Source organism: Phoenix dactylifera, chromosome 12, assembly GCF_051530095.1.
Source record: "Phoenix dactylifera cultivar Ajwa chromosome 12, Ajwa_hap1_PhDact_Kaust_v1.1, whole genome shotgun sequence".
Lineage (NCBI taxonomy): Eukaryota > Viridiplantae > Streptophyta > Magnoliopsida > Arecales > Arecaceae > Phoenix > Phoenix dactylifera.
In genome coordinates this window covers 23,130,427-23,201,638 of record NC_143201.1, presented here as the reverse complement: position 1 = coordinate 23,201,638, position 71,212 = coordinate 23,130,427, and the positions used below count along the sequence as shown (strand labels likewise).

Genomic DNA, 71,212 nt, shown 5'->3' with positions numbered 1-71,212 from the left:
AGCACACCCCTGGAGTTCCAGCCTCAAGCTTCTTTCTCTGAAAAGGCAAATCGAGAATCAAAATGCTTTAGTACAGTAAAGTAGGGGGAAAAAAACTTGGAAGTAAGTTGGCATTAGCTGTGACTGCTTACATTTACATGCTGTACAATGAGACCATCAAGATCCTTAAGCGTCTGGCTCACATGTACAATGGAAACTTTCACAACAGGAAGGCAACTCAAGAATTAGATTTTATTGCTTGATCTTCCTTCCAACCCTTGCTGAGCAAATCATAGTTAATTGATGCAAGCTGCGACAGATTCTAGGCAGAATATACAAGAAAATTTGAGCAACAGAGTAATGGATCCAGCCATTCATAAATGAGAAGTCACAGTACATCTAACAATAATTTTTTTTTTGAAACTTGTATGTCCTATGCAGGAGTTCTTTTATCCCACCTAACCCAGGCTTTTCTACAGAACTATAACATACATTAAGCATGCAAGCAGGAAATCTGAAGTACTCAATTTTAAGGCAGCAAACAGATACCCTTATTCCGTCATGTTGTATAAGTCACAGACTTAAATTGAAAGTCGAAATCCAGAGATGAAACACTAGATTTGCTGGTGTCAACCTTTCTAACACCATAGCATTCAAGTCAATGAGGAAGAAGAAGATCCGTTCCAGCAGGTACCCCATCCGCCCATAAAAATTATTGGTCAGTTGCTTATATTGAAGAACTTGGGTTCTGTTCAGAAACCAACCATCTACATCAATGGGTCCTTTTTTCATTTTGTAATCAGAACATGTGGCTCAGTAATATTTTCAACAGCAAGCAGTCCCATCTGTTCTACTTGCACAGAAGTAATAATTGTTTAGGATTGTAGTGACATAGCTCCAGTTCCAGATATTTAAGCATCCATTGCAGGAACTCAAGGCAACAGATCTTGATACCTCTCATATTGCCCATAACCCAGAACCAGCCTAAATGATTGAAGCTTCTGCCATTTTTCATGGGCTATGACAATGGAAAAGACATCATTTTGACCTATTTAATACAACGGGCATGAAGGCAAAGAGGATTATCAAAAAAATGTATTAGCAGGCCATTAAAAAATTCTGACTTTGTTTCCATTTTCCAGAGAGGCTGCCTCTTCTGGTTTCTTTTCTTTGTGTCTATTATCCTAGGAGTCAACCAGTCATGCCCGCACATTAGTATTGGTGCTAGAATTTCAGAGAAATCAACAACAAAAAAAAAAGAATTCTAAAAAGAAACAGGGATTAATGTAGTTTAGTTGTATGCTTACCTTGAACGAAAAGTTACTGAATGAATAATAGATGGATGAGCCAGATTCAAACTCAGCAAGACCTCCACACTCATTGCCCTGTTTGTCATGGTTGCCATGAAATAAATTTAACATTCGTTTCAACAAAATTAGGTACAAAAAGAATATTGAGCTTGAAGATGCATATTTATATGCATGGTGAGAAAATTGATTTTTAAATTAATATCACCATTGCATCAATTGTACACAAGTTCACATTTGAAACCCTCAAGGCATGCCTGAATAAACTCATCAATCACAGCAAGAAAAAAGTAGAACTATAAGCATGATCAGTTCACAGTTCATACTTGTTCATCATGATGATTGCTTACACAACTACTGCTTCCACCAAAGCTTCCATTGTCACTGGAATCCTCAAACTCACTGGTTTCATATATGTTTTCATCTGACAGATTTGAGGAGTAACGGCTATTGAAGTAGCTAGTATCAAGTGCACTACCTGATGAGGGAACAAAGGAAGCCTGCAAAAGGGGCAGCATTGGCGAACTTATTCAACCTGACACATGGGGAACAGGATTATCTAAGAGGCAACAAGTCATGTTAACCGAATCACCTTCTGCCTGGCAAGCGTGTCCCAGTTAATATTTTTAAAAAATATGTGTTGCTTCACCTGAAAGGTTTTTTTTGAAACATTAAATAGATGACTCCCAAAATTTTAAAACATCACAGGATAAAAAAGTATTGTTCCAATCATAATAGTTTCATTGCAGGAACTCACCTCTGATGCTCCTTTGGCCCCAAGCCTTTGGTGAGGATCTTCCGTCAATAATCTGGAAGTTGGCAATACTTCAAAATTATCACAATGTAATTTTTTTGCTAAAAGATGTACTTTGGTAAGATCAGAAAATGGACCAGCTGAATATAACAGACTTTTTGCAGTGAGGCATGCAATGTTTCATATAACAAGTTGTCAGTGATAATATGAAAATCAGTATGCCTGTTAAACTAATGGCTGCAAATTTTATCTGCCTTCATTTAGAAAAATGCATACTATATGCCCTGAATCAATTGTTTCATTACTGGTGGAACAACTTGGCCAAATATGTTCTGACCTCAAATTAAGATTTTTTTTTCCTCTTTCCATATCTTAAGTGGTATAGATTTTTATTAAAAAATTGCACGAAAGGAATAATAATATGGAAAAGCACAACCAATTATCAAATATTAAAAAAGGAAATATAAGGGAAGAAAAAAGATAAAATTAATGAAATTTGTGACGAAGAACTTGAAAGAGTCCGGGGCAAAGCTTGATGGTTATTGTTATAGTCATGATAATTACATAAGCACATGGAATAAAGAGAAATTTCACGGACAGCACACTGACATGCAGAAGGCCATCCCACATTTTCCACATGGGAGAGATAAATCCAACTACTGGTCTCCTCAAGATAGAGATACAAACTGCCAAAGAAGGTTCTTTTTGTCAAACATGCTGTCACAAGAATGAATTGGAGTAAAGAGTCCTCAAAGTACATAAGAAACTAGAAACCGTATAGCCTTCAAAATTCCATGCCGTGTTTGCATCTGACACGTATTGGATATTAAGTATCATGTTTCTCAAAGACAAAACAGAATTGCTCTGGATACTTCTTGGATATGTCCAATATGCTTCCAGAATACCTCTAGGGATGAGCAGGAAACTTTCTTCTTTTGATAACTAATGAATTTATTGTGTGGAGTATGGACCATTTTATTGCGTAACCCATCATTAATCCATTTCAATAACCCAGTAATGTATAATTTTACTTGTTTATCGCTATAGCCCAACCATATTGTATCCTAATTCTAAATATTTGTCCTATCAACATATCTACATTTTGTTGTATTCGTATATCACATTCATCTCCATGCTTCATAACTCTTGAGACACGATCAATGCTACAGTAGGCAATCAAATAATATACCTGTCTACTTCTAACTTGAGTAAGAAAGATGTGAAGACTCAAAAACATCAAATGTACAATCCTGGCTTAAACCATAGATGTTGGTCAGTTTTTATCCCCAATTGGCTCTACTTTTTTCTTGTCCAGTCATTCAATTCAACCAGCCCTTTTACAATTTAGAAGGAAAAGTTTATCCACTAGATATCGATTAGAATTCCATAAAGTATCCGTTACTTCATATGGCGGTGGAGAATTCATTCCAGTTTTGACAAATTAACACAAGTTATGGATTTTTGCCAAATTTACAAGTTGATGAAAGACGAGTGAAAAAGACTATGGGGATTCAATGGTGTTTTAGGAATAAGACTGAAAACAAAGATTATCATCTGAAATTTTAGTTTACTTAAACGAGGAAGTCGTATTTTGGGGAAGGAAAAACTTTTGGATATGTAGGAATATGGTGGAGAATAGAAATGGAGTTCAATAGGGCCCTGCAGGAATCCAGATGGAAAGCAAGCTAAGTATCAGGTTTTGTTGTAAATTAACAGATCTGAATCTGGGTTATTTTTGAACTTTGAATGTTGAAAAGAAGAGTGTGAAATTATATCATATAAGTGACACCTATAGCACTCCAATATATGAGATTGACTATGTAGTAATAGCTAAACCACTATTAATATCCAAACCAAGGATGATCTGTCCGGTTCGGCCTGAACCGAGCTGACTCGATGGGAAACCGGGGCATTCAGCCATTGGAGTTGGTTCCGACTCCGAACTAGCCGAAATCGGTTCCAAACCGACCGGAACAGGCCGAAAAAGGTCCGAACTGGACCGTACCGGCCAGTTCCATTCGAACTCGGTGCGAACCGCCCAAGTTGACCCGGTTCTGAAACGGGCCCTCTCCCCTCTCCTTTGTACTGTTGCAGCGGATGGCTTTCCGCCCTCTCCTTCCCCTCACAGCAAAAATCACACCGATTCCGCACTTCAGAAGGAAGATCCAAGAGTAAATTTTGTATGCTTCTTCTCCCCCATCTCATTCTCTCATTTTTTTAGGAAAGTTGAAAAATAGTTTGAAAATTACAAAATAAAAGAATATCATGCTAAAATTTTCAATTTGGGCTTGATTTATTATATGTTGTAAATCTATGGATGATCTATATGATGACATATAATATTTTAATTTTTAAATTATATATAATTTTTAAAAATTTAAATTATATTTTTGGATTAATATATATTATATATATAATAATTTAAAAAAAAACTGTAAAATCAGAAGCGTATTTAAGGGCATACAAGATACTCTTCAGTAAAATTTGGTGTCCATCTATTTAAGTTTTGATGCAATAATGTGCATGTGGCCTAGGCCTGAATTTAGAAAAAATTGAGAAATAAGTAGCCTTTGATACCATGCCCACGGACCTAGAAAAATATATGTAGCATCTATTATTGGTTCTACATGAATCTGAGCTGAAATTAATTTTTTAAAATATTAATATTTATAAATTATTTTTAAATTTAAAAAATAATTAAAAATATATAAATATTACCAAAAATTAAGAAAAATTAGTAGTACATATTAATTCAGAAGTAATTTCTAAAGTAGAAAAAATATTTTTCTGAATTTACAATATTTAAACATGTTTTTAAATTTAAAAATTATAAAAAAATATAAATAAAAAATATGAAAAATTAGTATTATGTATTAGATAAATCAGATATATTTTCTGACATAAAATAAATTATCTTCATTGTAAAATTTTTACTATTTTTAAATAGTTGATAAACTGACGTAGTTGATAAATCTGCAGGAATAAAGCCATCAAGAAAAAAAAAGTCAGAGCGTAACATTGGTTGGAATCATGGACAAGTGTTCTTAGGTCAGCACCATTGGAAGTGCAACTGGTGCAACACAAAGTTCAAGAAAAAGGGAATAACCAGATTGAAGCAACACTTAGCTGCTGGTAACCCCAACATATTTGTGCCGAAAATGCCCATAGAAGGTTCGGCAGCTGATAATGTACTTCGCTGATTTCAAATCAGCGAAAAAGAGAATTTTCAAGAAGACGGAGGTAGACCGTTGAGTGGCAGAGCCACCTTTCTATCACTCTAGAGAGTTAGAGGAGGCATCCGCTCTAGATGACGATGAGGCATAGATCCAGGCTGCCATGCAGGCGAGCCTGGATAATTAGTGGCAGCAAGATGACGTGGCCAGGCATAGAGCTCAATTTAGGCCCTTATACTATGAGTCGGGCTTAAGTTCTGCGGGCAGTATGGTAGATCCAGAGTTCAAGAGGACCTCCTCAGTCAAGATGGCCATCAGCAGAGGCGATGGCCGTATTGCATCTATGCTAAAGGCTTTTGGTAGCAGAAAAGAGTCATTTAAAGATATTCCACCAGGAGCAACAATCCATGATTCAGATCCACATATCTTTCCTAGCAGAAATTCGAAGCAGCAAAGGGTTGACACATTGTTGAAGAAGGATAAGAAAAAAAATATGTGGCGAGCTATTGGATCCTAGTTCCACTTCAGCTATATCCCAGTGAATGTGGCAGACAATACGTACTATATATTTGTTATTTCCGCCATACAAGCCGTCGGTCCCGGTGTAGATCCTCCAGGCTCAAAGGACGTCTATGATGAGCTTCTTGCCAATAATAAGAAGGTAGATAAATAGATTGCCTCATACACGAGCAAATGACCCACATATGGACTAACAGTGATGTGTGATGGATGGACGGGTCCTACTAGGCGGAGCATGATCAACTTTTTGATATACTGTGATACAAAAACTTTCTTCTACAAGTCAATTGATGCTTCTGATCAGGTGTACGATGCCACGTACATCCTCAAATTGATGGAGAAGGTGATTGATTAGGTATGAGAGGAGAATATTGTGCAGGTTATCCCTGATAAGGGGCCACAATATAAGGCTGCCAAGGGGATCTTGATGGAGCGGCAGCCAGATTTTCTGGACTCCATGTGCTTGTATCGACCTCATATTGACGGATATTGCGAAGATTCGTAGGGTGCAGCAAACAGTGGGAACAACCCAAACCATCACCAGATATATTTATAACCATTTATTGACCTTTCACTGATGAGAAATGTAGAGGGAGATCTTGAGACCATGAGTCACAGTTTGCTACCAACTACGTTGCACTTGATAGCCTTCTTGAGAAGAAAGCAGCCCTACGTCAGATGTTTGTCAATCCCGAGTGGCAGAAAAGTAGATATGCAAGGGCCAACACTGAAAGAAGCATTGTCGAGAACTTGATGACGAGGTAGACATTCTGATAGCAGGCCACTACGATAATGAAGGCTATCAGACCATCGTATGAAGTGCTTCGAGCCATGGACAGCGAAAGGTACCTCTAGATGGGCTTCTTGTATTACATGATGGAGATGACAAAGATTCAGATCATGAAGGTAGATCCGATGTATGCCCATGAATATATCGATATCATTGAGCGGCGATGGGACTACCAGATAGATAGAAACTTGAATCTAGCAGATAAGCAAGAACATTGAAAATTAAACTGCTCCTGTACTTATACAATTTTACTAAAACAATAACGAACTCTATTTGCAGCATACTCCTTGAACCCTCGGTTTCAGTACACCATAGCTAAAATCGATATGGACGACGAACTTTTGGCCACTCTGCATAATTTAATTTATAAAATGAAGTCTGATCTAGAAGTCACGACCCTATGTCTAAAAGAAGTAAGTTAACTTAAGTGACATGCGAAAGTTAACTGTTATCTTCAATTATTAACATATTACAACATTCTTTTTCACGGACCAAAATATTTAGAGAGAGCACCGACAACTTTGGAGTCTTGGCAGCTGTCGTAAGTATGAATTCAAATATGTTACATATCAAGAGGGCATTTACCTAGCGTTAGATGGTTACTAATATGCTACTATGTTACATGTAATTTTCTTCGATGTTTTTGCAGCTGAATAGTGAATTTATTTTGGTTTGTCAGCGAAAAATCTTAAGCAGCTAGCTATCCAGATCCTCTTCTAGACGGTCTTCTTAAGTGGCTGTGAGCGCAACTGATCCACTTTCGCCCTCATCTACAGCAAGCAGAGGAACCGTTTGGCATAAAAGCGTCTCAACGACCTTGTATATATTTACTACAATCTGAGGTTGAGCTTGAAGTGCATTCAGAAGAAAATGGAACTAAAGTACACAGATTCGATCCATAGTGCTTTCGTTGATGATGAGAATGATCTTATGATAGGATGGCTTGTAGGCCAGCAGCAGGAGTCGCAGCTTGATGAGCGAGGATCGCCTCTATGACCGACCAATTTTATAGCTAGCAAGGCTAGGATCGATGCAGGGCAATAGACAAAGAGCAATATTCTATGCATCCTTCCAGTTGATCAGCCATAGTCATATGAGAGTCGGTCACCACATGACTCTTTGTCCGAGACATTCTCTCAGAGAGATGATTGAGAGATATTTAGACGAGGCCGCTATACTATCCGGTGGACTCAGTCAGAAAGATGACATACATCATCCCAACATAGCCATGCAAAGAGGGGCACAAAGAGTAAGCAGGCAGCGAGTAGCACGAAGAATAAAAAAGCAACTGCCAGCACACCAAAAAAGAAAAACAAAAGGCACATGCAGCCCCAATGGAGAGTATCGAGGAGTAAGTTCACTCAGATTAAAAGACTAGTAGCAGCAGTTCTGATGATTATGGATCTGTTGGCCATAGGAGAGTGGAGGACATGAGACTATCATTTATTAAATACAGTCACAGGTAGTCTTTGATTCACTGATGAGTGCCAATTTATGCATGCTACACAGAAAAGAGACCATGGTGCACGATCTGATGGAGTTCGCAAAAATTCTATTGCATATAGGAGATGGACTCTTCGAAGTCATTCAAGAGGATACGATGCAACTGCCGATGACCTCACACGTGGAGTAGGATCTATAAACATATCAGATTTCGAGTTGTATATTGGATCCTATTACTTGCAACCACAGGCAGCCTATGATCCATACAGATATGGATATGGTGTCTAAGAAATCTTTCGGTGGCTACCATCCTACACAACTCAGAGCATCTTAAGGGTTGAATTTTACTGTCGGTTTATTCGGATGGCCCCTTCACAGCTATTTTGTCAATTAGTTTATCAGTCAAAGGACACCTCTTAAAGCCAGAGCTTCAGCGAGAGATCCGAGAGTGCTTATAATCCGGAGTGCGTTCCTTATAGGATGAGCATACAAGACTACAATGCTGCTTGGTTAGAGGTGGGCTAATGTGTCTCCTGACTATACTGATGATCCGAATATCTACAAAAGGCATCGCCACTCGACAAAATTTTAGATATCGGTATGTATTTTGTATTTTAAATATATGTAATTAATTGTATTATTTTAGATTTTTTATCTCACTAAATTTGAGGATATTTTATATTGTTTTTGGTAGTATGCAATATCTCACTTATTATTTTATGATTTATATCATTTTAAAATAATAAGATGCATCATTTAGGTTAAACCGGAATAATATAAACATAAAAAAAACAAAAAACATCAAAAAAAATATCAAATTAGACTTCAAATCATTAAAAAAGTTTAAAAAGATTGACTACTAATTAAATCAACTTGAAAAACTCCACAAAAAATGGGCGTGTCAGTACAGAACCGGCACACCCTACCGTACCATTTGTCGGTATAATACCGATATCGTACCGACCTGTCCGCTGACCGATATGGGTCCTAGTACTGGTTCAGTGGACCTTGATCCAAACTGCCCTAATACTTGAGGTTCAATTCAGAGTACCTTCTTCATATAACTAACTCCCATCAGATGCTTGCCAAAAATTATGAAAAGTATGCCCAAAAATAGAAGTAGGAGCACCAGCACCAACAGTAGCACTTGCAGCATAGCAATGGAGGAGGAGGAGGAGCACCACTAGCAGCACTGGCAGCAAAGAAGAAGAAGAAAAGTAGGAGCACCAGCAGCAACAGTAGCACTTGCAGCATAGCAATGGAGGAGGAGCACCACTAGCAGCACTGGCAGCAAAGAAGAAGAACAGAAAGAGAAGAAAAGAAGAAGAGAAGAAGCAGGAGCACTGGCAGCAGGGCAGAAGAGAAAAAGGACCTGTTGGAGAGTGGAGAAGCTGGTCAGAGCTCTAGATTTGATGGAGGAGTGCTGGTTCCTTTCAATCAGGCCTTTAGAACCCTAATCCACTCTCCCTTGGTGTCTTTTCCTTTTGGCTGATCATCATCATCAAATGGCTGAGAGATGAAATGGTTGAGATTAAAAAGAAAAAATGATAAGGCACACTTTTCTCTATGCTCTGGGCTCTTCTCAAGGCACAAAAATGGCACGCCATTTTAGCACCTGAGCAAATAGAAAACTTTCGCTTGGGGCAAGGGAATGTGCTTGGGCTGGGCTTTGCCTGCACCATGCGCCTAGGTGCGCCTTTGACAAGATTGCCACAAGAGTTCCTTCAAATTTCTTAATGCTTCTGTCCAGGTTTTCAGACATACCACTTATTTCTTTCATATGCCCTACCTTGCTGCCAACTGGAAGCGACTTATAAATGATTTTTCAAACCACTCTGAATTTAGCCCTACTAAATTCGCGTTGAGTAAACAGCCATGAGAATAAAGTTTCACAATGTTTATGGGAGATTGAACCCCAAGATGTTGAAGTACTAAACCTCAGGTTCTTTCCAGCTATATGATAGAATCATCTGTATACATTAAAACAAATATTGTGCACTGATCACAAAAACAAACTTTTCCTAAAGCCAGATGGAACACAAATATCATAAGAGCATATCATAGACACACCTAGAGAAACTTTCAGCAAGAAAAGTGATAGGCTTATACAGCAAGTATGCGTCAGTTTTAACAAACCTGGGCCAAAAAAAATTGTTATCTCATACAGAATTTGTTAACAACTTTAAAGGTTTCCATCAATCTCCAGAGATTAAGAAGTTCCATCCCAAGGTAAAACAGAAGTTGTAGTTTGGGAAAAAAAGATGTGTGAAGAATAAACAACAGCAAGTGCATCCTAAAATCATAAGGGATATTTCTTACTTGTCAATTAGATCTCGGGCTTTGAAACTCATCTCTTCAGGTACTCGGGGCCAAGGTATCTTACGATTGAGAATATTGTCAAAGATTGTCTACCAAAAAAAAAAAAAAAAAAATCAGTGTTGTGATTTCAATATATCTAGTGAGCAAGAAAAAAGGATAAATGATAATGTAACTCAATTGACTTGCTGTTAACAAATTTAGGACTGTAAACATTTTTAAACCTCTTGCAATTTTCAAGATTCAAATTTGTGTAAACAAAGCCAAACCTTGTAGACCATACTTACATTTAATGAGAATAACAAAATAATAGAAATTCACAAATTATATAGAATTTATTTTGAAAACTGAGAACCTTTGTCATTTTAACATGGACAAATATATTTCGCAAACATTATTCTCGCCCGTATAAGTAATTTTAGAATCGTGTCATAATCTGTTGGCCTAACTTTTAATTTTGTTCCTAGATTCCATTGTATTTTTCAGATTTCGTTTTTAATTTTTTATGACTTCTAATAGTTGCAAAATACATAATACAACTAGTCTTTAATGATATCTATAATCAATTTATTTTTAATTATTATTCATGAATTTTTCCTAAAATCTTTTCTTGTTTAATTTTTCAATCAGAACTTAAAAATTCAAGCCAAAAAAGCCGAAAACCAAAATAAAGTTTTTGAGTGTTGGTGCCCACAATCAATTTGCTTTTAAGTTGTCGGCTACCTTAAATGATGGAACTCACCAAAGTCCATGGACTAAGTGACAAACATCATTAAACTTATAGATTTGTATGAACTCAGTTTACAGGTTCAAATAGTCAATCCATGCTTAGTTTGAGAGAACCAAACATATCTTGATACATCAACATGAGCAAAGACATGTTAAATTGTTAATCTGCCTTCAATAAAATTGGTGTTTTAGTTTGATGCATCTTACTGACAATGCTGATCTACAATGCTACACGATGGTTTCCCATGAACTAAGATATTATTAAGTGCTATTACAAAAGAACAAATTAGAAATGTAAAGGTCCCTTTCTTCTAGAAAACTGAACAAAACAAAAGTGAATACGAATGCATACAGAATTTGAGCAGTTCCTTGTACAACAACTATTTAAAAAGAGAGGCATCTTTGGCTACTTTGCCGGTTATGACAAAACAATATTGAGAGGATCTCAGTTTGCCATGAAAACTGGTCTGGTTAATTTGATACCAGGACCAATAATTGGACATGAAACAGTTAGCGCATAAATAGATCTAGTGAGACAATTATGCAGTCAAGAAAACTGCCAGTAGATTCAATAAGATAAAGCAGGACTAGTCAGTTAATTCTCTGTAGACTGTTATTTGGAAGGATATTACTTACAGTCAATTTTGTTAGCTAACACATGCACCTATGGCCCCTCATCATGATCATATTATCTGTATTTTATGACAGGTTCATTGTACTGTCAGTAGAAAATTCTTATATAAAGTTATCATCTGTACTCTCTGATAACTTCAATGAAGTATCAAAAGAAAAATCTTATATAAACAAATGTCATTTGAAAATTGAGGAAAATTCTAGTGTTGATAAGTTTAGCTACCAATATGGTCTCGCATATGATGTTAGAAGTGCCAAAAAGAAAAGTAGCTGCTTGCATCTAGTTTGGAAAAGTGATATTTTATTATGGCCCATAATACTCGAGAATAAACAGGTTACAATTACAGAAACAATGATATTATTTTCAAGAGATTAAATGTTGAACAAAGCCATAAATGGCCAGACTTGGAATGGATCCATGTTTGTCTAGGTCCAAGTTGTGCTGGTAACTGCTGCAGGCTGAGCTCGAGCGAGGGTCAAAGCCGATATCAAGCATACAGGCACCCTCCTGCATTGACAAGCCTCATTTCCCCTCTTGGTTCCATCCTTTGTAGATGGAAGTGGAAGGAAGAAAGTGAGGGCCACTCTTTTAACAAAAAAAGTCCTCACCCCCCTCCCCCACCCCACTCCAAGGGGGACTGTTGCAAATGAAAGGGGAAAATGGAAGGAGTCACCCCTCCCCTATAAAATGGACTGCTTTCCTTCCTCTTAGCCCCTCCTCTACCTCCAACTTTATATGTGGACGTGGAGAAAGGATAGCAAGGTTTGAAATAGTGAATGCTAAATATGCATCAACTAAAGGAGCAAGGTACGCTATTTCAGTACTGGGCCCTGCACCAGGGCCACCATATCACTATGTCAGTATGCTCGGTATGGAGGCTAATTCAGTGTACCGAGTGCCGGTGCACCCCCGTACCATGTACCGATACCGAATCAGTACCGTACATGCAAGGGAGGGTACGATATGGCATACCATGCAAGGGAGGGTATGTCAAAAATTACATACCACATTGCACATTGTATTGATAAAAGATACAAACCATTATGCTTTGACACAGCTACCATGCCCCCGATATGACCTATTTTGGCCTCCAAAGTTTTTTTTTTTTTTTTGGCTTCTTTCTAATGTTTTGTTAACTTAGGGGTGTGTTTTTGCAAAAAAATAACAAGGAAATTGATTGAAGTGCCCTAGTCCGCTTAATTGATATGTGCTTAAGCTGAAGTTTTTGAAGTGGTTCAAGAAGTTGACAACAATAACATGTTATCATTAGTGTTGCTAACATGTCAAAACTTACAATTATCATAAATCAACTTGATTAGTTTGTACCAAAAAAAAACTAATAGCAATGAAATTTCTTAATTTTTAATGTCCATAACAAAAAAAAGAAAACTATATGATAAAGGATAACATTCCACAAAAGCAATGCATCTCCATTTTATATTATAATTTATTTATATATACTGCTTAATAATACTAAATTACAAGAGTCCATGGATTCTAAGCAAAAGAAATTTTTTATATAACTACAATTCATTACTCTTGTAAACATGGAGTGTCGTACTGGCCTGAACCGCCTGGTTCGGGATGTATTGTATCGTACTAGGTCGGAACCGGTATGAAACACATTTTTGGGTCGGTATAAGCTTCGTACGAGACATATTGACATGTACCGAGGTGTACCGAGATAAAAAAATGAGAAAAATTGTTTGAGAGCTACTTCGGTACAGGTGCATACCATACCGTACTAATCCGGTAACATACCAATACAATACCCAATCCTGAGATTGCGGATCTTGCTTGTAAAAGTATTTTAGTCCAGTAGAGTTACCATTTAAGTTTCCTAGACCACGTAGTCTCTTAATAGTTATCAAGATAAGTTCTGTTGCATTATATTGTCTATAATCTAGTTTTGCTTTCAACAAAACCCTAATTTTTTTCATTCTAGCACCTTATCAGATGGTCATCGTATTAAGAAAATAGTTTTTATGTCAACTTTCTATCCTATTATATTCCTATATAATGAAAAACTAAACTAGTCTTAAAAATAATTAAGCAATTATATTCAAGTGAAACTGGTTGTCTAATCATTATAACAGTTTAGACAAATTTTGTATAAATTCAAGAAAAAAACCTGAGGATGTTCTGCATTAAATGGTGGAATTCCAACAATGAGCTCAAAGAGAATAACACCAACAGACCACCAATCTGCACTTGCACCTGCAATTAGATGATAATATATTTTCAAGTGGTCGCAGTAGTAAGTCAAAAAGAAAAAGCTCAATAGCTACCAGATAATATTGCTTAAGTTATACCAACCATGTCCTGTTCCTAAGAGGATCTCCGGTGCCAAATAATCAGGTGTACCGACGGCAGAGTGTTTCTTCCGCCGTTCTCGCTGCTTCAAGTGCTCAGATGGAGAAACCTGAGGTTCATCCTCCCCATATAATAATGTCCCACTGACAGCAGGACCAGATAGATCGTCTGTACTGTTGATAAGACCAACTTTCGAAAGTCCAAAATCTGTCAACTGCCAAAGGGGAAAATGGAACAGATCTTTGACAATGGTGCCCAGGAGAATGAAATTCAAATTATTCCATAGGTTTTAGTCATGCAGCATCTGTGAATATATAAGGAAACAGATTAAAGAGTCGATATGTGAGTGCTAGGGAGGTGGGGGAGTGGGAGACTGAAACCAGAATAAATGTCTTCTAACAACCAATTTGACATGGATAAGAAAGGACACTCATTACCAAGTTTGATATACAAATGTTTTGAAGGGCAGAAAGAATAACATTTCATCACATAGAATTCACACTGGCAATAAAGTTGAGAATAAAGTTCTCTTCCGACTTCTTTTTCCTCCGCTCATTATTTCCTACTTTCCCTATGGTGTTTGATATTTCGTTTTCCATTCATTTGTGCCAGAAGTGACAAGTCTGATTATCATGCCATGAACTGTTGAGTCCCCTAGTATTCCCATACCAAAATGGCTTATCCTTGCCATCAACAAAGGTACCATTTAAAACCTCTATGTGAATATTTAGCCTAAAAGCAGAATAATGGTAACGCAAGTGCTTGTTTATAAAGGACCAAATAATCTGCAAAAATTTTGATAGATTACAGTTAAAACACCAGCAGTAGATTTTTCTTCTTTTGGAAGAAATGATGGGAACACCACCTATGAAGAAAAATAGAAATAACAGACAAACTTTCCTCTCAAACGCTTTGAGAAAGATGTCCCAAGATTGAAGATAGATCCTCCATCTAACAAAAACACATACCAAATTCAATTTCTTTGCATAATCTCCTAGTTGGGTGATCTATTCAACATTAGTTATTTTATGACTGAGACATATGCCTACCATCTACAGGTCAGCAAGAGCAAGAATTAAAGATATCAAAAGATGAAAAGCAAGGAATCACACAACCCAGATACTGATCAAGTAAATCAGCTAAAGTTTATCCAACTCCCACTATGTTTCCAAAACTGAAGTCTTCTTATAACTCTTCCAAGGTTATGATGCTCTTAAGTTGGGCAAAGGCAAATCTAGTCACCCGCTATCAGTATTCAAGTAAAAATCGGCACAAAATTAGGTAGGAAAAGATGGATCTAGTTGGTTACATCAGTCTGCAATAGCCAACACCTTTTGTTCCAGCCGTGAGAAGTGAGACAACTTGTTCAAATTACTGTACCAGCCATACTAGTCTATAATTTTATGAACCAACATGAGCTGGTACTGGCCAAAAATACTATATAAGAGTTCCATGTTATTTTCTCCTTCTTCAAAGTCATTTATTAAGGAGAGAACAGATACTGTTACATTTTGGAGGCCCATAAGCTCGTCAAACAACCTCATATCATAAAATCATTGTCTGACACCAGTTTAAAGCTAGAAAGTCATGGTAAATTCATTTATTTTTTTTTGGGTCTTATTTGACGAACAAGGGGAGATGTTTATTTTTTTCTAAGTCAAAATTGAATCGACTAATAGAATGTAAAGGACCTTCACATTTTTGGGTGGAAAATTATTCATGATTGTAGGAAGCAAGGTTGGTTTTACCAGTAACGGGACCTGTACCGATTTTCCGGCAATACGATACAGTACTGTGTTGTGTCGTTCTAGGGCATACTAACAAAGGGGAGCCAAGAGAGAGGGAGAAGGAGATAGAGACTCAGTTCGAAGCCAGCATATTAAACGAGAACCTTCGGAATAGGGGAGCCCTAATCGGCCTCCCTCTCTTCCCTCCTCCCTCCCTCTCCCTCCCCCCTCCCTCCTTCCTCCCTCCCCCTCCCTCTCTCTTTTCCTCTCTCCTTCTCCCTCTCCCCCCCCCACCCGCCTAATTTTTCGAACTGCAAGGCAGAAACATGCCGGTTCACCCTCGGTACGGTCCGATATGCCTCGAACTAGGTGGTTCGGGGCAGTGCAGTGAACCTTGGTGGGAAGCAATCAATATATTTCAAACTAAACATGTTTTGCCCAAAATCCTCATCCAAAAACACAATAGAGATGTATACCTACAACAATTAATCTGTTTACACTCGACATGATGGTTCAAATAGTGCCATATGTGGGTGTAAGAAGGATGCCCCTAGAACAGTATTAAAATATATCCTGTGCATCTAGGAGGTCAAGGAAGAGTAAGACAATTCCTGATATCCAGTGCACAAATGCAAAAAAAACAAAATTGGTAATTGCTATAACAATAAAAAGAAAATTGGCTCCTACATATCAAAGCATTTGCTTTAATTGGAGACTCAAATTTCTCAGCACTTACTTTCACACATGGCCAACACAAAGCTTAAAACTGGTATAGCTCTCAAGCTTCCTAATCCTTGTTGTATTAATAGAATCATCTAAATAAGGAGGTTGAAGAGATTGGGACCTATATGTTCTGTAAGGAGCATTGGTGCCTATATTTTTGTGGCGTTAAGCATCACAATTGCATAGGGCCAAGAAGGAAGAGCATCAATTTCCTCGTACTATTGTAGGAAGATCATCTTCCACAAGTTCATGGATATCAGCTTAAATGATAAAGGTATAATTCCGTAAAGTGTGATAATGTCATACAACTAATTCTCAGCATGATATCAATCTACCAACTGGTCCCATACTCCTGCCCAAAGCAAATTTTAGTTGGAGGGGGGCAATCCATGCAACAAGAAAGGCTTGTAGCAGATAGGATGGTAGAAGACTTATCTTCTTGTTTACTTAGACTAAGCTCAAATTAACAGGAATCCTCCACAATTTTTAGAAGAATTATGAATAGTCTCAATGAAGATGAAAAAAGGAAAAGTTCAACATAGGAAGCTTTTCCTCCTCTCTGTGCCATGGGTCATAAGACAGAGCCATGTGAAAGCACAAACCCATATATCTCTCTAAAAAATTTAGAATTATAAACACCTAGGTACATTAGGACATTAAAAATATCGGCTAAGGATTTTTCCTAGGGATTCACATGAAAAAATAAAGTAGGGGCCAACCAAGTACTTTCTATTTCCGTATTTTCATCACATCCCATAGATCATAGTACTCAAAATAGTGTAAAAGACATGTACAGTAACATATGACCATGACTGAATATATAGCATGTTTGTCTATATGACATAAATTTTAAATACTGAAATTGAAATAAGATTATATAATAAGGAGAATTTACCACCACATATCCCTCCCAAGGCATAGGAAAATATTTCCAATACCTTAATATGACCATCATGAGCAATCAACAAATTGTCTGGCTTTAAATCCCGATGCACCACATGCAGGGAATGGAGGTATTCCAATGCAAGGACCTGCAGGATCATACCCAAATTTTAAACAATCAACATTATAAATGAATAAAGACCATTACCCTTTATATAGATGAGCTTACAACTTCTGCAATATATATGCGGGCAACTTCTTCATCCAAGCAGCCTAAATTTCTCAGCAATGAATACAAGTCCCCTCCATTCAAGTACTCCATCACTAGATATAAGTTCTCTTGAGATGTGAAAGAATAAAAAAATCGTACCTTATGCAAACATATTGCAGTTAGAGAAAGGTCTTACAGCTTCAATAAAAGGAGACAAACTTTGATCAGTTAGGTTGCTCACCACAAAAGGATTCCGAACTGTGATTAGAATATCACGTTCAGCCAATATACTCTCAACAGCATTTTTGCGAATCATATCCGCCTTTTTTAGGACCTACGAGAAAGCAGATTAATTAATTAGTTTGAACTTTGAACAGTTAACTTGATCGGTTTCTAAATATTAAATACTCTTCTTTTCTAAATTCACTTCCCTATTTAATGGTGTTTAGATGGCCTACCTTGATCAGCTAAAAGAGCTTTGATTTAATGCAGGGAATGAATAGAGTGCAAAAAGTCATTTAATGCACTTTTGATAAATGTTTTCACATCCAATAGCCATGATTTCAAGAAAGCCACTTTTAAAAGAAAATCATTAGCATCACAAATGTATATCAGAAGGCACAGGAATATATCATGAGAAAACAAGAAAAAAACACATATATAAGGGCAACACGGGGAAACAATGTTTACTGAGGTAGTACTCCAATGAAACGTTTTTCAGAATATGCAGGGGCCATGCAAAATCTCCAAAAGAAAAATGAATATCCAACGCGCAATTGTAGGCATGAATTTAATACCTTTATAGCAAAGAGATCCCCCGTTGTTCTCTTCTTGGCTAAGAAAACCCGACCAAATGCCCCACGACTTATAGGTTTTAAAATTTCAAAGTCATCAATAGATGTTCGATCCTTGACTGTAGGGTGAACAGGGCTTGCTCGCAAGCTATGAACCACATCCTCTTCTTCATCCATTACAGCACTCGGTGCATCAACCTTTTCAGTATCAAGTAAATCACAAAGCTGCAGGTACTTATCCCTGTAGGGTCATAAATCATGAAAAGCACACAAGAATCTGAACTATGAGAACATGAAGAGAAAAGATAATAACCTTTAAGTGTTTTCGTGAACAATCAAAAGTAATTATGCAAGCTTCAGTTCCCCTAACTAGTAGCACGTTGCACAAATTAAAGCTTCTAGAAAGAAAAGAGGAAAATAGCATGTGATAGACAACTTAGCAGATATACTTACCGGTGAAGCTTCTCTATGCGTGTGCCAAATGTCTGCACTGTAAGTGCCTCAAACTTCTGACGGTTCATGACTTCTTGCAAATCTTCTACACAGGAAACCAAATACAACACCGATCGCTCTTCATTCATTGGAGTATTTACAATGCATCGAGCAATATCAGCAAGTTCAACTATCTGGACCATGCCAGGAGACAATGAGCATTCGTAGTGAATGTTTTATGTGCAACTTCTCTATTAGAACCGCGTAATAACAGTTTACATTGACAGAGCAGTTTATAATTAGATATGCCATGGCTCCACCTATCCCCACATTATACAAAGCAAAGAAGCTCCTTTTTGGAACCAGGGTTGGGCCCCGAAGAAGTTTTCTTGTGAGTAATGCTCTGGGGCTAAAATCTGGTACCAAAAAAGCCCTTCATAACTAATGCACCTCTGGAGGGACCTGGCATGATTCATGGGGTCAGCAGCTTGGCATGTTTCGCTGGGGCATGCTGATGTAGACAACCAACAGCCTTATGATACATGGTCCTGAAGCTTTTTCTTGGTTTCAGGGTTGGGCCTCAAAGCATTTTCATTTTCTTATATTAAAATAAACAATCTGCAAAGCTTCATGGATAATAGTGGTCTGTTAACACAATTTATGCCCTCAATTTCAGCATTACAACCAATACAGCAGGTCTCTCTAGTAACCAACTAGATTTCTAGTTTTCGCAGCAGACTCTACTATTGTGCAAAGTTTGCCTCGGCTAGAAATCTGGCACCCTCATAAATGGTGGATATCAAGTCAAAAGTTAGTCTCAACAAATTCTCAAACCATACTGGGTCACAACCAAGGTTCGTCATCTCGATACCGGTCTCCGTACCGGTGCCACGCTAGCACAGTATCGGTATGGTACAGTACGAAATTTTTTTTGGCGTACCGAGTGTCAATACGCCACCCATACCGGATACCGGTACCGAACCGGTATGGTACACCCCGTACCACCCGATTCGGGTCGATACAGCATACCATGGTTACAACCTAATCCATCATGCCAGCCTATATATATATGGATAAGGCTTATTGGTTAAGATTAAGTTATCCAAGGATTGATCAGTGCAAAAAGTAACAGACCAATGTCTGTGGTAAGACTAAGAAAGTAACACAACATGCAGATTCTCTTTAATACAACAAGATATAATGTTACGCCTAGGCACATCAATTAAGCATGTCACAGATACCATGGCCAACTATGTTTCACAATAACCAGCCATGTGTAAGTTTTTTAAGTCTAAAAACATTTCTCGCTCAAAGATTATAACCGCAAGCACTTCAACGAAAGCAAGTCCAAAAGGAATGCTTTGTCCAACCCATACAAGCAAAGATAAAGCTTTCGAGCATTAACAGCTCGCTAAGCAACAATCTTGCAAAATTCATAGAAGAGAGTCAAATTACCCACATAAGTTCCGCAAAACTCTATAAAATTTCACGAATGTATATGCACACAAACACATATATAATATTATACATACATACATAAACACACATATCCATGTATTGGGTATAAATGTATAGATTGATACCTTTATTCATAGATATAATCATATAGATCTATGAAAGCCAAAACCAAATATAAAGCTGCCAAATCTATTTCAAGACTTATTTACCATGTATTCACCTTCCAATCTAAAAAACTTGTGCATATGGGAGGATTAAAAAGAAAGAATATAAGGAGAATTATGTAGAAGTTTAAAAAAGTTGTGCTCAATTAGATAGTAACCACCTGTGGAAGATCTTCACTCTCGGAAGCTGCATTTTTCCTTGCCAAAAGCATCTCTACGTGACTGGCTCTTGGTGTCATCAAAGGAGATCGAGAAGTCATGCTGCCTGCTGATGATGCAGCCATTCCGCGATCAGACTTTGAACCAAAACGTGTCTTACATTTCATTGATGACAAATTCTTCAGGTCATCCAAGAAAATAGAGTTGTCAGCCTCCTGGAAACAATCAAGCATATCAGCTGATCCTCTCCGAGACCAATCACAATGTTTTGGAAAAAGGAGATCAGATTCTTCATTAACACTTGAATTAGAAACTTCTGTCAGATCTGTGCTTCCAACTGCATCGGGGGGATCCTTCTGTGAGTATGCCTCTATCATCTTCTCTAGAGTCTTGGCAATTCTGTTGAGGCGTTCATCAACACTCAAACCTTTTTGATCGCACCTATCTGCAATTGCACAAATCTTTGAGTGATCCTCCATACACAGAGTAGGAACATACTCCTCACAAATTCGACACATAATTGAACCCTCTTCGGGAATATTAGGCTGATCCGTCCAGTAACCCCAAGAAATTTTGTGTTGATGTTTGGAAGGAACTGATGGGCACACAGAAGAATCACCAGAACTGGGTAACTCAGGAGGATTTACCGCGGTCAAGTCTGCATCTGAACTTTGACTCTTGTTTAATATCTCTGAAGAATCCACTTTTCTGTTGGATATTTCATCCTTGACAGGGCTCGCTTCTTTCTGGACTTTTCCTGCAGGAGAAGGGAGAGGTTTCCCAGAAGCTATCCGTCCTCCACTAGCAGCCAAATCCATATCCTTTTCAATGTCAGCATTAAATACTGAAGAAAAATTGTCAGGTTTTATTTCTTGGATTCTTTTCAATTTTAAGTTACGCTGCTCCTGACTACAAAACTTCCTTGAAGCAGCAGCCTTAATGGAGTTCTTTGTGTTTTCTCCATCTCTTCCTGATCCTAATGCAACCTTTTTATCAGCAGCCTGGATGATTTTAGGATCTTGAAGATCCATTGCAATTTCATCCTCAGCAAGACCAGTTTCCTTGTGGAACTGATGCAATCTTGTGCATCGAGAAAGGATAAAAAGCAAATGGGTATGAAGTTTCTTCAGAACTCCCATAGGAAGCTCTTGACGGTGATCATCCAAATCCTGAACTATGCCTTCACACTGAAGCCAGAACTCCCCAGGCATCATGACACAACAGCTCCGAGCAAGTATCAACAGATCTTCCAAAGTTACTTTCCATTCAGGATGGCTTTCTGCACTTTTTTCCATTATGCCAACCAAATCCCCTGCAAAAATTGCCAGATCCGAGTTCACCTCTTCCTTTGCTTTCTCAAATTTCACCTGAATGACTTTCAACACCTCCTGTACAGAACAAAGAGAGAGTGAGAAAATAATGGACCATATTCCACCAAAAGTTTTCATGCTTACATATGACTCAAACAGCCAAAACAATATTCCTCAAACTGTAAAGAAACCTAAGTACTAAAACAAGATTATCTCCAAAATAATAAAACAGGATCCAGAGTGTCATTACCTTCAAATTGTAGATGCTGCGTGGCTTCCAGAATGGAAATGGTTGTACTCCTTTCGAGTTCAACTCATGTGAAAAACTTTTTATATCAGCAGGGAACCTCTTCCTAGGTGCACTAGTAGCCTGCATTATGGCTTTAAAGCGGGGACATTCAGAATCTTTTGGAGTTTCACAAGCATCATATGCAGTCTGTAGAGACAACAAATGTAAATAATCCTTCGCATTAATATCAATAATAAATTCTCATGCAGTAAGAAATATAATTTGCTTGAATGTAAAGCACCAAAATTAAATGTTGTTGCACCTCGACTTCTGGAGTGAAAGCAGCAGAACATTTTAAATCTTCAGGATGATTCCATGATGAGTTAGTTTTCCCTGAGATGGATAATATGCGTATCCATAGAGTATGAGATTTAACTGATTTGAACATTAATTAAAGTCACCACATTGACATAACAGAACTAGTAAAACAAAAAGGCAAAAAAATGCCAATAGTTTTCACATAAAAGTCAAATTGAAATAGGTGAGCAAGCAGTTCTGCAGGAACCAAACACATCCACAACATAGCCACATGAAATCAACAAATATCAAAGCTCAGCAAACCAGCACTCCACCAGGAAACCTAAATATCCCACATCTGTTTACCAAACCCAGCAATCCAGGAGATTTATGGAGCAGATCCACAAAATTCAGCATTCCAGTCAACCACTTGCATTTCAGAAGTTCCAAAATCTTGAAGGTCATAAAATAGTTCATAGGCAAAGCCACAAAGGTAGCACCCCAGGTTCACCTAAACCCACCACTAAAAAAAAGGAAAAAATCCACAACCTTCAAATTTCAAAACAACAGGCCAATAGATTAAAATACTATATATCATATCGCTGTAATGAAAAGGTAAAAATGGGGCTGCTAGGGCTATAGGATGATATTGCCAATAATCATTTATTTGTTCAATAATCAAGCACGACACCAGAGCCACCAAGCGAATTCAGAAGCTTTCAAACCAAATTTAGATATAGTAGATAGATGGGCAGCAACAGCTAACCTAACCAATACCAAGCTCTGCAACCCAAGGTTTTAAACAATGGTTTAATAACTGTTATAACAGTTGTTATAATCGTTTCACCCACCTCCCTTTATGTTATAAATATAATAACCGGTGGAAAAAATAATGGCCATTACAAGGTCAACGGAACCGTCCCGAACCGGGCGGTTCCGCCCATTCCGAGCATTACCAGTAGCTCAATGGTACAGTTCCGGCTGTAAAAATGAGACACTCGCCGGAGTCAGAGAAGGAAAGAGAGAGCGAGCAGAGGAGGGAGAGAGGGGCTGGCGGAGGCCGTGATCTCCACTGGCATCCGTCACCCTCCTCCGGCCCTCCCTCCCTTGCTCGCTCTCTCTTTCTCTTTTTCTCTCTCCCATGGTGTCGTGCTTTCTCTTGATACGGGCCCGGCACGGCTCGTATCGAGTCGTCCCGCCAGAGAATCAATATGGTGTCCGATACCGGTTCCTCCGACCTTGGGCCATTATAATATATTATTCACCATTATAACAGTCTTTTACAACAAAAATAACAGCCGTTATTTTCACTTGTACCTTTTCTCTAGATAAAATAATAAATTTTCAAAATTTGATTTCATTAATAATTTTTCCTTCGAAGGTGACTGCATGGTCCAAAAAATAATATTTCATTTAATGAAAAAGTGAAGGAAAATATAATTTTGATGTGTATGTTGAAGGTACCCAACACAGGCTTTCTCTAAAAGCTCCAGTCACGAAGGTAAACAAAGTAGAAAAGTCACCAATTTCTGTGCCCCACTCACGATAAATGAGATTGTCCAGTTGTTGTATGCAAGTACTTTAAGAAGGTATAGATGTTAAGAATGATGAATTAAGATACCGAAAATGTAAATACACATTATCTTTAATATTGAAATAAAAAAATAAAAGGTTGGTCTTTTTATGTCTTAGAAGAACATTCTTATCAAAATACTTGTTCCTCATAAGAAATCCAAACTTGACTCAAGGATCTAAGATATGTCACATGTCACATGTCACAAAGGCATTTGTTTTATTTTAATGCTTCCATTGTTAGACCAACTCTGAAACAAGAAAAGCCTACTTCCAATGCCGTTATAGTGGATGGGATTCATCATAAGAGATCAATGTTAGACCAGCCTTAAACTTTGCAGTTAAATTATTTGGCAAGTATCTAAAGTGTTTGACATGTATCTCTCTCAGCGATAGATATAAGGCACATCTACATACATAGATGTGGACACAAGTCCACGTGACATTGCTGAGAGGGGAATAACTAGAGATACCTTCTTGAGGGATTGAATCTTCCCTTTTTTCTAACATTTCCAGGAAAAGTTTGAACTAAACTATTTCAATATCTCTACTTAAATCCTACTAAAGACTCATACTACAATGACTTACCATGTTGGATCTGTGTGAATTATGTTTTATATTTAGCTCACCATTCAATTACAATACCAAGGATGCATAATTTAAGAAAGTCCCGAGAACGACTCCATCTTATTGAATGCTGGAATTACAAAGCCAAACTAGACATGAATGCAATAAAAATGGTTGCTCATTTAATCCCCTTGCTCCACCAGAATTAGCACCATATCAGCATTAATGAAAAAAGTATTCGAACAACTCTTTACAATGGATTGCATCCCATAACATGCATCTCTTCTTATGTATGTAATCAGTTGTTCTCAATTGTGAACCAATTAAACATGCTAACCGGAAGGGAAAACAATTTCTTCAACATTAAGAAAAACAAAAGCATCAAACCAGTCATTTTACCAATTCGAACATTGGAATGCTCGCCATTGCAAATCTGGCTCCCGAGTTGAACATCGAGGCTCTCCTTGGCTCGGCTCCCCCCATGATCAGCCCAAGAACTGGCGCACGACTCCAGAACCGTGTAGAGCGCCCTCTCGTCCTTCTTCGCCCTACCACCGTCGTCCTTCCCGGCCAACGACGAAGTCGAGCATCCCCCCTCGACGTGGCCCCTGGAGAGGTTGCTGCTGCCAAGGCCCGAGATCCTGTGGTCCCCGCGGAACCCTTCCTGCGGCAGCGGGCCGGATCTCGTCTTGATCCGGTTCAACCCGAGCGAGGAGGCGAGGATCGGGGAGAGCGACGACGACGCCGCCCCGCCGTCTTTGGCTGCCGCCCCTTTCCGAACCTTGGCCGGGGCGGAGAGGGCGGCGGCTGCGGCGGTTTCCTTGCCCTTGGAATCCCGCTCCTTGTCCTTCTTGTCCTCCTTTTGCCGGTGGTTCTTGACGGCGTCCTTGATGAGGGCGTGGCTTCCGACAGCGAGGTCCAATTTGACCTTCTTCTTTTCGGATCTGGAGGGCGACTCGAATGCCGGCGTCCTCGGACTATTGGATCCCTCGGGGCTCGAGGAATCCGACTTCTTCGACGAGAAGAACCGGCCTTTGAACACCATCCTTCTCTCACCCTTCTTCCCTTTCCCCTTCCACGACCCCTCGTGGTTGCTCTAAAGAGAGTTTTAGATTCTCTTCGTAAAGGGTGGGCCTTCTTTTTGTTTCTTTTTTTTTTTTTTTTGACAGGACCGGCACGGCGAGGGTCCCGAGGATACAGCGGGAGAGAATGTCATAAAGCTTTAAGAATGGAAGGGCGTTACATCAAAAAGAACGGAAAGGAGAAGAAGGGGAGGGGTTTGGAGACGATGGTGGGACTGGGAACTTTTGTCGGTGTAGTATAAACTATAATTTACAAATATAAATAAAATATTATTAGCTATAAATAGGCTGGAGAGGGAATATAAGCTGTCTTGGGTTTAAATATATCGGACACATGCGATGGATTCGAGATAAGAGTTGGGGATTGATGGGGGAGGATGGAAGTGGTGAATGGTGTTATAACGGATCGTTATTTTTTTATAACATTGATGCAACGGTAGCCTAAAGCGTAGAGAGAAAAAAAAAGGGATTGGAAGGAAGGGAAGTAGACGGGTAGGAAAGGGATGGCAGAATTTGATTGGACTTAAAACTTTATTTTTGTAGTGAGAAAATCACTTATAAATAAGATTTTTGATATTAATATGTCGAAATGAAAATAAATTGCTTCGGATTTAAATATTTTGGACGTATAAGGGGGTGGTGATTGAAAGAGAGGATTGAGAGTGGTGGATGGTTTTATAAAAAATCAGCATTTTATTAGACTGCATTTGAGATCATAGTTACTTTTTATCTTAAAAAAATAAAAGAAAATTCAATTTCTATTTTTTAAAAAAAAATTGATAAAGGAACATGTCTGGTAGTAGTCATTATATTTTTAATTTTAGCTGTCGGCAATCATAAGGTGAAGGATACGTAAAATTAACAAAAAAGAAGGTATGAAGGTGAAAGAAAAGCCAGGTAGTAGAGAGAAAGGAGGGGCGGGAGGAGGCAAAGGATCAAAGAATGAGACAAATGTAGATGGATTGAAAGAGGCGGAGGGAGAAAAAAGAGAAGTCTTTTTTTGTAAAGTGGGTGAGAGGTAAAAATGACTAGGTAGTAAACATTAAGGGATGAAAGAGAAATAAATTATGAGACTTAAGACTTAATTTAATTTCATAATTCAAAAGTTTTTTTTGAAATAAAAGTAAAAAAATTCTCACTTTGATTTTTTCATAACTTATAAAAAATTTATTAAAAATAAAAAATAAAAATGAGGAAACCAAACATCTTTTATGTATTGGATTTGTATTTTCACTTTAAAAAATAAAAAATAAGAAAAAAAATGATGCATAGAAGAACCTTATTTTTTTATAATAATACTGTGGTCCCGAGAATACAATGCATGTGAAGTGGGTTGGATTGAAAACTTGATTATCTGCGTAGTGAGAGTCTACGTGTGTAAAGAAGATATTGTTAAATATAAATAGGATGGAAATTTAAAATAAATTGCTTTGGATTTAGTCATGTCGGATGTATGTGATGGATCCAAGGATAAGACGATGGTGATTGATAGAGAGCAGTAAGGGTACCGAATGGATTTAGGGTCAATATCACCAAACATAAAAAGTTGTGATCTTAGCTTTCTATTCTTCAATATATATATATATATCATCTAAGCTTTCTATTCTCCATCTTTATTATTTTTTTAAAACACAATAATTAGAACATCAAAGTCAATGTTTAAAGAAGTAACTATTTCTTTGTTATACTAGCTAAAATTATAATATCTTAGTTTCAAAATACATTGACAAAGATATTAAAAGATCTCACTCCAACTAAGGTGATTGCAATCTCAACCTTCAAAAAGCTTAATGTTAGGGTACGCTGCTTTTCCAGTTGACCACAATCCACAAGTCATTTGGTGGCAAATGTGCAAAATTGCATATTTATTGGTAGAAAGCGAGAAATCGATCGATAATAATGAAGCTATCAATCAAAATTGACTCTAATTAATTTGATAAATACTTTTGCACAAAATTACATAAATTTCTTATTTCCCTTCCCTAGTTGTTTCACTGCATTATGTTACATGCTTGTGGTGCATAAATGTTACATGCTTCTATCTGTGTAACTAAAGGAGCGCCTCGGAGGTTTACCAGGTTTACCGGAAACAAAAAAAAGTGCCTTTGAACCATTATAACATCTTGTATTCTAGTCTGAGTAATGTGATATATAAAGAAACATGATTTTTTTTTTTGATAAAAATGGAGTACGAGTTTGTTGTCATTCATTTACCTTATTTATTTTTTTTATTAGACGAAAGAGTCGTCATATGTACGAATATATTCAACAAAATTAAAAATAAAATGTTATGAAATAGGGAAGGAACGGTCGCATAATCCACCTACAAAGTGCCACTAAAGTGCTTCACTATTTAAGGAACTATCCAGTCTGCAGCTTTGTTTGCCTCTAAGCGGCAGGAATAAAGCATGAAGCACAGCTCTAGATTGGGAGAAAGTTGGCAAGTGCAATAAAAATGTTCAATTGGACCGGAAGTTGACACTTCAGGCCGAGATCCCATTGAAACCCAATCCAAATGGCACACAAGCCAGTCCGGGCTTTTGAAGTTTAGGACTCCATAAAGGTTCAGACCCTCAAGAACCCAGTCCATTAGGCATGATCTAATAATCCATGAGGCCCTGTTCAGACTTCAGACTATACTCAGCCTACCTAGACCATACACAGCATGATTATATGAAGGCTAAAATAGATTTTGTGATGGCAATAGTTATTGAGCAACTCTACCATCCATGCCTCTCTCTCTCGTGGCAATCTCTCCGGCATTGTTGCTCGAATGCACTTACCATTAGCTAGTGATGAGGTTAAGAACTGCGTAGGCCTAGAGCTTGATGTAGATCAGGCTCTCGGAGTCAACTTCATCAGTGATGAAGAAGGGAGAAGAAGAGAATATCATAGGAGAGGATCCATAAGCATCCTAATGTTCAATATTAGAGACAAAATTTCCCATCCCTACAAGTTGAAACAGAATTTGAATTGTAGATAGAATCTTCTCACTTGTTAAACTTCAAATTTCGATTGGTACAAGAAATTGACTGCATAACACCTATAGAGTTCGATTTTAGAGTGAATAACAAAAAAGCCTTTAAGACAAGGATAAATTATACTTACACTCCATAGTTTGAAAAACCTATGCTTATCCTCTAAAGGTTTATTTTATACAACACTTTAACCCATAACTTAACAGAATGTTAGTTAAACCGTTAAACCTTAAATAGGACCCAAAATATAAAAATTTAAAAATAATTAAAATAATTTTAAGTGACATAACAACTATCCAAGAACATTAAAAAACATATGCATCCTCCTTTTCATTGAAGACCAATTTCGACTTTTTACATGAGGTAAACGGTTTCATTAGTACCGTTAATTTAACTAAGTATAGTATAGGTTTTACAAATCAATAAACAGAAATTTTAGAGAGTTTTGTTTTTGTAATTTACCCTTAATTTTATATATTTTTTATTATAATATTCATGTACAATATTCTAATATATGTAAACTCTCATTACAAAAAAAAAAAACCATAGGTGAACCAGGTTTCCGATCATCAATGAGCTTGATCAGATCGCCGGTGGCACGTACAGCATCCTAGCCTAAATTCAGTCCGCAGAATATAACTAGACAGACTGGACTACGAACCAGACGTGGAGACACAGTAATTGCATCATTATGATGCAATAAAGTGGTCTACCTAGTCATGCTAGACTAATGTATTTCGTGGATATTTGCAATGTCTTACACGAATTATGAACACTTTAAGATCATCAATGTTCTCAAAGACTTTGACTTGCTACATTAATAGTGTCTTAGTGTTAAAGGGAATGGAGCACTTGAGCACTATATTCAAAAGATCATTCATTCCGCCAAACTTTCACAGCTCGTAAACAAAGACAAGAATGATGCAGAGGATAACGTACTAACGTGAAGAGGAGTGGCATTTCCATGAATAAAGGCCACAACTATCATTGCAAGGTGATGCCTGTGGGACGTTAAAAGAAACCAGGAGGAGATCTTTCCTTTCTGCTTCAGTCTCAACCTCACTCCATCCCTCTCGATGATTCCCACCTCAAAGGTATTCCAGTTAGGCAGGCCATTAGTTCAAAAGCAAGCCAATTGACATGATAATTCTTAGTGCATCACAGATATCATATGCTGTGCTGAAAACTATAGTTGGTGGAGGCTTGGACATCTTCATCAAACATCCCATTAGAAGAAGTATTCCCATGCGTACGTGCAGCTAGCTTGCCCGTAGAGGATTGATCATGATTGGTGAATTTCACCAGTTGATCGATTAGGTTCGATGCACACACAAAAAAAGAATCTGGTCTGGAGCCACTGGTACCATACATTCTGCTGCCTTTATTTCACTTCCAAGTGATGCTGCTTCGTTCTTAGCTTTGTCCCACTATGAAGACCTTTAGCATCTTGGTGGAGATTATATGTATGCACCAATAGAAATTTACCTTCTGCTATGGTGGTTGCTACACTTTCAGCTACTTTGATAGTTTGATATGGAAACATGAAAAATTTGAATGACCAGTTTATGAAGCCAGAGTCTTTGGTACATGGAACTAGGTGTTCAGAAAATATTTACATCTCAATAACTTCAAAATATTGATTTTTTGGAATTTCCTTGACGTCAGGATAATGATGTTTGATGTCATCTATACGGGTTACATCAACGGGTCCTGCATTTGCAATGCAGTGCTGCATGCATTAGCTACTGGACTATTTCATCTTAGATATAATAGCTTTTTTGGTAAATTGGACTTATTAAACCAATCTAGAATAAATACATCTATGGCATCAGAAAATAAAATATTTAGCTTTACTGTTGTCCACGGAGCAAATCCTGTAGCCATCCAATCTGCAGCATTTTTAGCTTCTATATGGATATGTTTCACTTTATAACTTTTCTCTAATAATCCTATTTAAAAGGATGAAAATTGATAAATCTTTTAAATTTTTGTAAAAAACTTTTAATGTTATTTGATGACATGTCAAATGCTATATTAATATTATATATGATTCATCTATAGAATAACCCAATTAATTTGAGTCCAACGATATGCGCATGGTGATACAAACATATGAAAGCAAGGTTAGCTACATCAATCGAGGCTTAGCCTAGTGAGGAACTATTTCGATGATTAGGCTCAAAATTCTATAGAATTCATGGGTTGAGTTAATGCAGCCAGCAAAATTATACGATTACAAATTGGGTTAGGCCTATATTCATAAGTATCCGAAAATAGCTTTAGAGTGGGTTGACCCAAATCTTATAGAGAGAAAGAAAAACCTACTCCTTATGCGATTCAGACCGAGCCACTCCAAAACTATTTTTGAATCTTGCTGGTTGTACTAGTCCAACATACGAATTCTATAAAATTTTGAACTCAATCATCCAAACTGGCATGATACTGCTCCCTTTCCAGTAGGTCTAAGATTCAACACTCTGAGATGTCTATTCAAACACTCGGCTGGCAAGTCAATCCAAAAGTCGCCAAATTTTGTTGGTACATGACGGCATTTTCAGAGTCAAAAGTGCGGCGTTTGCCGCGTACTCTATTGTCAAAGATGCAGAAGGGAGTAAGAAATCAGCTGTGCCCTCGTACTCTATTGTCAAAGATCCAGAAAGAAGGGAGTAAGAAATCAGCCGTGCCCTCTACTAGTTTTTATGCATCTCTTCGCTTTATCCTTTCCATAGGACCAAACCCATCGCTTGGACAACGAACGAAGTAAGGCGACGTGGTTGCATGGTCCCGACCCATGCGTAGCCAAGTGGATTGATGGAGGTGTGAAGGAGGAATAGGCTTTTTTCTACGTGTATTAATGAGGCTGGCTTTGGCCAATGACTCCAAGCTAGGTCTGGTCCCAAGCTTATAAGTGCAGCTTGGGAAGGATAGATTACTGTCAAAGTGATCAACATAAACAACTTTCTCATGTCTAAGCCGATTTTTGACCGGCAACCCAAATTTCAATCCAAACTAGCTTCCAATTTTTTTCTTTTTTTCGTATATGAAGCGACACGGCCATAGTAGTTAGTATCGTTTCATTAGGCAGATGAAATTATACGTTAACCTCTAGAGATTGTCAGAGAAGATGGCTGGCTTTGAAATTTCTAACTTGGAGTCGTAAATTAGGCGGTCAATTAGAGCTTGAAACATTTGTGTGGGTTGATAGATTGTTCTTAAGAAAACTGGGTTAGTATATCTTGTCCTCGAACTTTTAACGGTAATGGAAAATCTATGAAGATTTTAAAAACATTTGATTTTTCTTATGTTTTGCTCACGGAAGACTTAGACCAATGTTATTAGCGTACATAATCCTGCAATGCTTGACATGATAAAAAATAACTTCATATTTTAACTAACATAAATTTTCTATATATTGAGTTGACATGTTACGCAATTAACATCGATCAAATGATCGCATACTTATAGTAACTCCTACTTACTAGGACTAGTCTGATGTGATTTAGGACTCACAAACGAGATGCAAGCATAATAGACTAATTCGTGTGCGATTTTTTTAAAGATAAATGAAGGATTTTATAGAATTGGTCGGGCTAGGCTCGGGCTTAAGCTCGGCTGAATTTACAACTTGGACTTGAGCTCACACCTTGAGACCTGAATTGCGTTGGAAATACTGTGTGTTAAAAGATTGTGGATGTAAGAAATTCCTTATAACATGTATCAGCATGTAGGTAGGAGTGATTGACAAGAAGACCACCGGCCAATTCCTTTTCCAAAAGCAGTCAGCTAGATTCCAATATACAAGAACTACTTGGAAATATTCGAGAGACCTTCACCTAAAAGCACAGTCATCACAATGGAAACGGGCATGACAAACACCATGAATTCTGGGAGTGAGAAATGATTGTTAGAAAGGGTGCGACCTTTTCAAATCCTATCAAAAGATGTGGACATTAACTTGCGGGGAACACAGTAGCTAGAAATCAAAAGAGCTCCATACGGTTACTTTTTTCAAAGTCCTTCCAGAATCTTTATATGGAATGAAGACTCAGAAATTTTTCAAAATAATTTCAATCCATTATTTTTCATATTATTTGTGGGGATGACCTATGCTATTTTGAAGAAAAAAAAATGCTCGAATTTTTCTTGCATCACTTCTATTGCTTATGCTGGTCTTCATAGTGGTCTCTTCTATGCAATCAGAAAAAGTTATACCAGCCTCAAGGAGAATTTGAAACGAAATCAAGGATATTCCTAGCACTCTTCCTACTAGCTGATTTTTTATTATTCATCCTTTTATATTTCTAACTGACCTTGGTTTCAATGTAAATTCTTTTATCTTTATTAGTAAAAGCTGGCCGGCTCCTTTTAGCCTCCATTTTTATCATCAAAAAAAAAAAAAAAAACATTTTAGCATCTTTTACAGCTATAGCTGCGACTACTGTCGCAAGGGAAAGAATTAAAAGAGCTGAATCACCTATGCAAAAGTTCTAGACCCTTATGTTGTGATGGGTTGATTTCATGTTTGTCGACATACATTTTGGTTGACCAAATTAGTTCTTTGTGGCCTATTGGGTAAATTCCTGCACTGGGGAAAGCAAGTAGAGTTGCAACCTACTTACTGTGTATTCACAGAAGGAAAATGCTATAGACGAATGCTTGCATGGAAATTTCTTTTCAGGCATTGAACCTGTTGCCCCTACACTCAACTCATCATTGGAATCACTTCTCTTGAGCATGATTTCATAGGATCAAACAGTTAGGGCTTCATGAGGGTAGTTCTGATGCCTGATGGATTAATAGAGCTCAAAGCCTAGATAGAACTGTCCAATAGAGGTTGCTGAAGTACCAATTGCCTTTTTCTTTCTAAAATTTGAAGACGAGTGATTGACTCAGCCTTAACAAAGCTCAAACAGAACGTAAAATTCTTTTTTCAGTTGATCTAGCAAAAAGACTTACACAAGCATTAAATTTGGACATGGTTCTGCATCATGCTGATTTTTCATCCACTTCTATCTGCTCTCTTAATTTGCATGTAAAAAAGTTGATGAACGTACGTAGGCATAAATTTACCAATAGAAAAAATTTACAGTCTACTGTCTTTTTCCTTATTTTGAAGGTTCATGTACTCCACTAGGAACAAGTAAAGAAAAAAAAAAAAATACAGCCCTCCTAGTTATTTATTTATTTTGGCTTTCCAATTATTTGAACAAAGTAGCTTCCGAAGAATACCGAGAGATTTGATCTCCCTGTCAAGAAAAGAAAAAGAAAAAGAAAAGAATAACGAGAGATTGTTCTTCCATCCTTTTATTTTGTTTGCGTGTACTAATTACAAAACCATGTAGAACGGAATCAGAACTGTTCTAATTCCATGATTCTAGATCCCACGCTTTTCTTTGATACTGGTTTAGAGGATCGAGGGCTAGTGTCCCATCTCCATCGCTACAGATCGAATCCCATTGACTGAAGTCATCCATCCCACAGAGGTACGTGAGCTCTGGCCGCTCCATGCATGGAAATTGGATCTCTTCAGCCTTCAGTGATGAACTAGACGAATAGCCTGATGATGGTGTGCAAGTAGAGGGGAAGGATATTGTGGTAGAAGCACCAGATAATATAATCTCATGGGGTTGAATCATGGGCACTTCATCAGTACAAAAGCTAGGGGAGTCTTGAAGAAATGGGTGATCAGTCTCTATGAAATCAAATGAACTGGTAATGCTCTTCTCTTCTTCTTGTCCCTGTGGACATTGGAGGCTTACGCTCTCACTTCTCCCATCTTCGCCAGCTGCAGCACCTGGTTGTTCTTGTTGCTGTTCCTCTTTTTGGTGGTGTTCATCGGTAGAAGAGATGGGCTTGTGAGAGATGGGGTCAATTCCCATCTTCCTCAGCTTCTTCTTAATGTGGGTGTTCCAGAGATTCTTTATCTCATTGTCAGTTCTACCAGGGAGATGAGATGCAATCTTAGACCATCTGCAGGTGAAACAGAGGACCAGAAGCTTGTTCTTCTAAATAAGTAGTAGTTGGGAGAGAACCAACTTGACTCCCTCTTTTTATTAATCAAAATCATTGAGGGGAGCCCATTTTTTTGTGAACAATAGAAAGGAAAGAGGGGAGAGAGAGGACCTATTCCCAAGACGAGAATGGAGTTCAATGACCAACTTTTCCTCAGACTCTGAAAGCAAGCCTCTCTTCAAATCAGGCCTCAGGTAGTTGGTCCATCTTAACCTGCAGCTCTTTCCACACCTCAATAAACCTACACAATAAAACCAGGCACATGAAACTCCATTCGCAGTAATCATTAGAAGAAGCTCACGGGAATAACGTTTCTTTTTTTCCCCAACATCTTATATACTTCTAAAACAGGACTCATGTTTATCTTCAAAGGAGACCACCACCACTGTCAAAAACAAAATTAAAGCAAACTATAGAAATAGATTCCATAAAACAAGTGCTATCAAAATTCAAAGTTTTTCTTTCTCGATTAGCAACTTGCTCTCTCTCTCTCTCTCTCTCTCTCATGCGTATCAGAGAGGAAAGGGAGGGGAACTTAAAACCCCAACATCCGTTCACCTTTCCTAACACCTACATCTAAGAATGGTTCGAGATATCTAAGAAGGTAACAGGAAAAACCAAAAACCAAAAACCAAAAACCAAGAAAAAGATTTCTCCAAAGAAAAGAAAACGAAAAAAAGAAGAAGAAAGAAGAATTTCATAGCCTCCTCATGTCATGGCAAATAAAGTCGGCTCTTCTGGAAATCCAAGCAAACAAAAGGGAAGCCAAGGGAACAAGAGGGGGCGATGGTTACCTGCTAGCTTTGGGACAGCTCTCCAACAGCATTGGCCATTGGTGAGGATGCAGTTGATCAACTTCTTGTCCTCCTCAGCTGTCCATGGCCCCTTTTTCAATCCCACCTTGTCACAACATGGCTGCCTTCCCATTCTCTCCTTCAAGTAAATCTCTGCAGCCACACACACACACAGAGAAAGAGACAGAGACACAGAGAGAGAGAGAGAGAGAGACTCCCAAGCCAGCTGACTAGTTCCCCGGCTACCTGCCTTTAAAAGCCTCACGAATCCTCACCACCCCCACCCCCACCCCCACCCCCAGCAGGGGGTGGCAAGACTCGTGCACACGAGGAAGTGGCAAGGGAGCACTGGTCACACGTGTGAAGTCGGTCTAAACATAGCATGAGGGTCCGATCCAAAGAGTCCTACACGCATGAAGTTCTGTTCAAACGTGAATGAAGATGGTAGAAAGCTGTCGAGATCATTTCCTTTCTGATCAATGCTCTTCGATGCCTTTCCTTGAGTTCACACAATAAATTCTGAATTTTGTATATATGGAGCTTCAAATTTATTAGAGTAATCGAACCACCTTTGGATTTGTGGTGTCGATACCAATTTAAAGAATGGCGGGAGTCAATTCGGCCACGGTTATAAGATGAATTCAGAAAGGGCCGAGGGGTGAGAGCACAAATCACCCCCTGATCCGGGACATAGGGATGATGAGGAGGGATGGAGTAGCTGTCCAAGCCAAACATATATTTAGAGAAGCCAATGGGGCGGCCGACTGTTATGCGGCTCACCATTCAGAGTACACCTTCTGGGCAAGAAAGGAGGAGCTACCACTAGCACTCCGCGAGTTAATGTTTTTGATTTTATTGGATGTATTCATACGCGTATTGTATGAAAAATTCATTTTTAGCGGAAAAAAAAAAATGGAGTTAATTCCATTACCTTGCCTGACTCAAAAGTAGATGAATACCAGTGCTCTGATTTACGCACCATTCATATTTGGAATTGAGTGGACAAGGACTCTGCTCATGTGAATTACTTATAAATAAGAAGGTAACGACATTATGAAGCTTCTCATGCTTGTATCACTTGTTATTGCGACCGTGATAAGAACTGTTTTTTTTTGTATCTAGGTGCTATTAATGCTACTAGGTGAATAGTCTCAAAGTTGCTATCTAACAAATCACATATATGACCGAAGCACATGAATACTTCTTTAGATAGTTAAAAAAGTTCGAGGCTAATGATCCTCTAAACATATTTCCCATCATTTCTTTATGATCATATTGTTTTTATCTCTTTCACAACATTTAATTCTTTCTTTCTCCCCTTTCATGCAAACATAATAAATATGACATTTAAGCATTAATTTTTTTTTAAAAAATAAAATTTAATGATTAGAATAAAATTGGTCCAATGACTCTCACAAATCAAATATCACCTTTGGATTTTAACATATGGGGGAATCTAATGGAGCACCGTAATCATATCCATTTTCTAGGTTGGGCAGTAATGACCCTTTTAAAACCGATGTTAGCAAATCTTTTGGTTGAAGGACCCAATTTTTTATGGATATTATATTCGGAACAACTCTAAATTGTACAAATCACATTTAATACTAGATAAAGATACTTATTATTTAAAACTATATAAAATGGCAAAGCAACGTGCACGCGTCAACTTCTGAGCGTCTTTCACACGGATGGAGGAAAGGACTACTTTGACTGGTTGAGTTTCCATGGTCATTAATTTTCCTCCGAAATAGACATTTGATCATAACTTTGGGTACTTCCTGACCCAAGACTCGCTTGTAGGTCCGGATTTTGGCTTGGATTGATTTGATCAACTTGAAGGGTAACAAGACTAACATACCACTATGAAGTTATGCTTCCTATTTTGCACTCAAAACAAAATTGGAGTCTCTTCATGCCTAATGGTGGTTTAAACTTCAAACCACCTGTCTTGAGAGAGAGAGAGAGACACCTTTGTCTTGCCTCGTGCTTCTGAAAACTGAAAGCTGCCTGCGTGATTTTCTGAATGCTATTTTGTGTCACCATAGCATTACTCTGTTAATTATCACTAATACACAATGGGAAACTACTACAATTTTTTTCTTTTTCAGTGGCGAGGAACTGAAAACAAGCTAATGGGGCTGAAGACCTCAGAAGAGACATCAGCCAACTACATTCAAAAGGCTTTGCCCAATACAAAATATATGTACTCGTACCAAGATCAACCCACTAAGAAACAAAACAAAGCCAGAAACAGAAATGCGAGCAAGAAGGTTTATGTGTGCGTCGAAGAAATTATTCAGCAACCAAAACTCAGCTTGTGTGTTCGCTGGTATTGTTTTGGGTGACTCCTCTATGCTGTCGTTCTGGTATCAGCAGTCACATTTATTTTATTCGTTGGTTTGGTTAGTTGAGAGATTGGTTTATATTATGTACTGTGGATGTTTATTTTTTTGGCTTTCAGTCTTGTTTGGTGGAGGCTACCACCAAGTTGTTTTTTTAAAAAAAAGATGTTTTTAAAAATTTGGGGTTGGGTTATGATCTCCGTGAGCATGTCATGATTTCTATAACCCTTCTTGTTTGCCTTTATTTTTCCATGGGTTTCTATAACATATGAATTCTTCCTTGCTCTCATTCATTGAACAATATGCGAGGTAGTTACCAACAAAAAAAAAAAGAAAGAATGCGAGCTGGTCAATGACCACTGAACTTCTTTGGGAAAAAAAGATCAACCACCTAACCAAAGAAAACAATACCATTAATGAATTTGATGGTTTTTCCATCTTTTTATTTAAAAAAAAGAAGAAAAGAAAAGCAAATATACGTACTATTTCATTTCATTGCTTCAATATTGAAATGGAGATGGAAATCACTAATTAAAAATTGTTTCATGGTTTGTTTATCTCTTGCAACATGAAAAGAATTTTGTTAAGAGAAACATGAAAAACATTTAAATGTTTGCAAAAGAGAAGCAAAAAAAGACCCGGAAGTCATGAAGTTTTATCTCTTCATGCTATCTGTTGCGGGGACGGCCTTTGGCCGGAGCCTCACATAACAGCATAGCCCACATTAAGCTAGCAGAGAAAGAGGACAGCGTTCCTCCCAAGGTATTGTCCGCTTTGGGCGCTCCGGCCCTCACGGTTTTGCCCTTCAAAAGGCGCCTCGAGGGGAAAGGATTTCCATCTCCCATTTAAGGCACAGAACCTTTCCGCTACTAGCCGATGTGGGACTAAATTCAAGGCCCCCTCCCCCCCGCAACATAGCCCCCCCAGCGGAAAGATTCTTGAGCCTCCGCAGTCCTGAGGGGTAGTCAACGGTGGGAGGAGGCGCCCCCTACCTGGCGCGCCATCTGTTGCGGGGACGGCCTTTGGCCGGAGCCTCACACAACAGCATATCCCACATTAAGCTAGCAGAGAAAGAGGACTGCGTTCCTCCCGAAGTATTGTCCGCTTTGGGCGCTCCGGCCCACGCGTCCAGCGCAGACGGAGGGAGACCACTGCCCTTTGGGCGCTCCGGCCCGCGCGTCCAGCGCAGACAGGGGAAGACCATTGCCCTCACGGTTTTGCCCTTCAAAAAGCGCCTCGAGAGGAAAGGATCCCCCCCCCCCCGCGCGCGAAATCAGGAGCTTGAATGAACTCACATCAGGGAAACGTGGGTAAAAGATACAAATGCAAAGCTATTTCGATGATTCACTGACAGTCTATACCACAAACCCATGTCCCAAAAAACCCAAAAATCAGTAGGTGCAAGTCCATAGCCCGAAAACCAAATGCATTGAATTAACTAGTTCCTCGGCCGAATGTTAACTAGTTCTTTTTTCTTCTTTTTTTTTCTTTTTTAATAGCTTGGCGTGGGTTATAACGTGTTTGATTTTTGGACTATGGACGTTCTACCTACTGATTTGTTTGGGGACGATTTTTGGGCAATTCATATCTTCATATATATATATATATATATATATATATATATATATAGTTTTTTATTCTTTAAGGTTTAATTTGGTACATTTTGGAATATGTTGCATTTGTCAATGGACAAGTAGGAGTTTACACCATCATAGTTATACTTATGATTTGGTAACCGTGTGCTATCTTGTGTACTATATGATTTGTTTTTTAAAAAAAAATTTTGCTCAAAAAGGTAGGAATTTCGCCAAATATCTTATCCACCACCATTCTTTAAAAATTTCTTCTTCATTTATTTTTGTATTTTTTTGCGTGTATACTCTCCTAAATATTGGAGTTTGCGTGACTACCCTTTCAAAATTGATATTTGTATGTATATCTTTATCAAACTTTTTTTTGTGTGTATGTATCCATGCCATCTACCATCGTTAAGAAATCAACGGTTTAAAATTGAAATGACAAAAATATCATTAATGGGTAAATATGTAAAAAAATGTTTATAAGGGTATACATGCAAATAGCAATTTTGGAGGGTATTTATACAATTCATATATGCAGAAGGGTATACATGCAAAAAAATTCTTAGATTTTTGCATAACTACCCTTATAAATATTGTAATTTGCATGGATGCCCTGTAAATTAATATTTACGTGCATGTCCTCAAAAAACTTATTTATTTAAATTAAAATTATGAAAGTATCCTTTTATTTCTAAAGCGAGTAACATATTAACAAGTCTTACTAGAAACTAATATCTCTACCCTTTTTTGAGAAATTTTTCGATCTCTCTCGACGTTCTCTTTCACTTCTCCATCTGGAATTAAAACCATTCGCTCGACTTCCTTCTCCACCATAGATAGCCCTTCATTGTATCATTTTTTACATGAAAATGGTCAGATCCTGATTTTAGTTTTATGAACTATTTAAAGAAAAGCGTTATAAGAGATTTGCAATATTTATCTTTTAGTGTATGAGATTTGCAATATTTATTTTTTAAAGTTAGAAAATTTTTCATGTGCAGGCTAGTAGCTAATTTAAAATTACTGTGACAAGATGGACCACATACACTAGATATTTTCTTCTTCTAAAAAATTGAAGCTTCAAAGAAAAATGGCGTAAGATATACACCATAAGGGGTAGCCTTTTACCACATAGCTATAGAGGTTGAAGGGTTCGAAATCCTTCAATGAATTTGCTTAGCAATGATTGATGTTGTTCTTCCATCCATGAGCATAGTAGTAGCACGGAAACTTGTTCATTGCAATCTATCGTATTCCTTTAAGTGATGCTAATCATTTTCTATATTCTAATATATACCCTCATATATGCATATATAATAATAAATATTATAAGCTATATTTCAATGAAATAAGATATAGTAGTTGTTATAAATAAAGAAAAATAAAGTAGAATAATTATATGATTAGTGAAATAACTTTTATAACTTTTTTTGTTACCTGATTGTCGAATCAATTTTTCTAAGTAATATTTTTACGAAAAATATTGAGCGGCAGACATTAGATAAATTCGAGTGTTAAAATAGGTTGAAATAAAAAAAATTAAAATTAGATTTTTTTGCATATAAATCTTCCTAAATATGTGAAAATGCATAAATACCATCACAAAGTATTATTTACATATATATATATACCCTTATCAAATATTTCTATTTGCATAACTACCCATTAAAAATATTTTAATTATTTTTAATTTTAAACTACTATTTTTTTAACGATGTTGGATAGTATGGGCATATATGCAAGAAAAAAAAATGAAGGCTATGCATGCAAAACAAGCATTTTATAAAGGTACACGTGCAAATAAGGGTATTCATGTAAATTTTAATATTTAGAAGGATATGTACGTAAAAAAAAATTATTTTTAATAAAAATATTGGGAGATTTACGGTGAATATAAAATAAAAGGTATCACGAACAAAAACAATTATAGACCCATCAAGTAGTTGTTCATGTTTCTATTAAAAAATTCTTTATGTTTCAGCTCATCAATTTCTTATGGTCCTATCTTTAGATCATTTTTATATCTTTTATTATTTCTTCAGAGAAACTCGCATACCCTCAATTTCAGGCCCGAGAAGTACAATTTTTTGAATAAATTTCTTGAAAAGGCTTGGTAGACTCTTGCATTTGGACAAAAGAGCCATGCATTGGATCCAATAGATAGAGAGTCAACAAAGGTTAGTTCTAACGTCTATCGTGCTGGACTTGAGCGAGAGATTAGGATTTTGGAGAAAATCCAATATATCATTTATTAAGATAGAAGGAAGCCACGTACGTTTGCGTAGACGCCACTCCATGATGAGAAGAATTGTTACCTATGACCGGTACGTTTCCCTCCTTGTCGAGGCCTCGACACAAATGGGCTGGCTCTCTGGCCCATTAAATGATCACGATGGCTCTTTTTCTACTGGCTGTACCTACACTAGAGCCATTTGAACTGCCATTGTATAAAAAAAAGAAATAAAAATTTGATCACAATGGCTATCATTATCTCCGCCGATACGAGCTCATATTTCTCGAGATATCAATTGACAGCATAATGATAAATTTGCAAAGATAGTCAAATTTTGTTATAGCTATCTTGTATTAGTTTAGTTACAGAGCATTCGATTCAATAGATAAAATAATAGTCTCATCATGTCGGTTCATCCAGAGATGGTGGCACTACCCTCTGGTTTATACCAAGATAACAATTTTTTCCCAATAAACTCTTATCAATATCGCAAAGCGAGCAATAAACTCTTATATCTCGCCATCTCTCTCCCTCTCTCTCAAAAATTGATTGTTTTATTTTTCAGTCGATCGGTCTCCATTCCTCCGGACGCACGCACGTCCCAGAATGAAAGCCGTCCCGAACTCCCCTACCCACCGTCTATTATAAATGCCACTATAATAAGACCAGTCCTTAAACGAGCAACCCCATGCCGCCTCCGCCGCACGCGGAGGCAAGCAACAAAACGAGACCAACCAAAAACGAAGACAAGGAAAGCCGGTGACGAGGTATACGTAGGATAGAATCGAACTCACATGCTTCAAATGAGCGAACCTCTCTGCCTTTCTTGAAGGAGAGATGTCTTCGAGGGTAATCGTGGGTGCAATCCTGTTGATCTCAGCATGGGGCTCCATGGGCGTGAGCCTGGAGGATGGCGACGAGGCGGTGCTCCCCGGGGACACGCTCCCCTGCCTCGAAAGGCTGCTGCCGTGCCAAGAGTACCTGAACCACGAGAAGCCCCCGCAGATTTGCTGTAAAGTGGTAGGAACGGTTCTTGCCGCAGTTCCCCGTTGCTTCTGCACCCTCTTCAACAATCCCGAAGTCGTAGAGAACCTGCACACCACCAGGGAGGAGGCCCTCAAGCTGCCTGACAAGTGTAGCTACAACAATAACCTAACCTCCTGGTGCAACAATTTAACTTATGTAGCCAGTAATCACATCTCTCTCTCTCTCTCTCTCTCTCTCTTTCTCTCTCTCTCTCACACACACACATACACACACACACATACACACACATGCACACACGCACACACGAGAGGTTTAAGGTAATGGTTATTATAACAGTTTCAGATGGGGTCTTTTAAGTTCTATAATAGAAATAACGGCTGGCATTTAATTTGTACTGCTAGCTTAAGCAAAATGACATTTTTTAAGAAATTAAGTCTTTGTGGGGCTTGGAAAGAATAACTTTTTATTTGGTGAAGCGTGGTTTGAGGAAATAATGCCGGAGGGTGAGGAAATAATGCCGTGGTATATATAGTAAAAAATTAGAGCAACGAAAGAATCTGTTGTGGTTCAAATTTGGTCCGAGGGTGACAATGCCGAAAGGGTCGAGGGAGCCGCCCGTGATTGGAGGAAGAAGACGGGAGTCACCTCCTGCGCGGCGGCGGTGGCGGACCTACACAAAACCTCACCGGAAACACCGGTGAGGGCTCTCAGATGATTAAGGCCCTGTTTGGGGGAGCTTTTGAAGGGCCAGAAAGCACTTTCTGGCCCTCCAAAAGTACTTTTAGATGAAAAACTGTGTTTGGTAAATTTTTCAAAAAGCTGTTTCAGTTTTTGCGGGAAGCTGAAAACAGCTTTTGGGAGGAAGCTCCAATTTGGAGCTTTTGGGAGGAAGCTGTTTCAGCTTTTTCGGAAGGCTGTATTTTTGACAAAAATGCCCATATTAAAATAACATAATTACATAGTTTGTTCCTTTATAAACCTAAAAATCTGTTGGAGCCAAGAACCCTAGCCGTCAGACTCCCTTCCATAAGAAAAGATATTTTTCTTTTCAATTTTGTATGCATCTCTTGAACCACATTTTAGAAGAAAAAATTTTTAATCCTTTTCCATACCTTCCAAAATCAATCTATTGTTTTTTTTTTATCATCAACCTCGCGGCCCACGCTGAGGTCCTCCTCGAGCGTGGACCACGAAGAAGAGCCCCTGGACCGCGGAAAATTATTTTATGAAAAATTATGAAAAATTATTTTATACTAATAATTATAATATTTTATACCTTTATTTTTGTGTTATACTATAAATATAATATCATATTATATTATATCATAATACATTAATATGTTATGTTAAATAATTTAATATTATGTTATATTATGCAAAATTAATTTATACTAATAATTATAATATTTTATACCTTTATTTTTGTATTATACTATAAATATAATATCATATTATATTATATCATAATACATTAATATGTTATGTTAAATAATTTAATATTATGTTATATTATGGAAAATTAATTTATACTAATAATTATAATATTTTATAACTTTATTATTGTATTATACTATAAATATTATATTATATTACATTACATTATAATACATTAATATGTTATTTTAAATAATTTAATATTATGTTATATTATGGAAAATTAATTTATAATAATAATTATAATATTTTATACCTTTATTATTGTATTATACTATAAATATTGTATTATATTACATTACATTATAATACATTAATATGTTATTTTAAATAATTTAATATTATGTTATATTATGAGAAATTAATTTATACTAATAATTATAATATTTTATACTTTTATTATTGTATTATACTATAAATATAATATATATTATATTATATCATCATACATTAATATGTTATGTTAAATAATTTAATATTATGTTATATTACCAAATATTAATTTACTCTAATAATTATATTACTATTATGCTATATTAACATAATATTATTTTATATTACAATAATATTATACTATATCGTATATTTATGTATTAATTTATGTTATGTTTTATTATGTTATGTTGTATAATACTATGCAATGTCCTTTATGGTAATTTTGTCATATAAAAGTACTTTCTCAGTTTGTTTACCAAACACAAAACAAAGTACCACAGCACTTTACGAATGTAGTTATCAAACAGCAAACAGCTTTTTATAACAGCTCTACTTCAGACAGTTCTACTTCCAACAGCTCTACTTCTAACAGCTCTACTGCCAACAGCTCCCCCAAATAGGGCCTAAGTTAGAGTAGGATAAATTTGGTCTAGCCAAAAATATCTTAGAAGTTACCTGACCGGGCTATTTGTAGTTCCGGTGGAGAGGCCCATGTGGCAGAAGTACTGTCCGTCCTCATCATGAGAGAGGGATGGCTCTGAGTTGAATGGTGCGCAGCTAAGGTTGGCCGGTGGCATATGGTGCTGTCCGTTCTCGAGAACAGTAAGGTATTGACAGTCGCGGTAAGGTATAGCCGGAGTAGAAATGGTGCTGTCCTTTGACTGTCGAGGGCCAGCTATCGAAGCGTGACATAGTGGTGTTACAATGTACGGCCACGTAGGAGTGCGTGGGTGCACGTATGGGTGTGGCTGCTGGCGAGACCGAACTCGTTGAGAGATCGCATCATGCGTTTGGCGAGGTCGGCTAGACAGATGCTAAGAATAGCTCGGCTCTCCGGGTTTCGAGGTGTGCTCGGTGGAGCGCCTCGAGCTCGAGGGTCGGGGCGTACTAGTTAAATTGGTCGCCCCGAACTCAGTCGGGGCGAGTCGACGAATATTGGAGGTCGGTGGAGCTTTTGACGGAGTCCGAGGCCAGGCTGATTTTGGGCCGAACCGAAAATTCAACCGATCGACGTTAGCGTTTATTGGGCCAACATTGGGCGGCCCTTTTGTTGTGAGCTGGGCGATCCATGTCGCCCCCTATCAGAATCGATTTTCCTTTTTTTTTTTCAAAATAATCTCAGCCTAGCAAAATGAATTGAGGCATTATAGAAAACTTCTCATGGATCGCCCCCAATGAGAATCGATTTTCCTCTTTTTTTTTTCAAAATAATCTCAGCCTAACAAAATGAATTGAGGCATTATAGAAAACTTCTCCTCTCTCTCTCTCTCTCTCTCTCTCTCTCTCTCTCTCTCTCTCTCAACCCTGTTTGTCATGTGTCCTATTTCCCACTTTGTAAATTTGTTGGAGACAGAAGAGTTGGGCATGGTTCTCCATTTGTTAGTATCGTCATTTTTCTAGTCTATGAAATTTCATTATTTATACCTGTCACAGAAAATGGTTTCCTCTCACTTTCATCTTGGCTCCTATTTCTAACAAATGATGAACTCCTCTTGCCACATATGATACGTGGTTGGAAAGTTTAAAAGAGAAGTCAAAAAGAATACTGCATTGAAACAATCGGAAGAGGCGTTTTGTAACAAGATTTAACCTCAACAACAAAGCAATGCCCAGGATTTGAATCCGGGACCTCCTTCAAAGACAAGAAAAGAGATGCCAACCAACTAAGCCAACAATTTTTAGCTATAAATTTTTTTATCAACCTAAAGAAATATTATATGATTGATTTTGTTGGTTGTGGTTATGCTAGACGGTAAAGTTTTTCTGCATCTTTTTGTTTATGCTTTGCTATGTATTCAGGTTATGTTCAACTGAACCCTCTCCTGTACCCCCCCCAATATATATATATATATATATATATATATATATATATATATATATAAAATAAGCGAAATACTTTTACAGTGCAATATTGCACTATGTTTGTAAATATTATGATACTAATTATCAACCGATATGACAGTTTCTATGTATGTTAATTATAGAATTGCTATCTTAGTTGATTTTTTTTTTTTTGGATGTGCAGAGGTTGAATCATCATCAAGGAAGTTTCCAACTGTGACAGAAGCACCTGTTCCTAATGGTGAGACACAAAATTTCCCTTCCTTTTTCCTTTAATATCTTGGTTATATTTTTCACAATATCTATGCAACAAGATTCACAATATCTTGGTTATATTTCCTAATGGTGACAGAAGCCTCATTACTTGATTCCCAACGAACCCACTTGAACACACTGATGCACTTATAATTAGTCCTCAACCATTTAGATATAAATCGAATTAACAATATATACCTCAATTAATCAGAAAACCATATATTTCCCTTTTTTTTGGAAAAAAAACTTTGCAGAACTTTACTTTTAATTTGCCTCACTCAATCTTTTTTGCCTCATTTTGATGTACAGATGTCATGTGCTAATTTGTAAAGAGTACATTGATGAACCATATAGCATGAAAAGCGAAATGGCTTATGGTGATCTGGAGTAATTATATTCTAGCAGCTGGACATGTAAAATGCATGTTTAAGAAAAAATAAACAATAAAAAAGAGTTCAAGAAATCGGAGATAAGACAGATAAAACAAGTGAATTAGAGAAAAAGGATCGATATTTTTATTTATTTTTAAATTTTAAATGGAATTCATTGGGTTGTGAATATGGATGAGTGATTGTAGATTTTTTTTTTTTAAAAAAAAATTAGAATTCAACTAGTTTAGAATGTGCAGGAGAAATTATATCAATGAGAGATAAATGTGCAAAAATAAAAAACAAGTCCACGTGGATTATATACCAGACTTCTTAATCATATTTTTCTTGCAGATATTTGAGAATATAGAAACTAAGGATATTCTAGCTAGAAAATTTGACAGAAGGAATCTAATATATATATATATATTAGATATAGATAGACTCGTCAATTTCCATTGGAGAAGGTGGGGTACCACCATTTGAAGAAATGAGGTAGAAGTTGGGAAATCCTTTTAGATGTTATTAGATGGCCCCTCAAATGTATATATCTTCAAGTATCTTTTTTGATGGGCTTAATGATAATGCAATTGGTATTCCACTGGAAAGGGAAAAATAGACTGACAAAGTGTGAAACAATAAAAGGTAATTCTCTTCTCTCAAGAGGGGATCACCTCAAAATGTAGGCATACCAAATTAAGAATACATCATCTAACATATTTTACTCGCACCAGCTGCTTGGCAACACCTCAAGGGCTATAATTATCGTTTTAATTATCGTTTCCCTTGAGAGGTGGCTCCCCCGACTAAATATTAGAACAAACAAATTCAAGCATCTAAATATGCTAAAAGCTATTAGCTCCATACTTCCATTTTTATGAAAAATTTATAAGTTAATTGAGGCAACCCATAATCTGATCTGCTAAAAAGAATCGAGACCAACAGCTATCTTTGGCGCAGTTAATGCCTATATGATGTTAAGTATAGACTGCGGTAGCTATACCATATACCAAGTATTTTAGTAATCAATTTGTCATTATTTGTTTCTATACGACTTCACCATCTGTTTGTTTGTAAGTGAAATCCTTATCCTGCATAAAATCATCTTTGTTTGATCCAATAAAATCATATATAATTTTTTGTATTGGTATTTCTAGAATGTTTGCAATACTATCACAAGTTATCAAGTAAATCACAACTAGATTACTATTTTGTTCACAGGGTTGACGCCAACAAAAGCACCGACCATGCATCTCATGACAGGATTGACAAGTTTGGACGTTATACTTGGGGTTGGCAGCGTGCTTTTGCTCATCCTCGAGGTCTAGGTTCAGACTTTCTCCCGTATGGTAATACGGAGGGAAGGTTGTATAGTAGGAAAGAAAATTTTCCAAGAATGTGTTTGTAGTGGTGCTTTGGCCACTCAGGCACTTTGATGGTTTTCAAAGTTTGATGCTGTATTGTTTTTTATTTTAAGCTTAATTAGTCTACCTCACTCCTTTTTTAGAAGTAAACTTGAAATTGCTAGCTGTATTGATCCTTTTAATGGCCTGATCAATATGAGGCATATACATACTTTTATCTGTTAAAGTGATTTGTGTGTGTGTTTGTGAGAGAGAGAGAGAGAGAGAGCAAGAGAGCGAGGAGATTCTCTCTCAAAAAGCCTCCTCTGCTGTCTTGCATGTCATTTTTGTAGCCAATTATCCATAATATAATTATAATAAAATCAATATCTATTTCAAATAATTTAGATATGAAAACGGCTCATAACTTGTTCGGTTTTTCTTATATCCGTCCATATATCTTCGTATAATAAATGAAGCAATGTGAGTATCACTAATCGGTGGCACTTGGATGATGATAACATGACAACTTTAACTAATTACTCAAATGATCCAAGTTACGCTAAAATTCCAAGACACAATTCATTTATTGTACCAAGTCACCATCAACAACAACAACCACACAAGTCACCATCATTCACCTGTATTCCTTTGTTTTCCATGACGGATTCTTTTTTTTTTTTTATGTGATGTTCCATGAAGGATTCAAATGAAGTATATATCAATAAGAGACAAGTCATTGGATCGTTCTAAACTCTAAGTGAGCATTCCTACTGAACAAGTTGATTCCTTCTGTACATAATAAATTGAATTACTATAGTCTTTGTTCACATTAAAGAACATTCTGACGTGGAAGAACTGAAGAACATATAGATACTTTATTAAATATGGAAAAAATAAAAGGAGTTCTACTCATGTGACTGTTTTCATAATCGCATATGTATTATACTAAAAGAATTGAGAGCAAAATCAGATTTTCAATGCGATCAGAGCTGAGCAAAGTGGTACCTCCAGGACATCATCAGGATTGAGATTTTCAGAATGAGCATTTTCTTCAAGTAGCCTTCAGAGTGAGCTTCAAATGAGTCGCAAAATAAGCATGCAGTCATCAGAAGCGTATTAGCAGCTAAGATGGGAAAGTTGAGCAATAACTTCACGGAAGAATAACCTGCGTCAACTGGTAACAAGTTAGCCTGCAGCAGTTGAAATCTTTTTGAGCATATGCAATGAAGGCATTAGGAACTACCAGCTAACTGCTGGAACTACCATGTGCAGCTCAAAACAAAGAGCTAAATCTAATATAACCCACACCCCCAACCCAAAAGAGTAAGTCATCTGTGGACCAGCACGTCCTCAATGCTGAGTATAATTACACTTCCAGCATGTGCTCAATGCTTAGCATCATTATACTTTCCAGAGAGGAATCGATGCTTTCTTGATGATTTATCTAGAGAGGAGTCATATCAGTATCAATAGACATCAGTGATTAAGATGAAATGGGAAAAATGACCTCAGCTATTTTACAACCCCTTGTAGATCAAATTTGAGTTCTGCAAGTCTTTTCAAAAAGAAAAGCCAACTTATAGGATTTGCATAACATACCTTCAAGTTGTTTTTCAAATTTTTGGCATTTGATTGAGCGTCATCATATATACAAGATACGGTTCCTCTCGCTTCAACCACACAGGTGGATCGCTTTTGATGGAGCTTGCCACCAGCTAAGAAGCCTTCCACAGACCGCTGAACATCTGCAAAAACTTGGGTTCTGATATTTCTTTTCTTTAAATCTTCTGTAGAAACGATTATCATGATATCAAGCTTTCTCCAACCAGCATGAGCCCTATTCTCATTACCTCTGGTCTCATGATATCCTGTTGTCTGCAATTATGATTCCATAGCAGTGAGTGAATAACAGAAACCAAGTTTGCTAAGAGCAGACAAATTTCATATAATAGCAGATTTGTTATGTGCGAAAAGACCATTAAATAATTTGAAAACTGATGTTTGATTTGTTTCCAGTTCCTTTATCTATGTGGACACAATGTTAAATGAAGCTTTCCCATTTGTCCAATTAATCTGGAGTACAGAAGAGTTTAAAGGTAGAGCAATAGACACATTTGCAGATGCTTTCATGGTAGTAAGACTGCAATGTTGATTCTCTCCGGAGGGTCAGGACCTACCAATTTGGCAACAATTAGTGTATGCTTCAGCTACAACCGATTTTACAGTCTCCAAAGACAAGTCTTGTGCATTCTTTTTATCCCGCCTGGACCCACGCTCATAGAAGATTTTAGAAACAACAAGCTAACTCTTCTCACCATCTCCTGTGCCAAGATGATACTGATGCATCACCCAGTTGGATTTCCCAGGCTTCTTGCCTTTTTTCCATGCTTGCATATAGAACCATTATCTTTTTACAGCCCTGGTAACTCCCATCAACAACGACTGGTCTAATCTTGCCAACTTTTTGCCAAAAGAAATCTTCAGAGTCATCATTGTGCACCATCCAATGTTTTCAATTTTTAGCATTATATATCTTGAATAATCTATGGAAGAAGTAGGATACATTTCCATCCTTCTTGACACCAATTAATTGGCGATTTAGGCTGAAAGAAATGCAGAAATAATGTATGTTCTAGGAATAAAACCCAAACTTTTAAGATAATTACCAGGTAGTTTTTGTGGATGAGTGAAACCAGATCCATCGTCTTCACCGAGAGAAGTAATAAATTCACTGATTAAAGGATGAGGATCAGACACACCTTTGTCAACTTTTGCACGAAGATGCCAAAGTAATCTCCATCAGATGGATCAAATTTCACACCTCTGGGTAACCCTGGCCACTCCTGCAAAGGATAAATAACACATGCTAAAGCTAAACTTACACCTCTGGATTCTCCTTTTAGTTGTCTGTATGTTGTTTTAAGTTGTCAACCATGACCTCATTTAATTGCTCATGATCTGTTTTAAGTCGTCAATCATGACTGTAGTCAGTTCCAAAAATCCGTAGTTTAGCTGACATCCCCAAAACCATCCATAAGTTTATCAGTCCACAAGTTTGAAATAAGAGTATTTCTGGAATAGAGGTGTTCTTAGAATTGTTTATCCTGTCTATAGGATTTGAGGGCTTTTTTGGAACCTCGCTGCCTTAGTCAACTGGCACACGACACATAAATCATATAATTACATGCATTAACAAATTATCATGTTATTTTACCATCACAACCTTGATGTTGGATGTCAACAGAACTATCTGGATTGTACATTTTAACTTGGTGCTTTGTGTAGAGCTTTTATTAGCCCTCTAGTCCTCTTATTGCCCCAAAATCATAAGAAGTGATGATGCTTACAATATCCACTATCTAAAATAATGGTCTCAAAATCAGGTTAGAATTGAAGAACCTTAACCCTTCTCTTCTTAATCTTAAGGTTGTGTTCATAGAAGATAATACTTGTAACATCAGATGAGCATCCTAACAATTACGATTCTGTAGGTTAATTAATGATGCTGCATCTTACGGCACAAATATCATTTCAGCAGGTAGAAGAGGTGTCGACTATCTGAAATGTTTGTGTTACAATTCATGATTTTTCTGGCACACAAAACCTAATTTGTCTGCACAGTACAAGTTGCAAATCTCATATGATTAAGTTTGACTGGGAAAATCAATTGCAGTAAATAAGCACAAGAATACTTTCAAGCACTAGCATTATTTTGTGAATTAAACCAATTTTGTCCTTTGCTACTCTATGCTTAAAGCTAATTTAGAGACTTTTTTGAGTGACTTGATTTTTTGTAATAATGTGAAACTGTTTAGAGATGATATACATCACTATGTAGATGAAACTGATTAGGACTTTTATTTGGGTAAGGACTCTATAGAGTTTAGAGTTTGGACTTAAAAATGCAAACTGAATGATCTACTATTCTTGTCTTTCAAAGCCTGCTCCAAATGTGAAGCTAGGCCAAAATAAGGACGCCACACATTGTAAATATCATCTGATAATTCAGGGTCGCCAAATATATGATAACGTATGCCAAGGTTTTTGCTTGCATCAAGAAAAGCCATAGAAAGTTCTGACACAACATATGAGAATAGCATTCGACTTTGGCATTGCTATTCATCTATTCACCGTATCATCATATTGACATGAAAAAGGGGAGAAAGACTCTGTTTTTTATTCTTGTGCATTTTCTGCTAACAACTAGCGAATTTCAAAAGATAATTCCATTATTGGATTCTATCAGATAACTCAGTAAATGGGATTGCTCAATATACCATAGTACATTGCATTTCCAACACAACAAATCAAACTAGCATTCAAACTCGGTGCTGTTGATGGGATCAGCTAAAACCTATGTCACCATATTGACATGCAAGAATTGAAAAAAAAATAAAAGATTTTTTTTTAAAAAAAACGTTTAGAAGAAATAGAGAGATAGCAAGTGAGCTGAAAGAGATAACCTGCGAAGCTCCCAGAGAGACCCGCTTGACAGCCATGTCTATGGGAGGCCTGCGGTTAGCCATAGATGGGTTAACCAAGCAACATAATGGTATCAAGAACCAGATTACAAGGTGAAAAAGAAAAATCGAAAAGAGAAATGAGAGAAACAAACACAAGTTTACTTCCAATGATCTGGGGACGAAGGGGACGGCGTGCTCGAGAGGAACAACCGCCACCGCTTGATCAGCGGCAGGCAGTCGAGATTATCCATCCAGCGCTTATCTCCTGCCATGATCTTGACCTTATCCGTGGAGCAGTCGATAACTATGGCGGAGGACATCCCCCCGCTAGGGTTTTCTCGCGCCAGCGCCTAAGAATCGCAAGCCAGCGATTCCACCGGAGGAGGAAAGAAACGGAGAGAAAGGGAGAACAAGAATCGATGGTTTCCACTTAATAGGGTTTCTTTACATCAAAAATCTTATTAGGGTTTCGGAGAGAAGGTGGGGGGTGGAGGGAGGAGAAGGAAAGAGAGGAGAACTGGAGAAGGAAAAGGACCTTTGGATCGCGGTCGCCGATTGGCCGCCGGGAAGGCATTCCACCGGAGCTTCCAAAAGAAAAAGAAAAAAAAAAAAGCCAACGGGCAGGATGATTTCTTGCGTGGGCAGCGGACATCCTAATAACCGTAGGATACGAAAGACCCTAACGGGACATGCCCGGGGGGTTCCAGGTCGGAACTTTTGGCCCCGCATGTAATAATCGATGTACCAGGGGGTTTTTGGTTTTTCATTTTCGTTTTCGATCAAGGTCCAAGGACCATTTTTAAGGTAGAGGGATTTTTGGCTTGGGATGGGAAAGGAAGCAGAGGGGATAGAGGATCGGCTAACCAGAAGAGTACGTGATTACGAAGGAGGGGAAAAAATAAAAATAAAAATTTAAAAAATAAGAACATAAATAGGGATCATTTTTTATGCGCATCCCAATTCATAAATTTAATTTAAGATTTATTTGAATATTTCTACAAAATTAGACGAAAAATTTTGCTGGTCTATCTAGCTTGCATTTTTCAAGAGTTTATCCAAATTCTGCCCAGATTTTAGCTTTTAAATAAAATAATTTTGTTTTTTCATGCAATTTGTGTCGAGTATAATTTGGTTGATACAGAGTTATGCTGGATGGCTCGATTCATAAAGCTTACAAAAGTTTTCAGCCTAATTCTATAAAAATAGCTAGATAGATCTTCAGTAAGAAATTTAGCCCGATCCTATTGGATTATCTAAATGGAGCCTAAATATTTCGTAATTCTTTTGACTTGGATGAGTATGATTGCATTTATTTGAGATGAAAAACAAGCTCATGTGCTGTGCTATTTGGATGAGTCTAAAGGTATCCCATGAATTTTGTTATAAGAAACTCTAACATATGAACTATTTTTATCACAAATTGATTGTGTGCATTCAAAAAAAAGTCTTTCGGTTGGCTTTGCATTGATATGATTTGATGGATCTACCCGTATTCAAATTATTGTTAGCAGCAAAGCTTTTGAAAGTAAAGTATTTAGTAAACCCATTTTTACTATTTGGTAACTACATTTTAATATACCTTAAAAGTTTAATATATGTAAGGTAATTAAATTGAGAACATGCTTTTAGTACAAGAGAATAACAATAAAATACATTGTATGGCACTTACAATATTTTAACTCTTTGTTTTATCAACAACTATTATTATAAATTATTTTAATTTATAGAATATTTATTTTGAATAGGCTAATATTGTAATATAATAGTACAATATTATACCAATATAATAATGTTACCAATATTAAAAAATAATTATTATGATATAATAATGATAATATTGTTATAGTATTAGTATAATATATTTATATTATAATATTATAATTAATATTATAATAATATTATTATAATAATATAAATAATACATAAAAAAATCTAATATGATATTATATTGCTGTTATAATGATGTAATGATATGATATGGTATGATATCATATAGTATAATATAATGTCTCTATTATTAGTAATAACTATAATACAATATTTTGATATAAAGTATTGCGGCTATTATTATTGCATATTAATACATTATTAGATGGTATGATGTTATTATAATATATGATCACGATAATATTAATTTAGAGTAATATTATAATACTATTATATTATAGTATTATTTTTATATTGATGTGATATAGTATAGAGTTCATAGGTATTTTGGTTACACCTGAGCTTCAAAAACCAATTTTAGGAAGAAACTTTAAATTAGAGCTTTTGCCAAATGAAGGTTTTCGGCTTCTAGGAGGACCAAAAGCCAATATTGTTCACTTTTAGGAAGAACCTCAAAAGCTGTGGTGAATGCATGGAGATGATTCTTAAACATAGATCCTATTATTTTGCCATCGACGAAGGTGCAGTTGAGTTTGAGGTATATGTAAGAGTATGCTTGTCTTGATTCTAATCTACGATAGATTGTTAGGGATGGCATCATAATCTCTCAATTTCTTCAGCTGGTCACTTGCTACTCTTTATTTGCTTTTTTTTTTTCCGGTGGTGAGAAGGCTTAAAGGCGCCTCACCTGTTGTTTTTTGTTCAAGAGTCTTACGATCAACTGTTGGCAAAAATGGGCAAAGAGAAAGGTAATGGAATCATGTTTTTTTTTTTTTTGATGATAGAATGGGGCTACAAGGAGTCACCCAGTTTTTATCAATAAAGATGGAACTTAGAAGTGATGGAATTGTTGTGGAGGTGATGCGTATCACTAGCTCATGTTACTGATAAAACTCTGGCACGTAACATGCATGTGCATTTGACTTGGTTTTCATAATAATGGATTGATGTGTCTCCATTATCCTCCTCTCTTCCTCTTTATTCCTTTACCTTGGCCTAGCTTCTGTTTCCCAGCAATCTGGATTCAGCAAGGGTTCACCAATGGCAATGGAGTAGGATGAGTATGAGAAAATATGATTGGGTTTGGCATAAGGGAGAAGTTGAACAGTGGTGCAGGGTCGAGCACACCAGCATCAGTGTAGTAGCAGGATGGAGCAAGAGAGGGCACGTAGCAAAACCCTGACATAATTCACATCAAACAAAATGATTCCTTTACGTCCTACCCATTCATTACACATCAGACGTTTCTTTCTTCCGGCTAACGTGCCGAAAATTAGTTTGAATTCACTCGTGCTCGGCCGGATCGGCTTTTTGATCTCCGCATCTTGTTCAGGCCATGCGCGGAACAACGGAACACCAGCCCGGAGCCAAAAGTTCGGCCAGCCCAGTCCTGCTCTGGAACCCAGGCTCGGTAAACGAAACCGTCGTCCAACGGCTACAAAAAAAAGAACCCAATAGACCGGGCCTCCATCCCCACAATCCACCACCATCACATCAATCCAAAAGTACCCTCGTGATTCGTGCGGGCCACCTTTCCCAAGAGACCGTTCCCCCTCGCCGGGGTCTCTCACTCGTACACGCCCATTGCCCCGTCCCAACGACGCCAGAATCTAAAAATAACAATAAAAAATTGGAAAAGCCGTGTCCATTTCTGAAATATGGCCGTTGTTTCAAGCTGGTTGCCACGTCACCCATTGGCCCCTGTGGGGCCTACTTCCGTCCCATGGCCTGCGTGCCTCAGCAGTACCTCGAAACGGCTAACTAGTCCCACATCTGGATCCATCGCCTCCGTCCGCCATACGATCCGATGTTCGGCGGAATCTGTGCCGTCCAGTACCTGACAGACGACATGTGATCGATGGGATGGGAGTGCCTGGAAGAAGACAGACCCTTACCAGCCCCCCACCCCTTCTTGGTCCCCTACTTAAGTAAAAGCCTGGTCTTTTCTATATTCTCCTCCGTTTCGTTCCTCCAAGCTCACTCCAAACCAGGGGAAAAAAGGCTTCTTTTTTTTTCTTTTTTTCTTTAACACCTCCTTCCTCTTCTCAGATTTCTTCCTTCCAGCTTCTTCTACGGATATTTTTCTGTTTTTTTTTTCTTGAGTTCTTTTGTGAAGTGGCGGAAAGAGGGGCTGTTTTTTCCCCTTCGTGCTCTGTTTCTCTTTTTCCCCTGTTCTCCTCCTCCGCTGATCTCTTCGAGCTCTCTGTTCCTGCTTTTTTATCTAGCTTTAATCCTCACAAGTCGACTGTTTTATGCGATTGGAGGGAAGGAGCGTTCTTCCTTTGAAGGGAAATTGATGGAATCGATGGCGCCGTTTCTCCTTTTGCTTCTGGCGATCTCGGTGGTTCATGCTGACGAAGGTTCGGTTTCTCTTCTTTTAATAATGCCAAGATATATTTTCTCTCTTTGTCTTCTTTTATTTCGATTCAGTTTTCGAGCTTTTTTCGGGGCATTTCATTTGCCTCTTTGATCTCTGCTCTGGTGTGCAGCTAGATTTCTCTCTTCTATTTTTGGTTAAAAAAGCTAAATCTTTGGATTTTTTTCTTCGGCATTTTTGTATCATGCGAGCAATCTTAACCGAGTATGATGGGCTTTGTAAAAGCCCTCTCGTTGTGTTCTCATCTATTCCAAGATTCAGATGTTCTGCAGATTTTTCGCATTAGTTGTTTCCACCCTGTATTTTTATTTCAGTCCAGTGTTTGCAGTTCTGTAGACTTGGGGGGTGGGGTCTTTTCTTTTATTTTTGTGGAAGAAGAAATGGCACTTTGACTGATTGGTTTCGTCTTTCCCAAGTCTATCTTACTTGTCCAATCGAGTACTACACTGTCATATTAACTCAAGTGGTAGGCTGGTTGCTGGTTATATTTGGTGTAATTTATTGGGGCTGACATTACTCGGTCTTCTAAGCTCTAGTGGAACCTTTAACAACTTGTCACCGGACAAGGTATATCACTCGGCTACCATTCCTTGCTCTATAACTTAGATAACTATGAACTAATATATCAGTCAAAAGGAACTATGGACTCCTAAGTTAGTAAACACCCCACCCCACTTCCGAGCTGGTCGGGAAGTTTTAATCCACGCTAGGGAAAACCAGCACCTTTCTATTTGATTTTGGGGGTGATAGGTTGACCATTGATGTTGTGTTCTCTTATGGTATAGCATATTAAATTAGTCTTTAATATTGGGATAAAATAGTGAACATTTTAGGCAGATTTTTGATTTAAAAAATGTAACAACTTAAGACTTTATACAGAATGGCTAGTTAAAATATATTATTTGGATTTCTCGATTTTTTATAAATATTTAAAATTTATTCAATATTTTTTTTAATGCTAGAAGTTTAAATTTATTTAAATTTAATTACAAATTTTATTATCGGTCTGATCGGTTTTAATGAATCTGTGCTGTATCTCTTGTAATAAGTTAAGATCTTATCTCAAATAACTAATTAAAAAATATTATTTAAATTTTTAATTCTGCATAAGTATTCTAAATCTCGGTCTTTGACACTTGTTCGCATGGTTCTTGCAAAAAAAAAAAAAAATCACTCGTTTCGGAGCCCGAGTTCGTCTGACCACTCATGTTTGTGATGCGATTGAGTGCGATACAGCAGTGGTGGGGTCCGGTCCAGGTTCTCCTGCGTTTCTCTTTTAGAATAAAAAAAATAATAATCAAGGAGACCCGATCTTTAAACATCGACAATTTCCTCGGCAACAGGCTAGTGGGCCCCCACAAACAGACCTGAAACTAATCAGCTGGGTCCCATGTTTTGGTCTCTCTCTCTTGATCACATTGGCGCCGAACTTTAGAACCAGTATTCAAATCTTGTGGGCGATACGGAGTTGGAAAGACGTCCCTTATGCCAACTTTACCTGACATATCTTTAATGTCATACGTACACTCCTGCACCGTGTGATTGGCCCATGAGGATGATGATGATCCCGTCACCGAGATCCTTGCAGTGTCCCACTACCAGAGCTTTAATCAGCGGCCAATGTTCCGAATGCTTTGTGCCTTCATCCTCGTCCTGTTGGATCAATTAGATTAGGTAAATTTGAACAATTGGGTTCGTGTCCGGCATATTTGTTTTTCTGATCCGCCCCTTTAGCTTCAACGATGCCTCGATATCTGTGCGAAATTTTGTTCGCGGTGGCGGATTCCGATCACGCCACCTTCGCGGGACCAGTGGGCCCAATCTGGGCAGACGGTTGTATAGAAATCTCTATGCGGTTTCCATCGTTCGGATGATCGAAGACCGCGGAATGAACGGCGGATCTCCGCTGTGTCATTGTAGCACTCTGTCCACACGTGACGTCCGTACCCACTTGTCTCCCCCGGCCAGCTTGTTGGTCCGTCGGCTGGTCTTCGGTTTCTGTTCCGCTGGACCACGTTAGCATATATAGCTATCATCATCATAAACGAGTCCTTTTCTTTTCTCTCCTTTTTCTCTTTTTCTTCAAATAATAAATCAATTAATGCCATGTTTTATAAGTGCGCATTTTAGTATTTGCTGATGGTTTTTGGGCTAACGTGCGCAGGGGCGTACATCGGGGTGAACATCGGGACGGCGCTGTCGGACATGCCGTCGCCGACGCAGGTGGTGGCGCTGCTGAAGTCGCAGAAGATCCAGCACGTGCGGATGTACGACGCGGACCCGGCCATGCTGGCAGCGCTCGCCAACTCCGGCATCCGCGTCACCGTGTCTGTTCCCAACGAGCAGCTCCTCGCCGTCGGCCAGTCCAACGCCACCGCCGCCAACTGGGTCTCCCGGAACGTGGTCGCCCACGTCCCCGCCGTCAACATCACCGCCGTCGCCGTCGGCTCCGAGGTCCTTACCGCCCTCCCCAACGCCGCCACCCTCCTCGTCTCCGCCCTCCGCTATGTCCACTCCGCTCTCGTCGCCGCCAACCTCGACCGCCAGATCAAAGTCTCCACCCCGCACTCCTCTTCCATCATCCTCGACTCCTTCCCCCCGTCCCAAGCCTTCTTCAACCGCTCGCTAGAGCCGATCATGGTCCCCATGCTCAAGTTCCTCCAGTCCACCGACTCCTACCTTATGCTCAACGTCTATCCCTACTACGACTACATGCATTCCAACGGCGTCATCCCTCTGGACTACGCGCTCTTCCGCCCGCTGCCTCCGAACAAGGAGGCCGTGGACGCCAACACGCTCCTTCACTATACTAACGTCTTCGACGCCGTCGTCGACGCCGCCTACTTCGCCATGGCTTATCTCAACGTCACCAACGTCCCCGTCGTCGTCCTCGAGTCCGGCTGGCCCCACAAGGGCGACCCCTCGGAAGAGCCCGACGCGACCGCCGACAACGCCGATACCTACAACAGCAACCTCATCCATCACGTGACCAACAGCACCGGCACCCCCAAGCACCCTGGCATCCCCGTCCCGACCTATATTTATGAGCTCTACGACGAGGACCAGCGGCCCGGGGTGCTGTCGGAGCGCAACTGGGGGCTGTTCGATGCGAATGGGATGCCGGTTTACACGCTGCACCTCACGGGGTCCGGGGTGTTGCTGGCAAATGACACAACGAACCAGACGTACTGCATTGCGACGGAGGGGGCGGATGCGAAGCTGCTGCAGGCGGCGCTCGACTGGGCGTGCGGTCCGGGGAAGGTGGATTGCAATGTGCTGATGCAGGGTCGGCCCTGCTATGATCCTGACACGGTGGAGGCGCATGCGACGTATGCCTTCAATGAGTATTACCATGGGATGGGGATGGCTTCAGGGACGTGCAATTTCAATGGCGTTGCCACCATCACGACAACAGATCCAAGTAAGGAAGCTCTCTCTCGCTCTCTCTCTTGCTCGCTCGCTCGCATGCACGTCGAACTTTCAGGCTTGAATTTAGTTTTCTACCCACTCGGTGCCAGAGGTTTTTCGCATCCTTACTTACCATATGCTATTAGATCGATATATGCACTTCGCTTTCTAAGCATCTTGGAAGAGCTCATTTAGTAAAGCTCTGGATGAGAGTAAGGTTTTTGTGCATTCATGCCTCAGTTATTTAAATTTGATAGAATGTTTCTATATAAAATATATCGATCAGCATCCCTTTTGCCATTAATTTGGCACACTAATTCTATGCCTACCATCTAACATTGTGTAGCTGAATTGGTTTAAGATGCTTTGGGCATAGTCATGAATATGTATATTAACTGTATGCCAGCATAGCACCAATCTCGAGCACCACAAATCTGGCACTGGCAGGCGCTTACTCCGTTGAGATGGGGGAACTATATGCTTGTGAGCATCTATAAGGAGGGTATACAGGGAAAAGTTGCAATTGTACACTATTTAGTTTTGCTACGTATTAGTAATTGTAGTGAGAGTTTTTTTCAAATACCATGCATGAGCCATTTTATGTTTTTATCATATAATTAGGCAGTTTTAGCTCAGAGTGCAACAATATATTGCGAATGTGCGCTATCTAGTTTGATTGGTGTATTACAAACATTTTGGTTCCAAAAAGTTGTTAGACTTGCTTTTGCTGTGTTCTTGCATGCAGAAACTAAACTTATTAAAAAAATGTCCGTATGCACACTGTCTGCACATGCATGCAATTAATATAAAAGCTTTTTGTCATCAAAGTATATAATGTTCAGGAAGTAGATTCATTTATAAATGTACTGATCTTAGAGGGCGAGGACTAATTATTTAAAAAAGTTGTATGTGCTTCTTATGTCTGGGCATTTCCTTTGATGCAGGTCATGGTGACTGTATATTTTCTGGAAGGTATGCTGCTTTTACTCCTGTGAAAATTTCAATTGCTTATGAATGACTAGTGTTAATATCAGTGTTGCTTTCTCATATACTTGTTTTTTTCTTTTAAAGAAATATGTTAGATGGTAGAAGAAACAGCCATATGCAATCGATTTGTTTTTGTTGGCCTGGCCTGTGGGAGTGAGCATTGCATAATATCAAGTGCAGCGGTAAAGACCAAAAATACATTTTACCAAAAAAATGGACCAAAAATACATACTAGTGTAAAGACCAAAAATACATTTTACCAAAAAAATGGACCAAAAATACATACTAGCGTAAATCGCGAGAGTATAATCATCCAACTGATATGGGAGTCTGGCATATTTTTAATATTTATTTATTAGTAAAGGAGAAAGGAAATGGTAGAGAAGATTGCATACTTTTCCCTTTCTTTCTCCTGTTTAGTACAATCAAATAACTTAGATATTTTGATTTAGGATTTGAAAAGGTGTTTGTAAAATAAAAGATGTTCTATGATATGCTAACATGATACTGTGCATTATTCTTGGAGCTCTTCTACTGACATACTCCCTTGTTTTCTGAGAAGTTGGTTTCAAGAGCCAAATCGGTAGCTGTAATTGTAACTTTTCAGATTTTAATTGAGACCTTGTCTCCACTGTAACCCCCCCTCCCTGGGGAAAAAAAAGGGAATAGGAGCCAAAATCCAAATCCGGCATTCTACAAGGAAGTTGCATCTGTTGTTTCATAGAATAAGAAGTCTGATACCATTGAACAAAGCAATTCAAACGCCTCAAATAAAGCTTCTAGGTGGATATTGTGAAGCAAAAGATTTTTCTGATACACTTCATTAGTGTATTCTGGTTAGCAGTTATTAAGCCTAATCCTCTAGAAAATATACTTTGCCTCTGCTCTGTGTATTTGAAAATGATACTTGAGAATTTGTTGTTACTTCCTTGAGGTGGATGCCCTTGTAAAAATAATTCTGTGATAGAAGGCCTTTGTGCCTAAGAGTTGTACTTTCTTCTTGTTCCACATCTAAGACCTTTTAAAGCCATATTTGATTCTTTGAGAGCAAGATTTTAAGTTGCGGCAGAATCTGATTGGTTTCTGCTGAGAGAGAACCGAACTTGACCCGCAATTTCGGATTTCGGTCAATTTCAGCCTAAACTAACTGGTTCGGTCGGCGATCTTGGTCCATTTTGGCAGAAATTTACTAAAAATAGTCATAGATGCTTTTTTTATGAATTCATTTTACTCTTTAATATGACAATTTAGTCATATCTTTGTTTATTTAAGTCCTTAGGTTATATGGTGCCAATTTTCAATTTATTCAAACACCTCTAAAATAGTCCATGTCATAGTACTTTGCAATATTTTATGGATATATTATAAAATAACAATATTTTATAAACTTTTTTTTTAATATCTAAGAGATATATCATTCCATAATTATATGGATCGATGCTGAGCTATCTCATTATTATTCTCATCCCCATTAGTTTTCTCACCCACATGATGTTGATGATAGCCACCTCTATTATATTTCATTCTCTTAGTACTTTTTTCTGGATAGTTCATGCTTGATTGAGTGATATTGGCAATTTACTCAAGAGATTAGAACATTATTGGGATCGGGATATATTCATTGTTAAGCTTCACCATAGTTTAATTTCAGCTTGAAACTTATCTAAACTAAATAAATTATGATCCTAGATAACTTTTTTTAACCACAATCAAATGATGTGAATAAGTTTCCTTGAATATTTTTATTTTTTTTCTTTTTTTTCTGACTTGTTTGTTCGAAACTCCGTTACTCGGCGTGCCAGAACCGAATTTTAAAACTTTGTTTGAGGTTAGGCTAACTTGAGCTATTGGTTGTCCTATGGTTTGGGATCTGGAGTAGTAGTGTTGTCATTTGCTTTTGGAGAACAGAGTTGCATGCTTTTGGAAGTCAATCCAGCTTTACAGCCATGAAATTGAGGAGATGTTTGTTTCTCATGTGCAGCGGCGGAAAGAATGGAACCTTCTTGAATAGCTCATCACTGGCACCCTCCTCAAATTCCACCTCGGCTGAATCTGGACACCCTCGCAGTTTCCGTGGCACCATGCTGCTCCTTCAAATCGTTGGAGTCTTTCTATCGAGTCTACTATTCTTGTAGTGTATGATCATCTCTCTCTTTTTTTGTTCGAGTGATCTGTATCAGAAGCCCAGGAATTAAAAATTGGATTGAATGTGGATTCCTGAGATGAGGGGGGGTTGTGCTTCTTTTTCTCTATGAAGCTTGCTGCATGGCGCACCCAGTTTTGTCTTCTGCTCAGGCTTGAAGGATTTTCATGGTATTGGATTACTTCATTGCCATTCCTTTTGTTTTTATTTCTGTAGTTGGTGTTATTGCAAACCTTTGTACAAAGCTAGAGAACCTAGAGACTCTCTTCTCAGATGCACTCATGTGAACTGACTGTGTTATTTGTCATAATTGATTAGCTCTGTTTCATCGACAACAAAATCAATTAAGTTGTGGAGGGTATTATTTCAAGCCAAATACAGACAAATTAATAAGCATTTTAGAAGGGCATTTGGATCTTCTATTCGCTTTACGAACTCATTCGTACAATAGTACTTCCAATAGTTCATAGCCTTCTACAAGTCATCCCAATCTCCCAGTGAACAACCTCTGCACTAATATCTGTTTCTGAGAGAAAGGGTGGATGAAGCACTTGCATTATAATTATGCTTTGGAATCTTTGGTTGCTAATTAGAGGAATATGACTACTAATTCAAGCTTCAGTTGTAATTGCAGATTAGCATCTTGAATTGAGATATTCTCATCGGCCCACATCAGCTAGGATAAATCTTGAATGCTTATATAGGATCAAGAAATCTAAATAATATTTTATTAGCTAACATTTTATTGCAAATACAAGTTTGATTTGTTCCTCTCCGTCGTACAGGCCTATGGCCAGCCAAATCATGTCTTAAATAGGCTAGAACTGAACCACATGCATGGAAGATCTATAGAAAATTAAAGCTTGAGATATCACAATGCAGCAATGAACATTCAAACCCAGATGAATAGACCATCGACATAACAGAAGGGATGGTAGAACATCGATCTTCAAATCATCTTTTTTTCGTTTTTGTAGAAGATTCATTTCAAGGGTTAATGGTTTTTGTTTTGGCGCAGAATATATAGGGGCCAGAATGCTTAAAACAGGGAAAACAAGATTACTTGGGCCCTAATTGTGTTTATTCTATCTCTCGGTTAGGATATAGGAATCGAGGGATGGTCAAATGTTGTCTGCATGCTGTTGGATTGACAGCCACCAAGTTTGATCTATGTGGAGTAAGACTTATAACCAGCACCGTACTTCGCTTACAGGGCCTGTAACTGAGCCTTAAGTCTCGAGGGGTCAAATTGTTGGGGCCCATACCCAGTCCTCGGCCCTGGTCTCGCGGCTTAGGATTAGGACAATGCTATATCACACACGGTGGCATGGCATGGAGGGACCGCGTGAGGGCGCCAGGAGCTTCCAACACGTGGCATTGGACGTGGATCTCAAAGCATAACTTCGAGCCTGAATTAAGTACAAAAAAAAAATCAACCAATTTATGGCCGAATTTATTAAAAAATTATATCTTATACTTCAAGCACCATGTGGTTGTACACCGTATCAATCATCTCATCCATAGTGATTGGCCAACAGAAAAGAGGCGACGTGATTGGTATGGTATACCGCCGTTCTGGAACATATGGTGCAAACATATGGTGCAAGGCATAATTTTTCAAAATTATCAGTGCACACGCAACTATGTAAGTTTGGTATACCGATTTTATTTGGGGTGTTGCACCTTCCGTGCACGAAAGAAAGATTCGCCTTTTTTTTTCAATGGCGTTAACTATTGGGTCATGCCTCGCCGTTTCAAGATCTATATAGGGCAATGGCAAAAAAAAAAAAAAAAAGTTAGAATGCTTTGAGATTTGTGCAACATCCGATCTATTGGATCGTGTCTCGCCGTTTCAAGATCTATGTAGGTGGATGGCATGAAGTGGTTAGATTGCTTTGAGATTTGTATAAGATACGATCTAATGGTTGATGCGGTGAAAGAAGAACAATTGTTCTTTCACGTAAAAGGTACAAGCTGAACCCTCTAAGAATTTGCGAGATCCATCACGCACGTTAAATTGACAAAAAGGTTATACCTTGATTAGTGCCTCTCGTGCGCATCATGTGGTGCCACCTGATTTGATATCATATTCCTTCTTCCAGCTGATATCAAACCATAAAACGTTAGTTTCATGCTGAATATCTTGGAGCAATGAAGTCAGCTTTAAACTTAAATTAGACTCCTACACTGCTGAGCCTTGTTAAATTATAGGAGGACTAATTATTTCAATATTTTTTTTGGTTATATTTATATATTCGAGTTAAATATTGTGATCGCTCATTGTAATTTTTAAGTTTCCATGTTTAAGATTCAGTTCTTTTCGGTCTTATCCGCCATAGTTGTTGGGTTCTCGGCCGGCTCTGCCGTCACTCCGAAAGCTGATGTCTATAGCTATGGTTTGATGCTTCTCGAAATAATCTCAGGCAGGAGAAACACAGACAGATCGGAAGACGGGAAGTTTGTTTATTTTCCACTCTGGGCTGCGCTGAAACTCCATGAAGGTGACGTTCTTTGCTTACTAGATGAGAAGTTGGAGGGTAATGCTAAAATGGAAGAGCTTAACCGAGCTTGTAGAATTGCTTGTTGGTGTATTCAGGATCAAGAGAGCAGTAGGCCAACAATGGGACAGGTTGTTCAACAATTGGAAGGACTTTGGAATGTCGGCATGCCCCCCATCCCTGGGTTACTTCAGAAACTTGCCATGGATGACAGCATGATTAGTGGGAACACCAAATACTTCAGCACCTCGTTAGAGTCTACAGAGAGTTTCTCCTGCAGCTCAAGTTTAAACCATTCGATGGTGATTGGGTGAATTCCAGGCATTAAGTAGAACTGTAGATGACCGGTTCTTTGAAAGCATTGATTAGCTCTACTTGACACCATATATGGAGATGGTAGAATGCCTTGCTTTCTTTAACTCCAATGGAACAAATGCTACTGTAGTTCTCAAAAAATAGTTTATTTGCCTCCTTCCCCTCCTGTCTCAACTTTGTAACCCCTGGCCTCAAGGCCTCTTTTCATGTATCACCTTACATTTCGTATTGCAAAGGCACTGGGACTCCAATCCTTGCATATATGCTACGAAGAAAAGAAAAAGAAATGGAAGCAGCTTTAGGCGATCTTATCTGCAGCTGTTTCCCCTGTTGCTTCTCTATTGACTTGGGATGGTCTATTTCTTGTTACTCTTCCTTGGGGTGCCTTCGTATGGTTTGCTATCCAAGTGTAGAACTTCGCATGAGGTGTCCTTCATATCTCATCAGAAAAGAGCAACTGGAGTATGAGGTTAGAGGGCATTTAGTAATGCAATTTCGTTATAAATATTCCATTAAAAGAGATGGATCTTTTCTTTAAGAATTGCATATCCTGAGCCTAAAGTTCCGAATAGCAAGGTATAAGGGGTAAAGGAAAGTACCAAAGCACGCTTCCTACTCTTTTCATTCCACCAAAAGAGATTGTGCACTTTTGTTCCTTCAGTAAGCTTATTAGAACTGACAAGTTTCTCAAAACATATCTTTAGGAAAATATGATCCCTGATGTTGCTCGCACAATTGTAATATCCAGACGTATTCTTGATGTGGATTTTTCTTTCCTGGGATCACCAAAAGAGATGATATACAAACAGGGCAATATAAAGATCCATGAAGGGCCATACCAAGGTGGCGATCCATTCTGTGGGCATTATTTCCAGTGGAAGAGCAGAGATTAGAGTCGTCATACACCAGTCATCACCTAAACTTGATTTATCTTGTCATCAAGATGTTCCAAGAGTCCGAAGCTTAGATATGAATCACTACCATCCTTACAATTGTTTCTGGCATGCCATCCAAATTGTATCATTTAGGCCAGCTTCAACTTATGGTCTAAAAAAAGAATACAAAAACTAGAATTGAAAATTGGTTGATATAATCCGTCTGTATCCATTTTTGTATCTGAAGTTCGACGTGGACATAATTAATTCAAGGCATGCTTATGTACATGCAAGTGTAGGCATCACTGTGGCATGCCGTGAACCATGAAAACCTCCATTAAAGCAATTGCAGACAGATATCATGGTAATTGCTTGGGAGAGAGAAGTAAAAGACAATCGGACTGTTCAAATGTAAGCTCGCTGACTTTTATCAGCTTGATTTTCCCTTCCAAACCATATGAATTCTATGCTGATTTTTGTCCATACATACTCGTTGAGGCGTTCTCACATTTCAGATTAAAGACTGCTTTAGACTATATTTTCTCTTTTTGATCGAATGTCCAATTCCTCTTTGAGGAGGTTCTATGTCATCTGGAATTGGTTTCTGGACCTGAAATGCGATTTATATCCAGGTTCTGAAGCTCATTGACAAAATGTTGAGTCCGTTTGCCACCTTCATCAGTGCAGATGATGAAGAAGCAGAATACTTTGAACTCCAATGAAACAACTCTCAGATCCTGGAGTATCTTAAATGGAATGCAAGCATTTCTTAAAGGCCAACAAAAGATCCTTGAGCTATAAATAAGTGCAAGTTGTTGAAAAAAAAAAAACTTAAATGCGCACGCGGCCAAAATCTCGGGCCGCGTGCGCGTTTGAGAAAAAGGTAACGCCCAGCGGGCGTTACGCATTTGAAAACGGACGCGTTTGAAAACGCGTCCGCAAATGACCAAACGGCCCCTGTAAAAACCCCTATTTAAACCCCTTGATTTCATCTCTTTGTAAGCACGAAAAATTTCAAAAAAATAGTAAAAAAATTCTGAAAAAATTCTTCTCCCTCTTAGCTACTTCCAAATTTTATTTTTACATTTTTATTCAGTTTATTTAGTTCTTTTTATTCCGTTCTTTGCTGGATCTGCAAGTTCGATCGGGTTCGCTTTGACTTCTTCCGAGACGTGCCGAAGAAGAGGTTGTAGGGTCGTCGTATCTCCGAGAAGGATTGCCGGTGACCCGTACGTGGGGGCAAATACTTCTTTGGGACAGCGTCTACGCGCTTCGACCTGCTTTCAATCAGGCTACTTTCTTCTACCTTTATTTTTAATTTAATATTAGTAGATTGGTAGGATTTGAAATTCTATGATATAAACTTATTAAATGCATAGATTTACTTTGTGCTAGAATAGATTTATTTTGTATTAAAATAGAATTATTTGGATGCCGAATGATATGCATGTATATTATTTCCTTTAAGATTTTTTTTTTATTAATTGAATTTATAGATTTATTTATTTAGTTAGGAGATATATTGCTAACAATCCAAAGAAGTATTTATTTTTGTTAGTAATATATAATTAATTAAATTCTTTATTACAATTGTGGCATATTAGATTTTAATTGCAATAATTGTTTTTGCTAGCACATCATCAATAATAAATTATTCTAAAGAGTTAATAATTTGGTTAACCTCCAAGAGGTTTATTATACCTCCATTTGGACTTCTCAAGGAGTAATTTCCAGATCCCATTCAAACGGAAAATTCGGAAATTGGTTGATACATAATAGTTAATCTATTGAATTGACTTATTAGATCTCAATAAATTATTCTAATAAAGGAATAAATATTTTAATTCGCTGAATTGACATTTTAGATCTTAATTACAATAATTGATTTGCCATAAAATTAGTAATCAATTATTTCAATAAGGCAATAATTCAAATCTAACATATAATTCATTAAATTGATATTTTAGATCTCAATTAAAATAATTGATTTGCTACTACTAAATTAGTAATCAATCATTGCTAATTCGGAAAATTCAAACGAAAAATTTTGAAATTAGTTAATCCACAATATCTAATTTAAATTTGCATTTAGGTTATTTTAAATATTGAATTTGTGTGATTTCTAGTGATTATATCCACTAACTAATAGTGTCTAAGAAAAGCTTGTCAAAAAGGCATACGTGCCTAAGAAAGGCTGGTACTTAAGTGAGCCTAGTGCTCCACCACCGATCTGGAGCTGATCTGGCTATTAGTTTTTTGGATATATCAATTAGACATCCAAAGTTCAATATAAATATTACTGCAATCTTTTGACATAGATTTTTTTGATTTCAATCAGGTTTCTGTCACTATTCTGTAACCCTGATCCTATGGCCTCAAACACTAGTGACCATCTTAGTGCCAAACCTGAAAAATTTGATGGCCATAACTTTAGGAGGTGGCAGAACCAAATGCGGTTCTGGCTCACCACATTAGGGTTAATCTCAGCCATAGGTGAAAGTACGATCGAAGTTGATAACGGGTCCAACCCAACTACCTCTTCCAACACTGAACATTCTGCCTCCACTAGCACACCCTCTAGGACACCTGATGAGATAGATTATCATTGTATCCATAGAATTCTAGGTGCTCTTTCTGAGAGGCTGTATGATATCTATTACACAGCCAAGAGTGCCAAAGAACTCTGGGACACCCTAGATAGCAAATATGGTCTTGATGATGCTGGGGTAAAGAGGTTCAAGGCCTCCGATTTCAATAAGTTTAGGATGGTGGACTCAAAGCCTATGAATGACCAAATTCATGAATTTGAAACCCTGATCCACCAGCTTAGGGCTAATGGAACCAATTTGGATGAATCATTCCAGGTAGCCTGTTTGATAGATAAACTACCTACTTCCTGGTCTGATTTTGCTAAGACCCTGAGCCATACCCAAGGAATTCTCACCCTAACCCAAGTCTTAAACTCCATTAGGATTGAAGAGCAGCATAGGCTCAGAAATAATACCTCTACTGGATCTAAAAATAATGCATATAATGTAGAAGCTCCTCCTAAGAAAAATCAGAACCGACCCTTCCGTAAGAATTTCAAGAAGAAACCCTACAACCCTAGAAACCCTAACCACCACTACAATGGGAAGCCTATTCAATCCCAGGAGCAGAAGAAGAAGAAAGAGGAAGGTGGTGCTCGTTTCTGTTATGTGTGTGGTCGGACCAACCATTTGTCTCCACAGTGCTTCTATAAGAAGACTGCACCTCTTCAATCTAAGAAGAAGGGTCCACACACATCCAGTGCTCAAGTCAACATGGTGACTTCCGGCGCTGGCTCCTCTGAGACAGCTTTCAGGTCTGTTTCCTTCACTCCTGAAGTTAACATGACTTTACAAGCACTAGATTGGTGGATTGATACCGGAGCTGGTATTCATATTTGTTCGGATCGTTCCTGGTTTTCTTCTTACCAGATCTCAAGTGGAGGAGCTGTGATCATGGCAAACAGCTCGGAGGCACGTGTGTTAGGAGTAGGACGTGTGGACTTAAAGCTTACCTCTGGAAAAGTCCTGTCACTGCACGGCGTCCAACATGTTCCAGTTGTTAGGAGAAACCTCATTAGTGGTTCTTTGCTTGTCCAGCAAGGCTTTCGTCTTGTCTTTGAGTCCAATAAGGTTGTAATTTCTCATGGTGTTATGTTTATTGGAAAAGGATTCCTTAGTGAAGGATTGTTCAAATTGAATGTAATAGCTCCTTCAATAAATGAAAATCCTTTGATTATGAATATAGAGCCTCCTTCTATTTGGCATGGTAGATTAGGTCATGTAAATTATAATTCAATTAAGCAACTTATGAACCTAAATCTAATACCAAAAAGTGATCTCAAGAACCATGAGAAATGTCAAACTTGTGTAGAAGCCAAACTCCCTAGGAAGCCTTTTAAATCTGTTAATAGGGATTCTGATCTATTAGAGTTGATTCATAGTGATGTTTGTGACTCTGGTAGAACTTCTAGGGGAGGTAACAGATACTTTGTAACATTTATAGATGATCTATCGAAGTTCTGTTACATCTACCTAATTAAAACCAAGGATGAGGTGC

At 38.0% G+C, this 71,212-nt stretch overlaps 5 protein-coding genes across 16 annotated transcripts in view; 2 read left to right on the top strand and 3 right to left on the bottom strand.

Annotated features, from left to right (window-relative positions):
- The window catches only part of LOC103716283 (putative serine/threonine protein kinase IREH1), a 26,142-nt gene extending 287 nt beyond the window's left edge, over positions 1-25,855 (bottom strand). Inside the window, exons 1-19 of one of the 4 annotated variants that reach the window (XM_039130162.3) lie at positions 24,882-25,854; positions 22,369-22,439; positions 22,068-22,253; positions 20,510-21,895; positions 18,748-18,920; positions 18,298-18,535; positions 17,742-17,834; positions 17,519-17,659; positions 17,346-17,438; positions 13,961-14,171; positions 13,776-13,861; positions 10,285-10,373; positions 10,036-10,101; positions 2,044-2,095; positions 1,879-1,935; positions 1,613-1,786; positions 1,287-1,364; positions 132-301; positions 1-37 (exon numbers count right to left, since the gene is read on the bottom strand). The exon at positions 1-37 is cut by the window's left edge and continues 287 nt beyond it. In XM_039130162.3, coding sequence (XP_038986090.3) covers positions 218-301; positions 1,287-1,364; positions 1,613-1,786; positions 1,879-1,935; positions 2,044-2,095; positions 10,036-10,101; positions 10,285-10,373; positions 13,776-13,861; positions 13,961-14,171; positions 17,346-17,438; positions 17,519-17,659; positions 17,742-17,834; positions 18,298-18,535; positions 18,748-18,920; positions 20,510-21,895; positions 22,068-22,253; positions 22,369-22,439; positions 24,882-25,527 — 3,924 coding nt within the window. In that variant the 5' untranslated portion in view covers positions 25,528-25,854 and the 3' untranslated portion in view covers positions 1-37; positions 132-217. Of the gene's footprint in view, positions 38-131; positions 302-1,286; positions 1,365-1,612; positions 1,787-1,878; positions 1,936-2,043; positions 2,096-10,035; positions 10,102-10,284; positions 10,374-13,775; positions 13,862-13,960; positions 14,172-17,302; positions 17,439-17,518; positions 17,660-17,741; positions 17,835-18,297; positions 18,536-18,747; positions 18,921-20,509; positions 21,896-22,067; positions 22,254-22,368; positions 22,440-24,881 lie in introns of those variants that run through there. The other 3 variants (XM_088709169.2, XM_008804220.6, XM_088709170.2) reach the window with 3 other exon arrangements.
- Positions 25,856-33,718: 7,863 nt separating this feature from the next.
- On the bottom strand, positions 33,719-35,594 carry LOC103716284 (uncharacterized). Its single transcript, XM_008804223.5, has 3 exons — positions 35,349-35,594; positions 34,666-34,795; positions 33,719-34,512 (listed from the first exon to the last, which is right to left on the bottom strand). Exons 1-3 carry the CDS (start codon positions 35,479-35,481, stop codon positions 33,903-33,905), a joined length of 873 nt encoding a protein of 290 aa, XP_008802445.3. The 5' UTR covers positions 35,482-35,594; the 3' UTR covers positions 33,719-33,902.
- A 5,551-nt stretch (positions 35,595-41,145) lies between these two features.
- On the bottom strand, positions 41,146-53,501 carry LOC103716315 (uncharacterized). 9 transcript variants are annotated; one of them, XR_016398080.1, is made up of 6 exons: positions 52,799-53,488; positions 52,637-52,685; positions 50,933-51,016; positions 49,773-50,048; positions 49,179-49,347; positions 41,146-41,710 (listed from the first exon to the last, which is right to left on the bottom strand). XR_016398080.1 is itself a non-coding variant. In XM_088709164.2 (6 exons), the coding sequence occupies exons 1-6, from the start codon at positions 52,954-52,956 to the stop codon at positions 49,324-49,326; spliced, it is 486 nt and encodes a 161-aa protein (XP_088565290.2). In that variant the 5' UTR covers positions 52,957-53,497; the 3' UTR covers positions 48,960-49,323. The 9 variants fall into 9 exon arrangements, 7 of the variants coding, with proteins under 7 accessions (XP_088565290.2, XP_088565291.2, XP_088565294.2 ...); XR_015972266.2 differs by lacking the exon at positions 41,146-41,710 and adding an exon at positions 42,465-42,598; XM_088709164.2 differs by lacking the exon at positions 41,146-41,710 and having other exon boundaries at positions 48,960-49,347; positions 49,773-49,918; positions 50,024-50,048; positions 52,799-53,497.
- Positions 41,943-46,480, top strand: LOC103716285 (non-specific lipid transfer protein GPI-anchored 3-like). The gene is made up of 2 exons (XM_088708850.2): positions 41,943-42,695; positions 46,389-46,480. Exons 1-2 carry the CDS (start codon positions 42,344-42,346, stop codon positions 46,478-46,480), a joined length of 444 nt encoding a protein of 147 aa, XP_088564976.1. The 5' UTR covers positions 41,943-42,343.
- A 2,812-nt stretch (positions 53,502-56,313) lies between the features above and the next one.
- Positions 56,314-63,710, top strand: LOC103716286 (glucan endo-1,3-beta-glucosidase 3-like). The gene is made up of 4 exons (XM_008804226.5): positions 56,314-56,883; positions 59,065-60,321; positions 61,253-61,280; positions 63,277-63,710. The coding sequence occupies exons 1-4, from the start codon at positions 56,820-56,822 to the stop codon at positions 63,428-63,430; spliced, it is 1,503 nt and encodes a 500-aa protein (XP_008802448.1). The 5' UTR covers positions 56,314-56,819; the 3' UTR covers positions 63,431-63,710.
- The last annotated feature ends 7,502 nt before the right edge of the window (positions 63,711-71,212 follow it).

Excerpts from the sequence above, each read along its gene's own strand:
- LOC103716315 (XM_088709161.2), bottom strand. The coding sequence starts at position 52,956 with ATGTCCTCCGCCATAGTTATCGACTGCTCCACGGATAAGGTCAAGATC. Across the intron at positions 52,686-52,798 it reads TCGTCCCCAGATCATTGGAA|GCCTCCCATAGACATGGCTG; the intron begins GTAAACTTGTGT and ends GGCTAACCGCAG. Across the intron at positions 50,049-50,932 it reads TCGTGCAAAAGTTGACAAAG|ACAACAGGATATCATGAGAC; the intron begins GTGTGTCTGATC and ends TCATAATTGCAG.
- LOC103716285 (XM_088708850.2), top strand. The coding sequence starts at position 42,344 with ATGTCTTCGAGGGTAATCGTGGGTGCAATCCTGTTGATCTCAGCATGG. Across the intron at positions 42,696-46,388 it reads CAATTTAACTTATGTAGCCA|AGGTTGAATCATCATCAAGG; the intron begins GTAATCACATCT and ends TTGGATGTGCAG.
- LOC103716284 (XM_008804223.5), bottom strand. The coding sequence starts at position 35,481 with ATGGGAAGGCAGCCATGTTGTGACAAGGTGGGATTGAAAAAGGGGCCA. Across the intron at positions 34,796-35,348 it reads AGCTGTCCCAAAGCTAGCAG|GTTTATTGAGGTGTGGAAAG; the intron begins GTAACCATCGCC and ends TTTATTGTGTAG. Across the intron at positions 34,513-34,665 it reads CATTCTCGTCTTGGGAATAG|ATGGTCTAAGATTGCATCTC; the intron begins GTCCTCTCTCTC and ends TTTCACCTGCAG.
- LOC103716286 (XM_008804226.5), top strand. The coding sequence starts at position 56,820 with ATGGAATCGATGGCGCCGTTTCTCCTTTTGCTTCTGGCGATCTCGGTG. Across the intron at positions 60,322-61,252 it reads CATCACGACAACAGATCCAA|GTCATGGTGACTGTATATTT; the intron begins GTAAGGAAGCTC and ends CCTTTGATGCAG. Across the intron at positions 61,281-63,276 it reads GACTGTATATTTTCTGGAAG|CGGCGGAAAGAATGGAACCT; the intron begins GTATGCTGCTTT and ends TCTCATGTGCAG.